This window comes from Schistosoma haematobium, chromosome ZW (genome assembly GCF_000699445.3).
Source record: "Schistosoma haematobium chromosome ZW, whole genome shotgun sequence".
NCBI lineage: Eukaryota > Metazoa > Platyhelminthes > Trematoda > Strigeidida > Schistosomatidae > Schistosoma > Schistosoma haematobium.
Window position 1 is genome coordinate 17,233,240 of NC_067195.1, and position 59,626 is coordinate 17,292,865.

Here is a 59,626-nt window from a genome sequence, read left to right on the forward strand (position 1 = left end):
CTAACGTTATTTTATGAGGAGTCTACAATCTATCTCTCCTTATAGGAAACTAAAATTTAAGTGATAATACTGTAGTGTTCGACACACTTTTTTCTTTCGTTGTTGGAATGAGACCGGGTTGTATTAGCATACTCGTAAAATGTGTTAAAGATAGTCTACAATACTTTATCAGGAATATATCTATCTTTCGGTGAAGAAGATTGTCAAAATAGAAATAATTGAAAATCTTTTGGAATTAAAGATAAAAATTAATTAATCGCAACAGTAAAGTTCTTTTGCTGCGAATTTCTCAGAATTATGAATAAATTATGCATCGTAGATATATTTGTTGCAATAGATTATAGTTTGTGTATAGAACTTCTCATTGTAACCATGTAACTAGGTTATTACTACTGTTTCCCTGTCTGACATCCAATTATTTAAATAAACGTGGAAAATCTATTTACATCTCTATTTTAGTTATATACATAAATCTTACAAACGAAAAGTATTTTTGCAAAAAGTTATCAAGAAAAAAAATAGGTTCGGATTATATTTCAGTAGAAATGAAAATTGATAGGAAAAGTTTTGTTAAAATAGACACCATAGTCTAAATAGCAATCCTGAAAGTTATGCTGTTGTAGTTGGAATAAAGTTTGTAATCAGTAAAATCAGATGATCTTTGAAGATATATTACGAATAATTTTTATTCTTCAATCAACTATTCTAGGAAGTTGATTGTGAACTAGAAAGCTAAACACAAATTGGTATACGGGATTACTTCAAACGACCGTTGGATCATAACGAACGTCTCTCAAGTAATACAGACCAACGATTCAGTGGTAATGTGAGCTTAAACAATATAGAGATGCATACCAAGTTAGACAAAATGTGTGCATACACTGATGAGATACTGCGTATGCAAGACAACAATCACCTAGTATCTCTGGTCCAGCTTCTAATAATTCTTCAACTAAGTTCAATTCACTACATATCTTTTAACTAGTTCGTCATTACATTACATTGATGGATACACGTATAATGATGCTAAGAAAGTAGTTCCATTATTTATCTATCCAGTTATTCTAACTTAGCCATACACGTGGATCAAATATATCATTGTTGTATTCTTCATTAAAACGATCACTGGAATAGTTTGGTCCCTGTGAATGATTTACATGACGATATAATCCATCCAATAAATTTAAATAGTTTCTTAAAATTATTTTATTTCTTGATTTAGACTTCGGATAAATCATAAAAGAGTTTAAATGTTTTTGCTGTTCATTACGACTGAAAAGATTTGATTTGCCATCAAATAATGGATTTCCAGAATAATATGGATGAAACTGTTTATCAGCTTCAATGTCACATGAATTTAAAGAATTTGGTTGTATATGAGTAAATGTGTTTTGTTGAATGGGACTCATATGTTTGATTTGATCTTGTGATTCTGCTTTGATTTCTGATGATAAACTTAAATCACATGAATCAGAATACGTGAACTGTGATCGTTGTACATTAGAAGCTTTAATTGAAGAACATGGTGAAGAGGATCTTGGTACATAGTTCATTGATTCACTGACTAAATTGTTTGAATGAGCATAAGCCATATGATTTCCTATAAAGGTTGTAAATATATTAAGAGAATAATGGATTAGGTCTATAACTTCTCAATCAAAGAATAAAGTAATAATCTGCTCAGTTTAAACATTCGGCTTCTATAAAGTCTTTTTTATCTCACATCTCTGAATGTAATGTCGTATGTTCTAGAAAAAAGTCTGACCATGAAAAAAACAGACTCATAGAGTTAAATAAAATTGTTTACTTCATACATTTCACATATATATTTGTGCTTTTTTTGGCTGTAGTCTATTCATGGTTATTATAATCACAATTAAGTGACAATATCAAAGATTTCCCCCACCAATGGTAATCGAATTGACCTACCTTATGCGCAGTAACAAATTTTTCTTGAGTCGAAATGAAATTAATAAAGCATCAATGAATTTCGGTCATAAAAATCCAATTATCATTTTTTGCAGATTACGTCGTTCTGTTATTGATTTCTTAGTATTTCTCCAAGTGAAACGACACTAAAAGTTAAACTTGTGACATCATGATTAACCGACTCACTGGTCTAATGACATCGTGATTGTTATGATAGTTGAACGTTTTGAGCTCAGTCTCGCGTAAAGTTTTGGGTTCACACAGCTGTAGTGTTCTGAACTAGGAGAAAATGAGTGTCTATGAGATGAAAGACAAAATGAATAAATAAGTTGTTTGTCGTTGTTAATAAACAACATAGTTGATGACCATCTCCAGATGAATGCAGAAGTTCATTTGAATTCTTTACATTCTATACATTAATATAAATTATGAAAGATAACAGACGTTTGCTGAAAAACGAGCGTAAAACACGATTCAGCATTGATCCCAGTTTTAAGTAAATTTACACTCAAACAGTACAAATATGCTAGCCAATCCAAGTTCAGGTGGATTGCCTATTTATTCATCAATAATCTAATGACATAGAGTATTACAGAATTCGATCTGAGCAAAATACACTTCATTTTATTCATTTACACAGGTTTTACATTGATATTATGACAGTCTGTATTAGTAGATTGTTGATTCAGTATGTTGGTTAATAAAGATGAAAATTCATTTGATGTCATGGTTTATTCAACAAAATTAACTTATTTCATTCTTTCAGAGAACAGAACACTTATGCTTTTATGCTGACCAATTATTATATTTGTGATTTGGTGAGTTAATCATAGGTAAAGAACATTTTTGAAGAGAACTATGGCTCTATGTATTTGAGGTTGACCACACATGCTAAGTAAACAAAATAGGCAGACTATAAATTTACGATAATTCTGATTTTCGGCCAGCTATCTTTCAGGATATGTTATTTGTTCCCTAACCATTTATTTCTCTGTTGTTTCCAGTATATCTGTTTCTTTTCAGTGTTCAGCTTTCTATGAAATATCAAGCTTTTCTTTTTAATACAATTATCCTTATTCATTTTTAGAACAAAAAAATTACGTAGAACCATTAATACTTTAGATGTTTTAGGAAAGTGTAATGCTTCAAAAATATGAATTTAGACTAAGCAAACGAAAGTACATGATGTTGATTAATAATATCAACAATTTATGTTTGAAGCCACTCTCTCTGTCTTTAAAAGCTAACTGATGGTAGGTAATTTAAATCTGAGATTCTACGTTATTGAGAGTCAATATTTCCCATAGTATAAAGATATAAGAAAATTATTTGTAATGGGTTGTTTACTTTTAGGTTTGTTTTGAATTTCTCGTTTTGGATACAGTTGATAAACTTTACTCAAACATACAGTACTTTGACACATTACTCATGTTGTAGCTCACTAGTTAGAATAGTTGCATTCTACCTCTGTCATATTTCCTAACAATAAAACACGTTTTTACTGTAAAAACGGAACATTTTAACCTCGAAAGTTAATATGAATCCTAACTATACTTAGTTTTAGTTAACGTATTCCGTCAATTTGTTTAGCTGTTAATATATTGGCATTTAAATTGGCTTAATGCAGTGTGAGACGAATTTGAATATATCTATTAATTCATTTACTTGGTTCAATTAAGATCCAATCATTCTACGTGGAATGTAATTGTACAATAATAGCTGACTATAAACTTTTATTATTATTATTATTATTTATTATTTATTATTATTATTATTATTATTATTATTATTGATACTTCGGTATTAGAACAGACTTCCGGGTAGAAATGATCATTTCAGTTGTTATTATTCAAATGCATTAAGTACACCTTTGTTTTCGAATTAAAAATTCTTCTGCCTAACTTCATAAATGGTTAATGATCGATAGCTGATAAAATTTCATAACATGTAAAAGGTAGAAGCTGTTTCTTGTTGTATCTGTCAACATGTCCTATATCATTTGGTGTAATCAAGAGCATCAGTTATCTGAACGCCGCATCTTTGATGACCTTTGATATTATATTATGAAATATTTAAGCTAATAAGAACTTTTCATTATTGATTTGTGTACAGTTATTCGGTCTCACTGAAATATTTCCATGACTAGATGTGATTGACAAGACATTATTGGCTAATGCATTAGTGTTTACGGATGTTTGGTATTCTAAACTTTAATCCAAATAAATTATATAACTTATTTATTTTTTTATTATGTGTAGATTCTATAGTTCTGAATTAAAAACGAGACAACGGTTGCTATATGAAACGTATCTGCTATCATAATGATGTACCCAAAATTTTCGAAACTTCTGGCAAAATTGCTGTAAGTAAGTAGTCATAATCTATATTGTTTATCAATCATAAAAACGTAACCCCTGTTACAAATATGAATCATACAACTGAAAACATTTCATAGTAGGATAATATGAACAAGAAATTAAACAAATATGGAATCATAATAGTAGTATCAATACGTAGTATAATAGACCAAACAAAATATATTTGGTTCAAAAATAAACTGAGTAAAGTAATGATAAGATCGAGTGTCTAGAAACTTTGTACACCTCAGTAGATCTGTTCAGATGAACATGTAGATTAAGAATTATAATTGAGATGTTGAATAAAGAATATATCACTATTTGGTTTTTAATTGTATAGACTAGACGTTTACGTGTTAATTTTAAGCATATTTGTAGAGTCTTTTATACAAAGAACAATATTCTGCCAATTTTTTAAAATCCTTTTGGATACTATAAGTCCTTCCTTGTTTGAGTGTTAGTCATCTTATCACTGAATAGTGGGTGGGCTGGAAATAGGGGTTACTTATTACGATAAAAGAAAAACCATACAATACGTGTTGTTTTATTTTATTATTTTCTAGATTTATCACTAATGAGATAAAGTCTTTAACATTCTGATCTTTTGATAGAATTTTAATATAAAATTCTTATCATTATTTCTTTCTATTCCTTATTTACACGTGACTCAAATTACAGATAGTCAGCTGATTAATTGAAATGCTTACTTTGATACTCGTAATCCGTGGGATGTGATGAATTGGGTCGACAAATTTCACATTCGATAAAAGTTGGTGATTTGTTATCATCACACTTCGATGGATTCTTGTGTAGATATTTGTTTTGTTCATTGCTATCATTATCATCATAGCGTTTTTGTGACGAGATTACTGTGTTTTTTGTTGTTGTTGGTGTTGTTATTGCTACTGATGTCGTCGCCACTACGTCTCCTGACACAGTTGTTACTGACAATGTTATTGATGGTAGTGATGATGAATCACTTGAACATTCTACATTTCTTTTGTTACCTGAATGATTATACTCCACATCAGTGGTAGTTTGTAATTGATAAGTATGGCATAATTTATCTAGATTTCTTTTACTTATTATTGGAATATTTTTACCATGATTATTCTTAAAATTATTATAATTCTGGTTGTCAGTATAATAACCATCTCTGGGTGCAAAATATGAATGTTTGATTGAATCTTTCTTTGAATAATCGTAATTTAACAATTGTCGGTGTCTCTGAGGAAATTGTTGATGTTTTCTATAAAGTTTATTCATTGATAATGGCATATTATTCACCATAGGATGCATATATGATTGGCCCAATATAATTGGCATTGATGAATTCGGTAATGCACGATGCCTTAAACAACTATGTAATAACGCACCGAAACTCGCTATGCCTAGAATACAACCAGCTGTTAAACAAGCTCGATAATTTAAAAAAATACCTAGTAAAGAGAGTATTATAGACAAAACTATTGAAATACCTAATAAAATTAGTATTAGATGATGTATAATACGTTGTAATTTCTGTGAATGACAACAACTGCTTAAATAATCAACAATATTTTTATCATGATTACCAATATCATGTTCACTACAACAGAGACAACAGAGTAGATTTGAATTTTGAAATTCCGCTGAATAATTTGAACTACTTATAAATGTAGTAGTAAGTGGTTTCTGGCGATAAAAATCAGAGGTTTTAGAGTTTTCACCACAATTTTTTGATGTTGAATACAATTTCATTAATTCATAATAATACTGATCAACATGATCCAATTGTATCGGTAAAGAAGACTCGAGCGAATTTTGTTTAGAATTCTTATCAAAAGAAAGATGTTTGTTGCTTTTGCATCCACACATATCTCTTTTATCATTTTGGAGCGAACTGTTTGTATACATATTTATTTATCTATAAAATATAAGGTTAGAAAAGCATTAAAAGGCTTTTTCAATTATTTTTCATGACAGAGACTAAGGATGAAAATTTTTTTTGGATATAATAAACCAGTTACTATATAGTGGCCGCTGTCCTTGTAACTGGGAGTATATTGCTAAGTTTTGTCGTGAACAGTAGATTGTAGTATAAATAAATCGGGGGAGTAAATTATAATGACGTTTTTGGGTTGATATAGTACATAAATCTGAAGAATGAACTGACTTTCGAAAAAAGTCTATTCATGAGACATTCTATAGGTATGATCTTGTTTAATAAGAGGGAATATTATGAAATCGAAAATTTCAGTAAGTAACTTTAAAAACAGCTTATTGATTTCTTAACATACTGCAGATGTAACAAAACCCAGTATCGCTAAATGTTGAAGAGATTATGATGTATTAAAAACCACCTCACAAAAAAGGCTAGATGTTTTCGCTTCTGTGCAGCTATGTGAAATCTTAACAAAATCTGGGATAGAGATATGTCTAGATGACAGTCTCAAATAAGCCGGAACTTTCGACTTGGGTACTGTTACTAATCACAACTTAGATGTACTGATAGTTTATCACAGAAATTGCAAAGTCTAGGCTTTTGCACATGTATCAAGAGTGACTGGTCGGTTCCAGTCCTTCATCTCCATAACATAAAATCACAAACCTTAGAGAGTATTATATGTATGAAAAATGAAGGGAACACTTAAAAGAATGATACCAGATATTACGTACCACTCACAATTATTGTAACTTTAGGATGTTAGTCAGCATTGTATACCATGCCAGCTAATACTTATTAGTAAACACATTGTTATTTAGTGGCTCCATATCCGATTCCTGTTCGATCGTTTCTGCTTGTTATCGAAAGATGTATATCGCCAATCCTCGTATTTAATCATCGACTTAAATCGTGTTGATGAATAGGAGAATTAAATATGACAAATACGTGAATTGATTTTTGAATACGTATATTTCGTAATCTTTGGTCGAAAAGCGAAGCTAAACAAAATGACGGACAATGGAGAAGGTGAGTAAGCCAACTCAATTTAGCCAAGCATGAATCGATATTTATAGTCGAACAAAAATAAGTTACAGACACATAATGAGTAAGGTAGGCAATTAACACATATACGATCATATAAAAAACAGTCAGGATTAATAAGCTAATAACTGACAAGGTTAAAATGTGACTTAAGAAGGATGGATAAATCGATCTTTCCAGAGTCTAGAATAACCTATGTGGGCCTGAAATAGTACCAGCCATTACAGGTAAACTGTAAATGGCTCGTACGTCTTGAACTAAACATACTTCACTAGATGACTGTCTTTAAATTTAATTTAAACCTCCAGAACTTAAAATGTACAAAGAGAGGTTAAGACTTTAGTAACTATTTATCGGGTTGGTGATATTCAGTGTAGTGCTTTCTATTCTTTTTCAAAATAGTTTGAAAACTCACGGGGAAACTATACTCATGGTTTTTAATGCATTATACGAAATTTTGTTTGCTAGTTTTAGGTAGCTATGCATAGGTACAACTGGGTTACAATGTGTTATTGTACACATTCTTTGTATCACATTAAGATGGTAGGTCTGCTGTTCGTATTAAAATACGTAAACGAACACTCGCACATCATGCAAACACATGAATTTATTGAAATATGCACTGGAGTTTTCTGCAACTGACTGCACAGTGATTCATCGGTACACCAAAGTTATTTTTAAAGGACCTTTTTTATTGAATTAATCGTTTCCCGATGATTAGTACCCCGATATTGCTTGCCCGCTGTTAAAATTTCACGACTGCTGATGTGAACCTATAGGGTAAACTTTTATGCTACTTATTAATAGCTTGTTTTCCTTTAATAAAAAACTAACGTAATAGTGTGTTACATTGAATTTTGATCCAAGAAGAATTTTATACTTGAAGATAATTTTCGTCATTTACTAAGTCAACTGGGAACCCACCAAGAAACCTGAAGACCACTGCGCTGATGTAGATTTGTTCAAATTTCCAACTTCAGTAAATCCAAAATATCACCATTAATGGGGCATTCTTATTGAAATTTATAGCCTTACATGGTTAATTGATTGGAGTTGGAAGTCTGAACAAACTGTTTCTATTTTCATTAAAATTTGCCTTGTTTTTTGGAAGTTGGGAGTGAGATACTTATTCATAGACGATATTAGATGAATTTCGCTAAAGTCCTTACAAACTTCCTAATCGAATGTCATATCGCCGAGATTTATCAGATGGTGACGTGTAGCAAAGGCGAGGTTTATGATTTCGCTTAAAGGAACCAATATAATATAAAGCATGTTTGTATAAAATACTTACTTCAGTATAGTACGATTATTGAAAAAATTATACATTGGTTGCGTTTATTTGGTCATATGTCTCTCTTGAAACAGTAGTGATTTCGATGAAGCAATTGAGTGAGATGGCTTGATTTTCCAGATTTCAACTTGACTATTGAAGGTTAAGTGTTCAAACTACTGATTCAAAACTCTGCAAAACAATAATCAAAGATTCATTTCTAAAATCACTTGAAGTGAAGTGTGACGCGTTACTCATAAAAATTCGAAATTGCTTTAATCATAACCTAACTGAAGTTTACAACCAGTTGAGATATCGAAAATAATCGACCTCAATTTAGTGATAGACGAGAGTACAGTTCGAGTAGTGATATGATTTGTAAGGGGTTGGACAATCAGTTACAAAAAAATCATATCACTGTGTAGATTTATAAGAAACATTTAAATTCTACTTACAATGGTAAAATTGTATCAATCATCAGTTAATTATTTTACTATGTGGTTATCTCTTTAATGCCATGGTGGTATGTCTTCTGTTCAAGATAAAAAGATATATATCAAAAGGGGTATGGTGGATAGTTAAGATCATGAGTCAATTGAAGGTAGACCACCATGGAAAACCTGGGAGCACTGGACGACCGTTTCGTCCTATTGTGGGACACCTCAGCAGTGCGCACCCCCGATTCCACTTCGCGAGATTCGAACCCAGGACCTGTTGATCTCGAGCGCGAACGCGTATGTATGTAATGTATGAATAGTGTACTTAAAATATCGACATAATTATAAATATATAAGAAATTCTGGACATATTGACACTTATCACGAAAAGAGAGAAGTAGTATGGGGTGTGTCAGGGTAGCAACGTATCTGTTCACATTTTCAAATTTCATCACTTAACAGTGGTGGAAAACGAGTAATCCATAATTTGCAGTTAGATAAAATGCGTAAAAATGCAACAAGATGACTGATTTCGAGTTATATAATTAAATGATCATTCAACTAATGACCATGACAAACTAATGGATCTCTGACTTTATTAATCTTGGGGCTCAGGGGATTGACGTCATATTTCGAATGAACCGTACACAGCTTTCTTCCATTCTGATTATACAACAGCTAGTATAGCACTGACCAGTAGCCGCGACTTCACTTTATACATGGCATTGACTTAGTACGAAGGACTAGACGAACATGAAATTGTTTATTACTCAGTGATCAATCTGTTAAAAATGTTTCCATCTTACAGAAAATCAATCACCGTTCAAATAGGTCATTGCTAAAATCTATGAATGTGACGGTGGACCAAATGAGTTCAAGTCACATAGGATTTTTATTGTTTTTTTTTCAAGATAACTGACGTATATTTCTGAAGAGTGTCACCCGATACAAATTATATGTTCAAAGCATTTTTTTTATTATATTCATCTATTTAGTATGATATCATACTATTATTATAGGTTAGACTTAATCATGAGTAATACACATATTCTCAGTCATTACATGTTTGAAACTTGATCATATTCATTGATTTTTTTCTTTATTTTACATTCTGTAACTAACGTCGGTAACGTTCATTCAAATGCCACTTAAAACATTACTCACTACAACATTAACAGTGTTCAAAAATTATTTAAACACAATTTCATTTAATATCAGATGGGTTTTGTGGAGATTGTAGTAATTTCCATGGTTAAGATCACTGGACGGCCGTCCAGTGCTTCCAGGTTTTCCATGGTGGTCCAGCTTCAACTGACTCCTGATCTTAACAATTTTATTTTACAATTAAAAGTACTAGAATTTCTATTCAAAAAGAAGTCATTATTTTTTCAGCATAGAATAATTTCAACGGATGAATTACCAAAATTTTAAGAATACTAAACAATCGTTTATTGTCAACATGAAACTTTGTAATAGAAATATAGCAGATATATTCCCTTTTACTTCACATGGATACTTATGGATAATTATGACTTATGAATTCATTCTTATATTGACACTAATAAATTTCAATATTTACCGATTATTTTCATCCTTTTTTTCTTTTTTTTTAATAAAAAAAAAGAAAAAGAAAACGAGCGAATGAACTAAAGGTAACGATTAAAAAACAACTTTTTTTAAAAAATTTCAATATTGAATTTATTTAAGCGGAACGGTATTCATTTTTGTCCTGTGACAAAGTTATTTTTTTCCCTTTTTAAGAGCAGAAAAATCGAGTAAAGTATGAAAACAAATTTTTAAAAAATATTGAAAAGTTTTCCACAAATTTTTAGTTATATTTTTTTTAAAAAAAAACGATCATAAGTGTTTTCTACTTTTATCATACTGTGAATTTTAGATAGCGAATAGATTGTTTTGTCATATGAAAATGTATACACTATTTAACTAGCTTATAAAGTATCGATTTCTGGTCTCGGGTTTGATCTGGAGTCTTTGTACAACGGTTATTAATACTATGCGGTTGATTTAACTCAAGCAGATAAAATACAATTCAAGTTTGGGACTTATTGATTGTAGTAAATGCCATGCATACATAATTAATATACACATGTATTCATATTTTGCATTGATTGCCTGTTATCATATTTCTGTTACGTACAGTTTTTTTTAAAATTTGGTATCAATGCCTACTTATGAATCAAAGTGTACTGGTGTTGAAGTAGACGGGAAAAATTCACTTATGAAAAAGATTTTGGTCACTGTTAGGTACTCCATGTTGTATTTTACTGTAACATTCAAAAGCAAACCACTCCTCAAACATAGTTGATGTGAAAATGGTAGGTTAATTAACAGATTTATTCTTTTATTTAAAATAATCCGTTCTCTAGAAAAAATAAACTGTGATCAGACGTGTTCGACTACGACAAGAGTGTGGGAGTTATCTACCAATCACATTAGATGATTGTTGCCCAATATCATGAATTGATTGGGGTCGTGGATGAGTTCTGCTGAGGAGTGTCATACTGGGATAAAATAGCTGACCAAATATTAGTGGCTTTTGATGCTTGCTTAACTAAGATGATTTAGTTTGATTGACTTCTACTTTTCATTTGACTCTTATTATGTATGATATTCTGAAACACGTTTTAAAAACATATTGTTTAAAATTGCATATTTCCTGTTCGGATCCTTCTAGACACAATTTTATCATGCAAACCATTGATAATTAAAAGAAGTTGGTGGTAAAACTATAATTCACATATAAGTCAATTAGAATCGAATTTATTGCTTTCCAGCTTTTGAGTGACATTAAAAATAAATGAATTTCACTATATCACACAAAATTTGCAGTAGAAAGACCATAGTTTAGTGTACATAACAATAAAACTTATCAGGAAAGGCTTTTTTATATCATAATTGAGTGAAGATTACTGTGTTAAATGTATTAAATGTTTACTTTTTTCTATGAAGATTTCAAATTACACGTGAATCAATGAATTTTTATTCCAGTTTACTTTGTTCATAGTAAGTTCTCAAAGAAATCACATCGAAAATAATTCACCTGATAATAAACATAATGGTGAAACAGGAATGCTGAAATAGACAACGAACTCCCTATATCGTAGTCTTCAAACTTCATTTCGTTAAAGGTTTTATAGCCGATGGTGAATTATTTATACAACTATTTATGACTGGGAGAAGGACTCCGAGAGGAATCCTTTAGCTTGAATATATTCACACTCAAATAAATGAGGTAGTATATGGTATTAAGATGGAAAACTAATGATAAAACTTGAGAAACTAATATGATTTTTAAAACCACCACAAATTAACGTATTTTTTGCTGTCGTTTAGAATTATTTGTGTGTAAACAGACTCCGTACCCGTTGTCCGAAAGTGGTTTCAAAATCACGAGGTCATTCTGATGTCTCTGTCCTTTCGTCATTATAGTTCCATAAAAATAACTTCGTAATTATCATATATATATGTATATATACACACAAACACCGAACACCAGCTTATTGTAGTTTGTGACTCCTCATCAGTGCTCACTGACGAAGTGTTATATACCATTACATTTCAAACGTTCGGGCTCCCCGGTGAGAAAGGTCAAAAACTGTTCTGGTTTATGAGATGGAACAGTGTCATTCTCTAGACATTTCGGTAAGTTACAACGAACATATGAATTAGGACCCTTTCAAGTTGAAAAAGGAAACGTACCGTAAGCGAAGTAAAATATCATGAGAAAACTAATTGATTGCTTAATATCAGTAAAAGGAGAATGGTTTCTTTTATTTATGAATATTAGTACTTTTGAAAATAATTGGTTTTTGAATTGTTTTCTACTGTCATGATGTTTAGAATTTCTCAGTTGTAATCTTTCACAGGATATATTACTCTTAAGGATTATGGGAAGAAGAAAAAACTAGATGATGACATTGATTAGTAATCTACACATACACACACGCACACGTACACACGTACACAATTTCAACACCACTATTTCATATGACAAAAGTATACATTTTCTTACACACCTCCCTACGCACAAATTAATAAAGTGACTTGTCATACAGAATCACCTTGACCAAAATAAATTGACATTGACATGTTCAGAGGTATTATGATCTTCATTGTACTAGAAATATTCTGCATTATTTCCTTCATACTATTTAAACTTGTGTTAATTACATTTCGATTATTTAATTACTGTGAAGTAGTGACTTAAATGAAGTTACGAACCGTGAGAAATACAATTGTTCTACTAATTGGGATATCATGAAAATATATTTATTATCAACTTTCTACCTATTGCTCAATTTGTTTGAAACTGTGAAGTTCAACCTTGGCATGGATACCTACAATTCAATTAGCATTTTATCCTTTAGTTAGACCGTTTGATTATTCCAGTAACTTTTTGCTACCGCAGGAAAATGCTATCCCTTTAAATGGTAATAGCCAAACAAATTAGAGTGATTGGAGGTTGACCCTCTGTCAGGTGCTGTTGTGTTTAAATGGCGTTATTACAAATCGTCACTTTTATGTCTGTCATTAGTTGTGTCTGAACTTGTGCTTAGCTGATTTGTACTTGATACTGAAACCTCAAATCAGATGATGCGTAATGAAAAAATCTGTAGACTGATAATCAGGATTTGTTTGAGTCCCAGACTACATCAAAATGATATGTGAATACACTACTTTTTATACTGTTTACGTACAGTCAGATAAACAATCGTATTTGTATAATTTGGTTGAGCGGTATTTGGTAACAGTTAATCAATAAATTGTTATATGAATAATGATTTGAAATATCATGTTGTTCCATTTTTTACATCAACCGTACCTTGTTCTTTTGATTCTGTCATATCAGTTACGAATGCCTGACTTGGGACAAAGCAAGTATACTGGTTAATTTATCTGTATGCTACTTTGATGTGACTTGATGCTAGTTAAGTAGTTATGCATTTATTATAAGTGGAGTTAACGTTTGACGTGTCATTTTTGAAATCCTGATAGGTGGCTGCTAGATTATGAGCCTCCACATCCAGCAATGATTTTCCGCAAGCTTCTGACTTGTATTTCCTTCATTCCTACTTCATACGAGGGTCGGGGCAATAATATTCCCCTATTTATCGAAATGAAAAAAGTCACTCGGGGGCGCTAGTTAGATTACGTCGAATGCATGAAACATGAAATGAAGAGAATGGCTGAACTTCTGAGAAATGTTTAGGGCGATGTTCCAGACAATGAAAATGATTACAGTACAAATGTAATTTAAAAAAGAGGTATATTTTGGAAGGGGGTCATATTGATGTACTTTAAATTTTGCAACGTAAACCGTCTAGGTCAGGCTACATACTACCAAGACATACCTGTCATTTTTATGCTCTTATTTGATACATCGCAATTCTAAGGCTTATACAACAACGTTCAAAATCGTTATCACCTAATCATTTAAATCAATCAGTGACTGTTGCAATAATATTTATTTGTAAACTCTTAATTAATTAGTAGTTAAGTCATTAATTAATTCTGAAATAACATAGATGCGACTGTTTCAATTCAATTCTCTTTAAATTTAACTTGTTATATTGATCATTTTGTGGTGTATGCTACTTATGCTGATAGATACATGTAGTAGGTAACACCAATCAGAAGTGGAAAACCTGGTTGGGGAAGATCGAATCGAAGAGAACGGGAACAGAGAGTAATTGTTGTGGCAATGAAGGAACGATGAAGTCTAAGACAACTGATGGAGGATTCGCAAATGAAGTACTGAACGTATGGTTTTCACATTTTTTACCAAAGAACTCGGTAAGTTTGCATTAGAGCACATTTGGTTGTCCCCACATGTGTTCTCGTTCAATGAAATTTGATTTTGGTTGACTACATTGAAACAAACATCCTCATTTTAGATTTACTTCTAGGCTTCTTTTTATTTATCTAAATTCATTAATTAGTAGTATTTAATGCCACATCTTTGTACAATTCATATAATTTATGTAGACTGACTTGTGAAAATAATTTAAGAAAATATTGAAATATACTAAAAGAAATATATAAGTAATCCTATTGGCTGTTGACTAGTAATTACAATAATATTATCTCATATATGCTTAAGCTTGTATACTAAACCACAATTTAATTACTAGGGGAAATTAGTCATAGTAACTATATGAAATGATGCACTTTTAAAAAAGCATCAATATTATTCTATTTGTTAATCACAAGTACTTTAAGTGTAATATTATTTAATATATTAATTACACAATCTTATACTGATGATAAGGTACCATTTTTACTGACTGGTAAGTTTAGTTCATTGAATGCAACAATATTAATTGTTCTATCATGTTGTTTAACTGACAGAAAGTTTACCTACCTTAGTTACGTTGCTAAGTAATTGAAAAAGACATTGAAAAATAGATTTTTTTTAAAAATGTAACTGAAGAGAGTGGATAATTTCAGATATATCGTCAGTTATTCTTTTTTTTCCGTAAAATACTGGGACACAATCAAAGAGTAGACCAAAAGTCTCTTCATCGATTTTTTTTGAGTTCCTAATAATGAATCTTTTTGTTTCGCATTTCTAATACTAGTTTCATTTTACATAATGGTAAGTGGTAAAAGTCCATTTATTTGTTAATACTATAAAGAATTAAGCTTTAGAGTCTAACTATTCACAAGTAATTAATTTTTTTATGCAAAACTGATTTAAACTGACTTTCTTTGTTTAAAATATATGATAAAATTGTATCATTATATGTTTAATAATCTAAGTGTACAGTTGCTATTCATCTTTTTCATATCTGCTCCCGATTGCTGACGTAGTGTGGTCATTCATCTTCCTCTTTTCCGTTCCCCTTCAGGATTCTAAGTTAGCATTTGCCTCGTGATGTACTTTGACGATTTCTGTAATGTATATTCTATCCACCTTCAGCATCTTTTCCTGATTTCCTCTTCTGATGGAAGCTGATTTGTTCTCTCCTACAGTAGACTGTTGCTGATGGTATCGAGTCAACGGACACTGAGTATCTTGCGTAGACAATTGCTTATAAATACTTGTACATGTCTGATGGTGGTTGTGGTAGTTCTGCAAGTTTCAGCTCGGTATAACAGAAATGTCTTGATGCTCGTATTGAAGATTCTCACTTTGATATTGGTTGAAAGTTGTTTTTAGTTCTATATGTTCTTCAACTGAAGGAATGCTGTCCTTGTTAATCATTGCCTTTACGTCTACAGTAGAGAGGAATTAGTTGCAATCTTGATCCCGCATTTTGGTACATATATTCAAGCCAACTCATTTTTTGCATCCATATTCAAACGGCTTGTTATAACAGTCCTTAGTATATGATGATAATGGTCATGGCTAGTTAGGTATTAATTAAAGTGATATAGACAGTTTTGAGTAGTCAAGTGTAATTTCTAATTATTCATGTCTCCTACTAAAGCATAATAACACTTACTGGAATTTATATAAACGATCACAACCCCGATTTGACTGGATTCGTTGACATTAAACTGAATATTTTAACTACCCTGGTATACACCAAGTACTAATCTTGTTTAGAAAACTAGGAAAAATTGGATTGGATAGTTGAACTATGTTAGGCGTGGGACAAATTTCAACGACAGCAATGGATAGTGGGCTCATAATTTCTCGAATTGATTAAATGTAGACGTATAAACCATCAACTGTTGACTCTGTGGCTTAAACTTAACTTTTTGGATAATCTCTCACTGCGAGAACTGAAGATCATAAATCCAACCCCAATGGAGTCGTAGATGTGCACTTCTGATAAGTCCCATATCAAAACTAGAGATATGTTCAATGCTTCCAGGTTTTCTTTGACTGAGATTAGTCTGTGGTGTAAACTATGAAAATAAGATAGACTGTTCACTAAGATTGTTTTAACTATATAACAACATGAATCAGGATCCGGGTAAAGAAATTTCTACCTAACCTGTTTCCTGTCAGTTTGTACTTTTTCATCGTTTATATCAATTTGTATATGTGTATATAACATCTGATAGAAGTGATTGGAAAATAAATAAACAAAAATATACTCTTTTAATTTGTTATTGAGTCATACTCAAACCATTCAGTTATTATTATTTGTTCTAGAACAAAATAAATGGACTGTAAAATACTTTCAATTCAGAATTAATCACGTATTAGAATAGATAGTTTATTGACGATAGATAATCACATATGTAAATTAAATTGAGTGTAGAAACATTTTTTAAGTTGTGAGTTGTATAATTCATTGCAACTTATTATTTGAATCTATCTTTATCCTGAGAACCTTCTAGCATTCCAATTAAAATGTACCGTATTTCAATCTCTATAAGAAGACAAACACTAGAATGCGTGTACATCCAACTAATAAGTTCTAAATAAGTCAAAAATAATGTTCTGGTTTCCGCTGCTAGCTACAATGAATACAACCTAAACCTTGTTACAAAAATAACTATCTTGAGGCGATCCGATCAGGATTAGTCAAAATTATGTTTTGAAAAATAAAAATAGAGTAATACTAACTCTTACTAATAACGTTAAAGTGTTTTGTTGAAAATATAAATTGTTATTAGTTTATACACTTAATCAAAAATTCAAGGTTTTACAAGTTAAAGAGAGTAAGAACAAAGATTGGTCAAAGACTCTGTCAAAGGAACACTTATGCTTTGGCTTTCCGGAAAACTCCGAAAAGTTTCTCTATAATCTATCAACATTGAACTTAAATCAGATAGAAACAGAAGCATTGTCGCTTGGATTTAAATTTCATATCCCCAAAACACATGCCGACAGAATCGACACAGAAACTCAATTTGAGAATTTATTTGATCAAATTAAAGAGCTGCACCCAGTTAGTGAAGAAAAGAAAGGCTGGTTTAGATCTAAACTAGTCGATATTGCAAACCAATATCTTAATTCACCCACACCACAGTCTAAGCTTTTATCCAATGACCACCAAGCAGCATTACGAAATATTAAGCGAAATAATGACATAATGATATTACGGTCAGATAAAGTCTCAAGTGTTGTTCTAATGGACAAAACAGATTATGTCTCCAAGATGAATTCCATCTTGAGTGACCACATGAGATTCAAGTTAGAAAAACAGTAACAAAGACTTAACTGATCCCACTGAGAAAAGAATCACCAAAGTACTCAAACTGCACCAATCTTTGTTCTTGCTCTCTTTAAGATAATAAAGTGAACTATGTGTATGAAATTTTACAAGTTAATTTATCTGAATTTACTTCACAGTGATTATTATGCTCTAACCGATATATGGACTATTCAAACTTTTAAATATTTTTTAAATTTTAAGTAGTACGCTTATCCTAATTTATAAAAAGCATCTATATTACATTATTATGCAATGGTGATACTGAAGTTTGTAAGAAAGTGCTCTTTTTAGAAAAACTCAAATAATTAGTCATTAAAACATAAGCAATCTAGATTAAAAGAAGCTTCTTAAATAAGATAATTTGATTATGTTTATCATAAATCATACAAGATTTATGTATTGAGAAATGATTAGATACTTCGATAATTTGTTGTCTATAAACTAATGTACATTGTTTATGAAGGGACCCAATGATTACGTTGATTATACATAAATGATATTTGATTAAATTAAACAATATAAGTAGAAAGTTAATATTATCGGTTTTGATATGATGATTATTATAGATTGATCGTAGGTAGTGTTGGTTTAAAATCATTAGTATATTGTCTTCAATAATAAATCAAAGTAAAGTACTGATTTGAAACTACTTAGATCTTAGAATATATATGTAAAATCTCATCGAATGAATTTTAAGTAAATCTAATGTTTCCCCCTGCAATCTGATTCGGACTTTTTCTCAAGGAGATATAATCCAACATCAAAATTATCGAATATCAATAGTGAAAATATCAATTTTGACATCTGGTAAATAAAGAAGTGAATCGAGCGAATAAATTTCTTTTCAATTAATTTTTCACCATCGCTGTACACTAATATGTATACAATTTACAATAATGAAATAATACTCATCGAGTGGATACGTTACCTAATAATTATATAATGACATTTCGATTGTAAATTAATATTGAGTAATTGGAAGAAAGAAGATCAATAATAATCCTCTAGCTGGTGAGTCCCAATTAGGACGAAACGCGCGTCCTGGATTCCACTGCTAGCCACTATCCATCTTTGCATATAATCAAAGTAATTATTCGATAATCAAACAGTTGCTACGTTGCATAATATATAAAAAAGAGGAGGAACTAACAAAATGTTTTGATGAATGTTCAGTAGTATAGTAGTTATTTAATAATCAAGAGACCAATGTTGAGAATAAGTAAAATACAAAAAATGGAAGAAACACGAAAATAGTTTATTAAAGTTCTGCTACAAACTTCCATATACCGATGGCCAAGATAACGAGAGTGATTGTACCAACTTCTTTTGGATGCAAAGATTAGGTTTGTGAACATGGATTGCAAAGGCTTCAGCAATGTGCAAAAGACACACTCGTAAACCATGTGGCAAATTTGATGGATATGATGGATAACTTTAAAAGTTTTATTTAGTTCAACTTGATGACCTGTGCCCACCAAGTGAGTGAGAACAGAACTCTTAATCACTCTTACCTGTCCTTTGCTCAGTCATGACGATGAGTATTATTTCATTATTGTAAATCATATATATGTATTAGTGTAGAGCCATGATGAAAAACTAATTGAATGTAAATAGGTACGTGGTTCTCCGGTCATTTTATTTTGTTTATTTATCATCATTTTCTGTATGTCGTGATATGTTTGACTCATATCACGCGTAAACATAGTATGTCTTCTTCAAAAACCCACCAATCAAAGGCAATAAATAGTCAATGAAATTTCTTCTCACACCTCAGATCCATTTACGAATACACCCAATTTATTATCTTAACACACTTTTTATTACACACCACATGTCTCATACGCATTACAGCAAATAATTACTCCCAACATTGTTAATACGACTGGATAACTTATTTAGTATACGGTTAACAGAAGAACTATGTACCTATTTATATTCGATAATTTTGATGTTTGATTATATTTCTTTCAAAAAGTTTGGACTAGACTGTAGAGCGAAACGTTAGATTTACTTAAAAGTTCAATCGCTGAGATTTTACAAATATATTCTTCTTCCTTATTGTCTTACATCAATTCGACTCCCAATTAATGTGAAACAATTGTACAAATTTAGACGAAACATCATATATACTTAGGTCTTAACCTATAGTTCATAAATGAACGCTTCATGGTTAATTGATCAGTGCTGTGTGAGTAAAATTTATACCTGATTCTGTTAACTTCAAATGTTTTATTAGTTATTCATTGTCTTGTTAATAGAAGTTGAAATACCGAGTGTACTTTGCGAAATAATCATACCTTTTACAATCAATGTAGGGTATTTTAACACCATAGATTTCCAACTCAGTCGAATATAATATCAACAGAATTCGCTTAGAAAACTATCCCTTCAACATTAAATATAATGAGTTACAATACCAAATCATAGTGAATTAAATAAAACATGCTGATAAGTTAGATGCATATTAATTCAGAGGACTAATCTAAATGGTATAACTGATCGTTTTCATCATCAAAAAAGCAAAATGATTTCACACAAATCAACCATGTTGTTGTATGTTCTAAGGTAATATATATTTAATCAATACTTTGTGTATTTAATGTAAACTATTGTTATGTCCTTATGCTCGATAAATTATATCACGTGATACGACTTCCAATTAGAGATACCAACTTATACAACCAGACTATTGATGTATAAACATGTACGACCAGACTAGAGTTCCTATTCGTCTTCCGAGATAATAGCTTCTCTCTTAACCCAGTCGGTTTAGACCAGAACGCCAATATCAGCCTCCGTGATAAAAATCCTATATTTCAGACATACTGGGTTTATATGCAAACAAACCAGACCGCATCATGTCATACACATAAAACAACAGTTATACAAGATCAAGCCAAAAGGTTGTTGGGACTGTGAGAGACTATTACTAATAAATTGGAAATACCTTGAGAATAGTAAATAGCATGATAATAGTCAATAGACCAAATAGAACTTATAATAATCGGAATATGAATACACATAGTTTGGTTACTTAGTAGTAACCATTCATTTATTCTTCGTCCGGACATAAACAAATGTATTTAGATTTTTCATCAGAAGAACCATTTCTTAGAAGCATAAGTCAAACATATATCGACAGATAACAATAATAATGTTGATGAATTTGGTGTATTGGAACTTTTCACATTTATTTGGTGAACTTGAAGTTTTATGGATTTGGAGCTCATATATTGATGATCGTTGTGGGATAAGAGAACAGTTTGCAGGCAAATCAATAAAATGTAGTTATTCTATTCATTATTGTTTAATATTTAGACATTTTTATAACAAAATGACTGAACGCAGTTGTGATTCTGATTATACATTCTATTTACTGGAGATTATTTGATCATAATTGTCGATCAGTAAGTATATATATTTGATTCTGTCTGATTGTTCAGTTTATCTCAGTCACTGATAGAGAAGGTTACAAAGATAATGTTCTGAGTTCTAAATATTGGCCATCAGTTTAAACCACACTTGAAGAACGGATCAAAGTAACAAGATATAAAATTGTCAGTTATATGTAAAATAGTCACCTACAATAGTACAGGTATGAATTACTTATCAATTGATATATTAACTAACCAAGGAGAAATATCAAGGTCATATAACAATTGATAAGGATACATCGATGCCTAATGTATAATTCTTTTGTTCTTATCAATTGCTTTTTACATTTGGTATTTCCGCATTTTGTAGAAATGCATATTTGCTACTGATAATATATGTTAATGGCAAAAAAAATTATCCTCTTAAGACCACATGACTTCCTGTAAAATGACAAAAGAAAATTAAATAATAATAATACGAATATTAATAAAGTTATTAACCTTTATCCTAATCATGTGAGCTATTCATATATATTTACACGTATACTTGATGAATAGTTTAGATTATGATCATTATCCAACATCCTATGGCTATGATACTGAAATAGGAAATCTGTTGATAAATTTAGAATCACCAGGACGGTTTTTTGAATTTCCATAGTTTAAATCACAAACAGGTGCTAATTGAATTACTATTAAAAGCGAGGAAACACTGTACATCTGTTTCGTCGTTGTATGAGACTACTTAGTAGTGTGCATCCACGATCCATTGGGGATCGAACCCAGGACTCTCAGAGCGCTTAGCTTGTGTGCCAGTGAACTGACGTCCAATGGTGTACATGTATGATCTCATCCACTTGCCAAATGTCGTAAACATCTTCCATTGCCTGATATGGATAGCTGCCTCACACTCAATATGGTTAAATTTCACTAGTAACGCCTTCTCATGAAAACTCCTGAAGTTGCATATACATATAAACACTAGACGGTGTAGAAGTATTTTTCTGGTATCAACATACTGAAACTCCTCCTCAAAAAGTTTGCAATGCATAAAGTTAGGGATATTTTCCAATTTGTTGTCAAGGTGAGTGAAAAATCCCTGTTCAAACACATCTAAAATTCAAAGGTGTTGCAGGCAGTAAATTAATAACCCAGAAATAACGTAGAATAATCCAGAGAACGTTCAGTACAGTGAAATTCGAAATCATTATTTATTGAGTTAGAGTAAGCTAAAAACTTTAATTGCTTTCCTGCTAAACGTAGAATCAATTTAACATAAATCTTAAGTCTATTTACTTGATTCGTTTTTGTTTACATTTAATAAAAAAATCATTTACAGCTTCCATAAAATGTAACTTAAATACACTGATGATTACTATATATTGATGTCATAGACACAGCTAATACTGGACTGAAATTTCTATCCGAATGATCAGTAATTTTTTAAGTCACGTACCATTTTGGTCACTTTTATCCAATATTTTTTCAAGTGAATTAGAAAAGAATATACTGCTAATCGGTGATTTATGGGGTTTCTAATACAACTAAGTTATTTTAAGGCGCATAGATGTTAGAAAGAGGACAATAATTTCCGTAAATACGCATTTTTAGTGTGCCATATTCGTTTAACTAATTATTTTATGATTAGCTACGCATGAAAAATATTGGAATAAAGATACATTCTAGTCAGGTCTTTTGTGAATATCATAGTAATTTTAATAGTTAAGATCATGAGTCGATTGAAACTGGATCACCATGGAAAACCTGGAAGCACTGGACGGCCGTTTCGTCCTATTGTGAGACTCCTCAGTAGTGCGCACCCACGATCCCACTTTAATTGACTCATAAATTCAACTACTAAAAATATATTTGTATTTCAATTGTTCTAGTCTTGGTTAACGTACTTGAAAATGACATTGAATTCATATTGTGGTGTGAGCTACTTATGCGGACAGATATAAGTAGCATGTAGTGGTAATTGATAGTGAAATGCTTACCAGTAGAAGATTGAAATAGAGAAAAAAGAAAGGAAAACAGTGAGCGATCAGAATTATAACACGTTTTCAAGAATGGTGAAGTATGTTAAGGACAATTCCAGGAAAATGTGCGAATGATATTTTTAATGTATGATTTTCATATTTTACACAGGCACTGTGTGATTTTGGTAAAGTACACGAATCTTCGTTCGCTACGCCATCACTAACTACGTAAACAATAATAAAAACGAAGATAGCATTTTAATGCTCGTCGGATAACTTAATTTATTTCTTGTTCACAAGCTAAATAATAATAATATATCCATGTCATAATTATATGATTATTAAAAAGGTTTTGGGTTATCACGTTCTTGATATTCTTAGTTAAATTTTGATCAGTCTTTGTTGCAAGATGTGTATCTTGAACAGATTGACCCTTTATAACCATTTTCGCGCAATTATATTAAATGGATGTATTGTGTCAAGCAGTAGAATCCAGAACGCTCGTTTCGTCCTATTTGTGGCTCTTCAGCCGGATGTACCTGTATTTCAGTGTTGGCATTCAGACGGAGACTAGACCGTGTAGCGTGAAGTGAAAGGTACATTATAAGAGTTTAAGTATGAACATCAACACTGGAATGGAGGCAAATCCAGTTGAAGAGACTCAAATAGGGCAAAAGACATTTCCTGAGTTTTTCTGAAAGTCATAATCCACCTCCTCAATAAAATATGCGATATACGGGATTTTACTCAACGTGAATTCTAACGATTAGTTCTGAAAATCAGCTTATCTAAACAATTTAGGTTGATGATTTAACATATACGTATATTTTTGATAGATTAACCTAAACAAAATGGCAAGATTTACATGGAACGGTTTTTTTAAAATTATAAGATCATAGTGGATTTATAGATAACGTAGAAAATTTGCCTTCATTTTTTCTTCTTTTTTAGTCGTTTTGCTTGTTAATGAACAAATCAATTAGTCAAACATCAGTTTATCATACAAAAATTACTGTTTCATTGGAATTTATTCAGCTTAACATTGAAAACAAAAATCGACTATTTGATTTTGAAGTAAATCTTCACGCACATATTTTAAATTATTTTTTAAAGCGGATTTGTACGATTCATTTTATATTGGTTGTTTGAATCTTCCCATTGATGTTTAGGACTCAGGTTGATCTGTCTCTTATTGACATATATGCATCCTGTGCGGATTGTCTCGATATTGTCTCAAATTGTATGTATAGCTATTCGGAATCCGTAGCCAAGTGGATAACCCGATAATGTTTGGAGCGAACGTTACTAGGTTCGAGTTTTTATGAAAAATGTTTATTTCTAATTTTAACAATTCAATTCATCAATTGATCTAAGTTAGATCACCACTAAAAACCTGAAAGCACTGGATGGACGTTTGATCCTTAGATCGACTAAAAATGCCACAAATCCCCACACTGATATTATGGCGTGTGCTACTTATATTGACATAGGTAGTATATGATGTTAGTCGTGAACATAAGGTCTGGCAGCAGAGAAACAAGAGGATCGAACAGTAAAGAATGGAAACAGGATGCAATTAGTATATAAATGCAAGAACAATGAAGTCCGAGACAATTATTGAACATTTTGCAAATTAGGTATTATGGTATGGTTTTTCAATTTTACCAAGTAACTCTGTAATGTTGTGCTAATTCGGTTTTCTCGCCTATGTTCTTCTTCACTACAATATTACTGATTTTGACAAGTGAAGTAATAAAGAATTCCTGTAGATCAAGTTAGGTTAGATTTCATAATACACATACAACTATTGTTGATGATGATGAATTTCTCTAGAATTTTTGTACACGATGGCTATATATATGATGCATAACTCAATGCGCAAAATATGATTACATTTAAAGATTGACCTTATATTTATAAATATATCAGCAAAAGTAGATATGTTAATGAGAAAAATATGAAGGTGACAAAAGAGAACGTTAGAGTAAAAACTTCACTGACAACTTTTGTAGCTCTACTGATTACTAAATAAATCACACTATAACATACAATTCTAGAAGATGTAACAGTTAAAAGAGCTAATAATAGTAGATGTATATGGTTACCGTATTGAGAAATTCGAGAAAATTTCATCAATTTCAAAGTCAGTTAAATATTTTGTTGAAGTTATAGGATTTTCATAGATTTCAAGGTTAAATGACAATTCATTATATATATACATCTACATGATGAGAATACATATCTACATGTATAGATATATAAACATATAGATTCTCCAGGCGATTGAAGTAAGTCGTTCTCTTTTTTTGTATTTTTTTCTTGTTTTTTAGTTAAGTGAGAACAAATGCTGTACACGAAGAGTAAAATCTTTTCGAATTTGTTTTTTTTTCTTTGGAAAGAAAAACAAGTCTTTTTTTCAAACTTCAACATGACATAAAATATGAATGATAGTCCAAAAAGTAGATATGAAAGCTAGTCAATAATTTGAAAAGAAAATGGAAGTCGATAGACATAACATCATTACGATTAAGATGATCTAAAAAGACAGGGATAAACACCTGGGAAAAAAGAAGAGAGTAACACACGTACAGATAGTTTTTGTCCATTAGAATGTTTTGAAAGACATGCTTCTTTTAGTACAGAATATATCATTTAAAAGAATTGAAGAATTATAAGTTGGGTTAATGAAGAATTATGAAATGAAAAACACTAGAAATTGACAAAACAATTAACTAAAGTAATTTGGTATGTAATAAATGGTCTGTTTCTTATACCCTAAGTTGTTTACATTGTGTTAGAGGCGCTATCTGAGCTTTTGAGCTGAAGTAGATTGGGAGAGTGGATTAAAGTGTTCCAGCGATTGAACATGCTACAACATTCTATCATTAATGTGCGTAAGCGAAAATTTCAAAATGATTTCTCCTGACGTTTTCAAATTTGTGGTAGCCTTATGATTAATATGAATCTAAGACGAATAAACTCTTTAAAACAATAAGAATTACAATGCTAATGAAACAAGGAAATTTCATAGTGAAAATATCAAAAAACTTTGATAAACTTTCCACTGGACAAACATTTATTCATGTGGTTGATACGAATTGACTATTCAATATAATGACGAATTCATACTCATATTAATGGACAGAAAAGTCTGTAACATTGATTTAGCTGGTAAACCTTAAATGATCGAATAAATCTTTATGAGAACATTTTGTAATATGTGTTATCTTTGTTAAAGTCTTAGTTCATTTTACAACTATTGTACTTTTTGCCAGATGTTGGTGACAAGATGTAAAATGCAATAAAAATCACCATAGTGGTGGGTTGTTCAATTTAATGAACATCTAGTTTTGCTTACCAATAGAATTTGAACAGTAATAAGAAATGGATTTTTAAAAAAAATTCCCAAAAGAAACTGTACAATTACTTTAATTATCTGTTCAACCAGTAAATGGTTATTACTAGGTTAATCAATTTATAAATATTCAATCCAATTACCTTGTGTTGTAATTATTATGAAATCCCTGTATGCTTTGCTTCCGAGTCATGTGATAAGAAGTTGGGGAAAGTTGACCGTATCACTTTCTTGTTCTCAGTGGGTTTTCAATGTCATATTGAAGTCAACAAAGACTTGGTGTGGAAAACCAATTTATTGATCAATACTAAATAACACAATCTCTTCGTAAATTATAAAAACCATACATTAAGTACTTAATCTGTACATAATCCACTAATTATCTCTTACAAACTTCATCGTTCTTCCACTCCTGTTGCTATTACAATTACTCGCTTTTTACAGTCCTGTTCTCTTCGATTCGATCTTTTCAACCTTCTGCTGCCAGGCATTACACTTCTAATTGGTGTTACATACTACTTATGCTTGTCAATAAAAGTAGCATACACCATACTCATCGCTCTTGCGGTTGTTCTGCTTGTCACTTCCTTGCAATTTCTTCTTTGCCTCAGTCCATGCCACGCTCCCTGTCAAAATGTCGAGTCCGCCGGAGCGCTGACCTCCGTAGCGACGTCGACCTGCCTAGTTCTCTAGATTCGACGTCCTCCTAGCACCCGGGATGTCCAACGCCTGCTCTCCAGAGACCCGCTGATCCATCTATATTCGTCGTTAGTCCAGCAACCGGACGTCCCACTTCTCTCCGTCGACAATGATTGCCACATCCAACGCCGCCCCGCCAGAACACTCCACTCAACGTCACCTTCCTGCACCAGACCACTACAACTAGCACCTCCTCTCCTGGCCCCGCAACGGCGTCCACAGAACTTTGCTCTCCCTACCCCTCTTTTGGTAGCGACACCAAATGAAATGAACGAGAAGTCAGGTGGGACGAAATATAATAACGATTTACAATTAAGAAGAAATTCAAATCTATATACATGGGCAAAGTTAGAATAACATATTCATTTGAACCAACCAATTGTTACAATTATTTATCTTTGAACGGATTTATGTTTGGTATGTCAAGCCAATTGTTTTAAAAATGGTTGACAATCATTCTTTAATGTTCTGTCTACAAAAATTAGACATACACTTTCTAATTTTATTTAAAGAAATTAACTGAGACATTTTATGTATAGTTCCAATGTAGTTTTTGTCAGTATATTTATTTGAAGACTAAATGATGCATTACTTTTATAATGTATCGAAATACAGATGTACATATGTGATCTTTCATTTTAATTAATTAACAAATAAATTAAGCTAATTAACCGTACAAAATATCATTGTAATATTTCAGATTGTTTTATGATGACAATTTAATAATATTTATGCTATACAATAATTGTTATAAGGGTATGTTTTTAAAGCAACTGTTCATTTTGCTGTCATGTGTGTTATCAACATGTATCTTTTCCCTCCTTACAGTCAAGTATCTTAAACAAAACTTGTCTTGAACTTGATCAGTTTTCTAGTAGATCAGCTCATAAACTAATTCTTCACAAAATTAGTCACTTGTAAGCACATGATTATTAATCATGTAGGCGATATTTGAAGATTGGTTAGATCACAGATTCATTATTGAGAAATGATTGAATTCAGAAATATGAATCGTTGGATGTCTACTAAATGGTCTAAAAACAAAGTTCTCTCTAAGAACCCTGAAGTTACTGGGTTCGATTTGCATCTTGACAGTAGATGAATGTTAGTAAGGAGGAATTTTCTATCATGTTATTCGATAAATAAACTGGAAACTTTGGATAAAATCTCCTAGTATATGCCTGAAAGTTATTTTAGGGACCTAATAATCAAAATTTTAGTGGGTTCAAGACACTGAAGTTTTAAATATTTATTTGTCAAATGAAATATTGTCTAGGTGTAAAGGTGTACCAATTAGACTACTGGTGTTATGATTGTCGGTATTAGTAATTATATCGTAAATATGTTAATTTAATCAACTATATACATATAACTGGTTTCTCTTTCTGATAGGTCTTTAGTTATAATTATCACTGGTTGGACAAATAAATGAATGTCCTATAGGACATTAGATGATTAATTAATTTGACCGTGAAAACTTGTAATTGATATGCGTATAAGAATGATGGAAACGAAGTATTTTGGCTCACATTAGACTATTATTCTGTAGTGTTAAATACAAATACTAATACTGACAAATATTTAGTCTCTAAGACTAATTTTACAAAAAATTGATGATATGCTTCTGATTTTTCAAGATCCATTCCCTAATTATTAGTTTTCAAAGAGAAAAGGTATCAAATTTGATAAAAAATGGAATTTACACTTTTATGATTGATAGTTATAATATCCTAACAAAAGCATGAACCATTAAAACTAATCTAGTTAAAATGAAGCCATTATCATAAAACCTACGAGGTAGACAAAATTTCAGACTTCTTCATTTAAAATAAGAATATTTGTTTAAAGCACTTTACTAATAATAAATTGGACAATTGAGGAAAATTCTTATTAATTATTTATAGTATTATATCCCTTAACAAATGTTCAGTACAGATGAAATTGAATGCGGTAATTCAAAACAGGTCACTTTTACCTTTAGACCTAGAAATTCTAGGTTTGTTTCCTGGATAATTCATGGGTATCCATTACTGTGAAGTCACATAATAACACGAAAACGTTGTTTAGAACATTTCAGTTTCCCATAGTTGTTTTCAAATTTTGTTATGTTTAAGCTCTGTTTCGAATTTGCATGATCTTTTTGGGAAGAAAAAATGTGGATGTACGATTAGTTTGAAAACACTTTACATCACTAAATTATCGTAAACGAAAAGCGATAAAATATTGAGTTCTTGTGGTTTAGAAGTCCTGAAATATGTGCATCCCTTGATTAAACAAGATCAAACCCACTAAATTCAGATTTTGTCATAAACAACAAGTCAGACAGTTTCTAGGTAGGAATTCAATAGTTTTCTTATCACTTAGATTTAGTTAGTTTATGGTGTTACACAATCACTCAACATGTATTTTTGATGAGTATCATTACTAACTTTCGGCTAAGATTATGAGTGAAAGTGTAATATGGTAACGAAATTTCACTAGGATTTTACAGTTCTAATTTCGATCCTCAGAGCTTACTGTCTAATACTGGTGTCTACAAAACGTCTACTATAAGTTGGCCCTTAACATACTAAACTAGCATTGATAGATTTTGTACTTATTGAACTGTATTGCAGAACTCTCGGTTACAGTCAAATATACTGTTTACTGTCATACAGAAAAGTTTTATGTTAATTCTAAAAAAACCCAGATTTATTAAGTGTAAAATATCAAATTACATGGAGAAATATACAAGTGAACAAAACCTGAATTTTCTTTGGAAAGAATAATTTTTACGTTAGATTTTCAAGTTTACATTTCACATTTTTTAAAAAGTTAGACGAAATAAATTTGATTTTGCCACACACAAGTTGTAAGTGGACAGAATTCTGATATGACTACTTATGTTATAACTGAGTAAAGATTGATACGTGCCAATCCAATTAAGAAGGTAAAACCACCGATAGAGATATTTTTATGCACCATTAGTAAATTGACAATAAATCCAAAGTAATATCTGAATACATCGAGTTATACATTGTTTAATTATCAAATTTCAATGCACTGAACTAGGGAATACACCAATTTATCAGTAGCTTAAAACATTTACTGTTGCCTTCGGAGTTCTTTCATCCTTTTCAGCTGGACACGTATAAGTAATAATTTCTGTATGGGGGTCAACTTATAAATTATTGATCATTTGTTTTAGCAACTATGCACCCAATACCAAATCTTAGTTATAAAATTATTTTATAATCACTTATTTAGTTTTTACAATTGCTTATATGTAACTGCCCTATTATAAACAAGTGTAATATGTTTATTTTGTAGTTACTGATTATAAGCTGGTGGAACGTCAAGTAACTGACAGTAGTATTCATGAACAATTGATTTGACTTTCAACATGAACTAATAGAAAATACACCTCACCATTTTATGAAAGTACTAAATTTGAAGTTATCTCTGATCTAATTACTTTTTGATGTTTATTTAAACAACTTAACCAAATCTATGGGGAGAGTGTATGATCAATCATCTGATCAGTATTAAAACTGACAGTGTAGAAATGTAAACAGAATTCAACAAATTAATAGTAGTCTTATAAAAAATCTCACTTTATGTAATAGTTGTTTGTCTAATGAGATATCTGTTATCAAACGCTGTAGTTGGTAATATATATCAAACTAATAACTTAGAATAATTTTTATATTCAGTAAAATTAACGCTATTTATTGAACGATAGCAATGAAGATAAATAATTTGCGGATGCTATACAGGTTTTATTTTAATTACATGTCAAAAGTAGTTTGTTCATTTACTGAGTTAACTTATTATAGTTCATCGGTGCAAAGAAAAGTAACATGGAACTATGTAAATGCTTCCATAGATTGAGTATATTAATGAAACAGAACTAAAGAGAGAATGTACGCTCTGAAAGCTTTTTTTTAAGTTAAGAAACATATAACAATGTGTTGGACTGTTGTTTGACTTATTGCACACTATTTTTAACAGCTTTTTAACTAACAGTGTCCATTTGTTGTCTAATGCTTGCTGTTGATTGGAGATCGCATGGGGGGTAACAAATGCAAGTAAGTAAGTAAGTTATGCCATTACAACTATTTGAAGAATTGATACTGTCGAGATATCTATAACATGAAAGACTTATTCTTGTTCTGGGATATAAAGATGAAACTAAATTGACATTGATGGTCTTGTCTGTGTATATGTGTGTGACAAGAGTTCAACAGATAATTGACTAAGAGTTTCGTGACATGAGATCATTTTGTCAGAAGTTGTATTTTCGGCATTAGTCCTGTATATTTTTAGACCTTATCATTAGCACTGTAAGTCTTTGAAGCGAGGTTTCTATATTTTTCAAATGAATATTTGCTAAATAATCCATTAATTTTTGGGAATACACCATATGTGAAGGTTGTGTTTGTTCATGGGAGACAGACTAATTATCACAGACGATAGTACAATTTAACTGTTGGGCCTTTAGTTTACTACTTTAGATTTCGTTGTTTTCTGCCTTTATTGATATAACATGAAAAAGTACGTATTCGAGTTAATATATTTGAAGTGTGTCATCAAAGATAACCGAGAATGAAACTGTTACATCGTGGAGGTAACAGTTAAGCAGTACTAACTGATGATCTAATCAGGATAATAAATGATATCATTATATTTAGAAAATTTAACGCTTTCAAGAATAGATCAAAATTACTTCATTCATATTATCTTGTTTTTCTAAACAAGAAAAATAAGAGACAGTTAACGATGAAAAAATTTGGGAGCAATAAATCATACTAGAATGATACTATTCACATCAATAATTGATTTATTGATTATATAACTTCAGTGAATAAAGAAAAACATAATTTGTAAACAATTTATGAGCTAATTAACACGGTACAACAGTAAATTCAACTTATTATCGAACATTCGAAAGAAATATTTTCAAAAAAAGAAAAAAAAGAGAAACTCGGTTCATTCTGGTGAGTTCCAAAATAAAAGGAAAAGAGAAAAGAAACGTTTGGAGATAAGTATCGTAACATAAAGTTAATTAATAAAAGTCATTCAGGTGAAAAGTAAGTGGTGAATTATTTAAACATTGAAAAAAATTATAACTTTAAACTAAGGAAAGTCTGTTTATTGGAAAAAAAGAACTTATTATCTACTAAACAGAATTTCTAGTGAATGAACTGAATATTGAGATGGTGGAGAAGATTTGTAGCTCAGGTGGATGATTTTGATGGAGTTTTGTTCTCTGAGCTGGATGGTTTGGTCATGGAGCTTTCATCGTTCTTCTGAACGAAATCATTAGCACAAAATTCAGATGCCAGACTTCTATCTGAAGTTTTTGCTGATGATGTCGTTCAGAAGAACGATGAAAGCTCCATGACCAAACCATTCAGCTCAGAGAACAAAACTCCATCAAGAACTGAATATTGTTTGTCAACATTGTTTTTAATTTGTAGGTGGTGTTCATCATGTATTGATGTTATTTAAAGTACCATCAAAAAGTATAGAGTACTAAACATTTGTTTTTGTCTTAGTATAGGGTTTCTTGTGGAATGTGCATCTACAACTTTATACTTAACACTTCCTACTTTAATCAATTTGCAGTATTACACAATAAACAGGGGTTAGTGGATTTTTATTCAAGCGCCAGTGCCTTATCTACCGAGTTCAGTTAGCCACTAGCTAGTGTAGTAAGTACGAACTTGATTTGTAAAGGTTTTTATTTTTCTATTGTTGATGTCATGGACGGGAAACGATCAGTTTTCACCAATACTCCATTGAACATATATCCAACTAATGAATCTTAAATAGGAAGAAAGCCGAGTCTTAGATTCCACTGCTGGTCCCTATCCGATTATGACATTCCCTGGTTCAGTTCAGCAAAGGAACAAATATATAAAATATCTCATAATTTCGTTTCAAATTATTTGATTGCTTTTGCTCATTCGATTAATTCAGAATGCAAACTTTATATTATTTACAAAGTACACAAATTAGAATCTCTTAATAATCTTGTAACGGTTTTTTTCGATGAGTGTTAACATGCAAGAAACATTAGTCAAGACCTTGTTTTTATACGTGAAGGAGACCGTTTGGTTAATAGACTCATTCAGAATACTAGTTATCAGTCGAGATTAAAGGAGTTCTACCCTGTCAAGAGTTGTACATATATCAACTCTGGAAACGAATGATCATCGTACTAAATCACGAACTGACTGGAACTGGAATCTTAGGCCATTGAACCCCATCTTAGGGGGATTAATGTTAAACTCTGGCAACGTAGTTCTGAGTTTGGTTTCTCCGGAGAGAGAGCAGTTGTGGCTGTGTACCTCTAAGAGGTCTCATATAAGGACGAAACGAATGTTTAGTGATTCTTGCTCTTCATCAGTTTCTATCAATGCAAGTGCTCTTGTGGAGGAAGTTATATTGACAGCTGTTCAAGGAATTAGCGTCTTCGTACTATCGAGCATCTCATGGAGTGGATAAGCAAATATATTATCAAGGCTGTTAACGGTTCAACTCTAGCTCATTTAGTGTCAACGCGTCATATATACAACAAAGATTTGTCATTTTCAGTGACATATGTTGTTTGCCTAAATCGGTCACAGTAAGAATCCTTAAAACTTCTGAAATAATAGCTATTCAAATTAAAGATTCAGACCTTTCAATTCAAAAGAACTATGTGCAACCGCTTCTCTTATGTGAATCAACTTCTTGTCATATAAGTTAACAATCATTTTACTAATATGATGACATAATATGACTTATGTAAATGTGATCTCTCTGTATTTTCATAGCTTAAATTTATATTATTTAAATATCTTAGTATTATTAGTATCGTTATCATGAACATAATTATTACTATGATGCTTACAAACATTCGGAAAATTTAATTACCACACACCCCTAATCACAAATTCCTTCCTTATTTATACTGTTGTATATATCACGTAATTTTCGACCAAACATTTATTATTATTATTATTATTATTGTTAGATTTATCTGATTATTAATCTTTTTATAGTGGTTTGATGACATTATCGATTAACTAAGCTAAGTTGGGTTCATTCTTCGAAAGTATGGAGTGAAGAAATTTCTTCATCGACGTAGTTTACCCAGTTAGGTTCGTCGTCGGGTTCATCGTTTTTGTGTGGCCCTGCAACTGACTCCAAATGAATCGTGTGCTGATTGTTATTGAAATATACATCCCGACTACCCTCGTATATAAACATCGTCTTAAATTACGTCAATGAACGATGGAATTAAGTAAGTCAAATACGAGAATGAATTTCGAATACGTATATTTCATGCAATCGTTTATATGGACAGACAACCAGGGAAACAAAGTGAGGGAAGCGGAACGAAATGACACGCGGTGGAGAAGGCAAGTGAACCAACTCAATTTAATCAAGCATGAATCGATATTTAAAGTCAAACAAAAGTAAGTTACAGACACATGATGAATGGGTAAGCAATTAAAACACATACGATCATATAAAAGCAGTCAGGGTTAATAAGAGAAGAAGTGACGAGATAAAAATGTGGCTCGAGAAGAATGGATAGATCGGTTTGTCCAGAGGCTGAAATAACCTAAGTGAGCTTGGCATAGTACCAGCCCTTAAAATCTCTCGATTCTAATGAACCTATGAACATGTTCGAGTGAACAATGCACATTATTAATTTCAAAACTCTGGACCACTGAGTTGGGATCCAATCGTGTACAAGTTAGAGTTTAATCAATCTACGGCATTGCAAGACAATCTTCCATTGTCTTCGAGGAGTACCTTCGTTACATCCAAACTCCATCGGTCACGGCTTCTGACTAGAACTTGAGGAGTTGCTTGTTGGAATTTGTTACCGGTGAGCACATAATGATTACCCAGTGCTTTCGGGTTTTCGACGGTTGTCTAGCTTATTTTGGTTCATGATCTTGATAAAATTCAACAATGTCCACGAATTACAAACGGATAATGAGTAACTTTAACTAATCCCTAATCTCATAATTTCAATTGACCTATAAGGTGATTTATGTGAAAATCACTCATGAGCAATTCTAATATGGACAATTTAATTTTATTTCGCCAACAATCCTTAATTTCACAAGCGGTGATTTTAAATGACATATTCGCCTTAAACCTGGCCATCCCTTCGAAACATTAATTTTGATATATAACTGTCGAACCTGATAAGAATTTATTAAAGAGAATATCCTTTATTCATATACCCATACTTTTAATAAAACGGGAATTTTTCAACAATTTTCATCGGTTGCTTACCTCAAGTTACTTTATGTTATAAACTGAAAAGATCAATCAAAATACTCAGTCTATATTAGAAAATACTACTGTTCAACATATCAGTAACAGAATCATCAACGAGGAAAAAATCAGCTAAAATGTAACACTGTAAAAAAAAACACCTCATAATAAAACATTTTTCAATATTTTACAAAAACGTACTTACTGTTTAGTTTATTCCCTACATACATACAAGAGAATAAAAATTACATTGAACTAAAATGGAGAAAAAAGAGGAAATAGGAACATAATTTTTTTTTAAAAACAATAACTCATTTTCTTGCATTCAGTAACATATAGTAACCAATAGTAACCTGAACATTGATGTGTACACATCAATAAGTTTATTCCTTTCTACTAGACTTGAATTTGTTATAATTAACTCTAATATTAACAATTGTAATGTAGGTAGATAATTTTAAATATTCTCTGAAAATTACTACTTTTCATGTTCTTTTAAACTATGATATATTGTACATCAAAAGATTTTCATGTCTGAATTATTATTTTGCGTAGATTTGAATTTATCACACTCATGTTAATTGATCAGTAATTTAGTTTGAGATAAGACTCAATGGAGTAATGGATAGGTTTAGAACAGAAACTAATTGAAACTTGGTTCATAGTTTATATCATAGATTGATCTCAATTGAACAACCAATAAAATTTAGAAAGGATTGAACAGATATATTGTCCTAGTATGGAGTTCCTCAGTTCTGTGCATATAGTGCTTCATGGTTTTCAGTGGTTGTCTAAGTAGGATCACCCCGTGATGCAAATTTTAAAATTAATCAATCTACAAAATGCTATAATATCCAATATACTTGTTATTAGAGATATCCTGGTGACGATAATTTGATTACGCACAACACACACATTTACTAAAAATTTAGTCGCCTTTAGGAGGTGGAAAATATTACGGCTAAACTAGTTATACGAGCAAATTTAAGGTGTATAATTATAAGTCGTCTATAACTTTGTAATTATCACCGTCACACAGCCCTTGGAAATTAATTAAAATTCGCCCCCGTTGGATAAACTAATGGCTATATGAGCCTATAATCAAGTGAATATCTTGTTGGGCGTTTGAAGCGAAAGTTGCTGTATCCAAGTCCTGGTGTGAACATCAAATTGGGTGTAGGTACATTTAGTTAATGAGTCCAGATTAAGACGCAACGCGCGTCCTGAATTTCACTGCGAATCACTTTTCAACTCTGCTTAAAGCACTTGTGACTGGATGACGATATCGAGACAGTCCAATTAAGTTGCATTTACACAAAAAAGACTGATCAATTACAGTGCATAATATCAGCGGGAATATTTAAGCAACTTTTACAAACGAATTCCGTTTTATGTCTTTTTCCGAAAGTTCTTGTCAAGTAATTTGGAAAAGTGATTTCAAATCAAGTAAAAGAGGGGTGAAGGTTTTGTTGGTCGAATTCGCATGTACTTATGTCGATGGAGTCTTGAGCTTATTACTTACTATAGGATAGTTGAGGACGGTTGGCTGGTAAAACAGCTCAATCTAGACTGTGTTACTTATGTTGAAACTCGAATGTTAAAAATTCTAGGATAACCGTTTTCTAAACCAATATGCTGCGACTATATAGAGAAATATCAGGGTGGATAATTTCTATCATGAAATGATATTAATCGAATAGTCATTAAAAATAAACAGAGCACTAAACAGCTGTCTCGTTTTCGTTTGAAATTAGTCAATAATGTACACCAGCAACTTAACACGTTGTCAAATCTAACGGTGAGGACAATATCTTTAGACCACTGAATTGGTATTCCTTGATTCACCTTACATAACAATTACATTTTTGGTTTTATGTTTGTTCACTGGATCAGATTAACTTATAAGAAAAATATTATTCATTCATTATCTAAATCTTTTCAAATTATTTTATTCAAGTTTGGTTCAGTTGTTTATAAATGAAAAATTGTACACTTTTATAGTCATTTAGAATATAATTCACCTAGGGAGTAGATGTTATTCCTTTGACAACGTTGCTAAAGAAATTTCAAGATAATTTTCGAGGATCGTGTTTGATTAGTGTTGGATTATGATAGAACCTTTTTATTCAGAACTATAATTCAGTTTTAAATTGATTAGAAAATCTACAGTTTAAATATAAACAGGAAATTTGTTGATTTTCTAATTATTAGAATAAGGGTTTGTGGAGATTGTAGTAATTTTAATAGTTGAATTCATGAATTGGTGTGAACTAGACCACCATTGAAAACCTGGAGGTACTGGACGTCAGTTTTGTTCTGGTGTGGGAAGCAAGATCATGGATGGATTTAAGTTGGATACTAACACCGCTGAATTTTAGCTCAGTGGTCTAGAGGTCAAGCGTTCATGCACGAAACCGAAGGTCCTGCCTTCAGAATCATGGATGCGCACTGCTGAGGAATCCCATGCTAGGACGAAACGGCCGTCCAGTGCTTACATGAACTCATGAATTCAACTATTAGGATTTCATAATTGGTGGTTACTTTTAAGCTTAATAGAAAATATCTAGTTCATAAAAGTTAGTATGGATTCATATAAGCTGAGAAATTACTGAAGACTACGTGACCACTGACTTACTATTTTGTTTTAGATTAGGAATTCTAGCAAAAACTCTGTAATACTAAGAAGTTAGAGAAGTTGAAGGCATATCACAAGTCGATCAAGGAAATGAAATATCGACGGTTGAAAAATAATCATGAGTATTACGAGATCTGAAAACTTTGAAGAACCACAGACAAATAACTACTAGCCCTTAATTTTAGATTAAAAAACCCAGTTAATTATGGAAATTCATTGTGTGTGTAGAATGAACTCAAAACAACGGTATAAGATTTTGTTTCATGGACATACATTTTCCGTTATCTTGAACAGAACAAGAATAAAGATTCGAACGAAATAGTATGAATTCATTTTATTTCATTAGGTTCTCGTCAACTACTCACAATCTGTAATATTTCAAAATTGAAATAACCAATTGTGCTAAAAACACTGACAAAGGTGGATTTGGTTGGAAGTTACTTTGAACAGGCATTAGTATGGTACTGAAAACATGCAAATAAATTTAAAATACTAAATAATATATTGCAAATATACATTGTAAGTAGAAGAGCATTCTACAATATTGATATTAGCAAAAGACTAAAGGGTTAGAAGTAAATAATTTCTTGACAATACAGTGTCTAACTTCACACTGATTGTCCCTGAACCATCGTCACCTTTAAATCCGAAATGGATGGTTGTTTTAGTAGAAACCCTTCAAATGAAAAAAAAGAGCAACCCTTTATGGAGTCTACCGTTTCAATAAATGATCTATAAAATAGAATTGCTAAATACTCTTACAATTTCATACTAATTAATGAGAAATCAATTAATTTCTATTTCTATTCCCCAGTAAAACAGAAGGCATCATGATTGTGAAATTAATTAACTACTGTAAAGTGAAGTGAATAATTCATTCAAATGAAAAGAATCAATTACAGTAAATAAATAGTGTTCGCTTAAATTTTTCTCTACTAATTTTTTTCTCCACTGTATGAACTTTTAATATCTGATCATATCACTTTATTATTTCGTTCTATTCTCTATTTTAGGTGAGTTCAGTAATTATTATTTATTGCTTAGTAAACTTATTTTTGTTATGCTGTCCCTCCCTCTCTTTCTCTCCCCCTATTTGTTTTATTTAATACAAGAGTTGAACTTAGTTATTGACTTTGGGCGTTATTAAACACTTTAATCGATTTAAAATAAATAAATCTTAGTGGCGGCATGAATTTCTATTTGAAAAATCAGTCAATGGGTTTTACGCATTAATATTAGCTAAACAATTATATATATATATATATATATATATATATATATATATATATATATGTATATATATATATATTTAAAAGCCTGTTTATCCAAAAGAAATTTAATTTTTATTAGGAAGGTGAACAGACGGAATATGTATATTTATGTATATTGTAAGTAAATAGGGAATATTGTTAGTATGAAATTCAATCAAACCACTCAATTGCCACATCCAGATCTGGTCGAATGAGTTTGAACTTATGACCCAATTACTGAAATGCAAGTGATTTGAAAGAGATAGATATATATAGAGAGAGAACAACAGCCTTACAGTGTTAAATATTATATTCAGTGGATTGAATGCATAAATAAATCATTTAAAATGAGAATAAGAGATCCCACCTTTGTCAGTGTTTTTAGCACAATTGGTTATTTCAATTTTGAAATATTACAGATTGTGAGTAGTTGACGAGAACCTAATGAAATAAAATGAATTCATACTATTTCGTTCGAATCTTTATTCTTGTTCTGTTCAAGATAACGGAAAATGTATGTCCATGAAACAAAATCTTATACCGTTGTTTTGAGTTCATTCTACACACACAATGAATTTCCATAATTAACTGGGTTTTTTAATCTAAAATTAAGGGCTAGTAGTTATTTGTCTGTGGTTCTTCAAAGTTTTCAGATCTCGTAATACTCATGATTATTTTTCAACCGTCGATATTTCATTTCCTTGATCGACTTGTGATATGCCTTCAACTTCTCTAACTTCTTAGTATTACAGAGTTTTTGCTAGAATTCCTAATCTAAAACAAAATAGTAAGTCAGTGGTCACGTAGTCTTCAGTAATTTCTCAGCTTATATGAATCCATACTAACTTTTATGAACTAGATATTTTCTATTAAGCTTAAAAGTAACCACCAATTATGAAATCCTAATAGTTGAATTCATGAGTTCATGTAAGCACTGGACGGCCGTTTCGTCCTAGCATGGGATTCCTCAGCAGTGCGCATCCATGATTCTGAAGGCAGGACCTTCGGTTTCGTGCATGAACGCTTGACCTCTAGACCACTGAGCTAAAATTCAGCGGTGTTAGTATCCAACTTAAATCCATCCATGATCTTGCTTCCCACACCAGAACAAAACTGACGTCCAGTACCTCCAGGTTTTCAATGGTGGTCTAGTTCACACCAATTCATGAATTCAACTATTAAAATTACTACAATCTCCACAAACCCTTATTCTAATAATTAGAAAATCAACAAATTTCCTGTTTATATTTAAACTGTAGATTTTCTAATCAATTTAAAACTGAATTATAGTTCTGAATAAAAAGGTTCTATCATAATCCAACACTAATCAAACACGATCCTCGAAAATTATCTTGAAATTTCTTTAGCAACGTTGTCAAAGGAATAACATCTACTCCCTAGGTGAATTATATTCTAAATGACTATAAAAGTGTACAATTTTTCATTTATAAACAACTGAACCAAACTTGAATAAAATAATTTGAAAAGATTTAGATAATGAATGAATAATATTTTTCTTATAAGTTAATCTGATCCAGTGAACAAACATAAAACCAAAAATGTAATTGTTATGTAAGGTGAATCAAGGAATACCAATTCAGTGGTCTAAAGATATTGTCCTCACCGTTAGATTTGACAACGTGTTAAGTTGCTGGTGTACATTATTGACTAATTTCAAACGAAAACGAGACAGCTGTTTAGTGCTCTGTTTATTTTTAATGACTATTCGATTAATATCATTTCATGATAGAAATTATCCACCCTGATATTTCTCTATATAGTCGCAGCATATTGGTTTAGAAAACGGTTATCCTAGAATTTTTAACATTCGAGTTTCAACATAAGTAACACAGTCTAGATTGAGCTGTTTTACCAGCCAACCGTCCTCAACTATCCTATAGTAAGTAATAAGCTCAAGACTCCATCGACATAAGTACATGCGAATTCGACCAACAAAACCTTCACCCCTCTTTTACTTGATTTGAAATCACTTTTCCAAATTACTTGACAAGAACTTTCGGAAAAAGACATAAAACGGAATTCGTTTGTAAAAGTTGCTTAAATATTCCCGCTGATATTATGCACTGTAATTGATCAGTCTTTTTTGTGTAAATGCAACTTAATTGGACTGTCTCGATATCGTCATCCAGTCACAAGTGCTTTAAGCAGAGTTGAAAAGTGATTCGCAGTGAAATTCAGGACGCGCGTTGCGTCTTAATCTGGACTCATTAACTAAATGTACCTACACCCAATTTGATGTTCACACCAGGACTTGGATACAGCAACTTTCGCTTCAAACGCCCAACAAGATATTCACTTGATTATAGGCTCATATAGCCATTAGTTTATCCAACGGGGGCGAATTTTAATTAATTTCCAAGGGCTGTGTGACGGTGATAATTACAAAGTTATAGACGACTTATAATTATACACCTTAAATTTGCTCGTATAACTAGTTTAGCCGTAATATTTTCCACCTCCTAAAGGCGACTAAATTTTTAGTAAATGTGTGTGTTGTGCGTAATCAAATTATCGTCACCAGGATATCTCTAATAACAAGTATATTGGATATTATAGCATTTTGTAGATTGATTAATTTTAAAATTTGCATCACGGGGTGATCCTACTTAGACAACCACTGAAAACCATGAAGCACTATATGCACAGAACTGAGGAACTCCATACTAGGACAATATATCTGTTCAATCCTTTCTAAATTTTATTGGTTGTTCAATTGAGATCAATCTATGATATAAACTATGAACCAAGTTTCAATTAGTTTCTGTTCTAAACCTATCCATTACTCCATTGAGTCTTATCTCAAACTAAATTACTGATCAATTAACATGAGTGTGATAAATTCAAATCTACGCAAAATAATAATTCAGACATGAAAATCTTTTGATGTACAATATATCATAGTTTAAAAGAACATGAAAAGTAGTAATTTTCAGAGAATATTTAAAATTATCTACCTACATTACAATTGTTAATATTAGAGTTAATTATAACAAATTCAAGTCTAGTAGAAAGGAATAAACTTATTGATGTGTACACATCAATGTTCAGGTTACTATTGGTTACTATATGTTACTGAATGCAAGAAAATGAGTTATTGTTTTTAAAAAAATTATGTTCCTATTTCCTCTTTTTCTCCATTTTAGTTCAATGTAATTTTTATTCTCTTGTATGTATGTAGGGAATAAACTAAACAGTAAGTACGTTTTTGTAAAATATTGAAAAATGTTTTATTATGAGGTGTTTTTTTTTACAGTGTTACATTTTAGCTGATTTTTCCTCGTTGATGATTCTGTTACTGATATGTTGAACAGTAGTATTTTCTAATATAGACTGAGTATTTTGATTGATCTTTTCAGTTTATAACATAAAGTAACTTGAGGTAAGCAACCGATGAAAATTGTTGAAAAATTCCCGTTTTATTAAAAGTATGGGTATATGAATAAAGGATATTCTCTTTAATAAATTCTTATCAGGTTCGACAGTTATATATCAAAATTAATGTTTCGAAGGGATGGCCAGGTTTAAGGCGAATATGTCATTTAAAATCACCGCTTGTGAAATTAAGGATTGTTGGCGAAATAAAATTAAATTGTCCATATTAGAATTGCTCATGAGTGATTTTCACATAAATCACCTTATAGGTCAATTGAAATTATGAGATTAGGGATTAGTTAAAGTTACTCATTATCCGTTTGTAATTCGTGGACATTGTTGAATTTTATCAAGATCATGAACCAAAATAAGCTAGACAACCGTCGAAAACCCGAAAGCACTGGGTAATCATTATGTGCTCACCGGTAACAAATTCCAACAAGCAACTCCTCAAGTTCTAGTCAGAAGCCGTGACCGATGGAGTTTGGATGTAACGAAGGTACTCCTCGAAGACAATGGAAGATTGTCTTGCAATGCCGTAGATTGATTAAACTCTAACTTGTACACGATTGGATCCCAACTCAGTGGTCCAGAGTTTTGAAATTAATAATGTGCATTGTTCACTCGAACATGTTCATAGGTTCATTAGAATCGAGAGATTTTAAGGGCTGGTACTATGCCAAGCTCACTTAGGTTATTTCAGCCTCTGGACAAACCGATCTATCCATTCTTCTCGAGCCACATTTTTATCTCGTCACTTCTTCTCTTATTAACCCTGACTGCTTTTATATGATCGTATGTGTTTTAATTGCTTACCCATTCATCATGTGTCTGTAACTTACTTTTGTTTGACTTTAAATATCGATTCATGCTTGATTAAATTGAGTTGGTTCACTTGCCTTCTCCACCGCGTGTCATTTCGTTCCGCTTCCCTCACTTTGTTTCCCTGGTTGTCTGTCCATATAAACGATTGCATGAAATATACGTATTCGAAATTCATTCTCGTATTTGACTTACTTAATTCCATCGTTCATTGACGTAATTTAAGACGATGTTTATATACGAGGGTAGTCGGGATGTATATTTCAATAACAATCAGCACACGATTCATTTGGAGTCAGTTGCAGGGCCACACAAAAACGATGAACCCGACGACGAACCTAACTGGGTAAACTACGTCGATGAAGAAATTTCTTCACTCCATACTTTCGAAGAATGAACCCAACTTAGCTTAGTTAATCGATAATGTCATCAAACCACTATAAAAAGATTAATAATCAGATAAATCTAACAATAATAATAATAATAATAAATGTTTGGTCGAAAATTACGTGATATATACAACAGTATAAATAAGGAAGGAATTTGTGATTAGGGGTGTGTGGTAATTAAATTTTCCGAATGTTTGTAAGCATCATAGTAATAATTATGTTCATGATAACGATACTAATAATACTAAGATATTTAATAATATAAATTTAAGCTATGAAAATACAGAGAGATCACATTTACATAAGTCATAAATTCTCTATTACAACAGAAATGAATATTGAATACGTTACCGATGAGTAAAATAGAATACTAAATAGATACTTTATTTATTCTATTTTGAATCTTGAATTTCTTTTCAAGAGTATATCTATAACCATAATTATTATTAGTATTTCTATTGTATACTCTCTTGTGACCAAGACAAACTTAAAATATAGAATCAAATCCAGTGTATAACTATAACCGGAACAGAATAATAAATGACACTAATTATATTAATTAAAATAAGAAACTATTATTCTCACAAATATTTCAGTAAATTATAATTATATTGTCCAACAGCTTAGGCAATGTAACAAACAAATAAAGCAAATCAATTATGTCATCAACTCCGATTAAAAAGGTGTAGCTTAAAGGTGAGTACATAAATCTTATACTTGGTGTATGAGTTGAATTACTGTATTATTGTTATTGTTATTATTAGTAATATTAATAATTTACCTCACTAAGCAATAAATGTCTTCCATCACTACCCTAATAGTGCATAAATGCCTATATACTTTATTACTGAATGAGTAAAAATGTTAAGGTCACGAAATGAACTAAGTTAAACAACAAATAAAAATCAGGAAACACTGAAGAACTGTTTCATCCTAGTATTGAACTTATCAGTAGTGCGTATTTGCCACACTAGGGACCGAATCCAGTACTTTGAGATCTCACAGTGAGCACTTGATCTTTAGATCACTAGGTTGCTATCCATCAGTTTACAATTTTAGCTTCAGTTCATCCTCGAATGTTACTGATGGGTAACTATGTCATTCCCGACACTGCTGAGCCACACTAGTTACAATGACGTTCAATAAATCCCTAATACTAATGGTTATCACATGGTCACTGATGAATTATTTTGAGAGGATTCCTCAAATTCTAGTGAAGAGCCGTGATCAGTGGAGTTCGATCGTGTTGAGTGTGAAACAGTTACCAACTGAAGACAAATGAAAATAGTTACCCAAAATTTCGAATCGATTGGAACCAGACACCTAAATGAGTGGACGCCACCTCAGTGGTCTAGAGGTTAAATGCTGATCGCGAGACCTGAAGGTACAGGGTTCAATCCCCTTTATGGTGTATGTGCATATTTGATTGCCCTATAGGTAGAAACAGATGTTTATTACCTCCTGGTTTTAATTAATAATTGTCCAACCTAGATAAATTGGAAATCTCATTAATATTAGACAGTTTCCACACACCACTGTGAATAAAAATAATCATATAGATTTTATTATCATACAATACAGCATAGCATACAAGCCCGTCAATAACAAAGAATATTACCTCTCTATACCTTTTGTATAGCATATTATGTTTACACCTACCCATTCAATTAAGAATAAACGGTACCAACAAAATCAACGATATTAGTGATTTCACTGTTATTAGCAATATAAAATCACATGACCCACCAGACTCAATCGAATTCAATATACCGTGTTAGTATTCGTTCAAGTTAATTGGACTTAATGCCAGCTTTTTCCGCAAGTTTTTACGGTTTAATTGATTAACCATTAATTTTGTAACCATTCAATAAAATTGGATGGAGATATCTAGTTAGTGTTGTTAATAAACTGGATTTAAAAATACGTACTGTTCAGCGCTAGATCCTTTCCTCTATTGTAACTAGCTTGCATCCAGGTTTGTTGGCTCTTTACTTAATTTTTTCTGAATTTGAGCGTCAGCCCTACTGTTAGGCATCACACTAGGATGAAACAGCTGTCTATTACATTTTGATTAAAGATGATCCTTTAACTAGTGCCAGTTTACTTTGAAATAATGTAAAATCCTCAATAAACCAAATGTTATGTGTTGTGGTCTTATGTCGTATGAACATATAACGTAATGATACCGCCAATTAGAGAGCAGTGACTTATCGACTGGACACAACGACGCACAACCCGTAAGAGTAGTTTAGAGTCCTTATCGATATATTTCCAACTCATTATAATGAGTTGGAAATATATCTTTGAAAAACATATGGTTTCTTCAGCAATAAAAGATTTGCGTATGAAGAATGATGGAGAATTATTACAATCTATGATATCAGTACTTTAATCAAAAAGTTTTCTAAACTGAGTGATATGTAAGTTCAATTGATCTAGTCCATCCTTATATAGGATGAAGAGAAAGAACTCCTACATCCATAAATTAAAGTGAGAACATAGACGTCTGAGTTTATTAATACAACTTTCCTAATTTTACATCAAGTTAGTGACTGGATGCGTCATTGAATTATTGAACAAGAGTAAATTCCTTTTTGAACTGCAAACAGATTTTGCTAATGAGTATCAACATAGATTAAACTTATGTTTATGGCTTTTTGTCTACAATCTTCAGTCTGTTAAAGTTGAGTTTTAACTTATTTACCCCATTAATGTATTAAAGGATGATGAAGGGATACAAAATGATTAACGTGTGATTAAAATACTTTCAATTAAAATGTTTTGAAGGAGATAATAGAAGCAATTGAATTCAAGTTAAAATATTCTAACTTAATGAGGTGATAAGTATACTTTTAGTTTATGAAACGATCAGTTTAATTCAGCATGAAGTACAGGAAAACATAATTCCACTGATATGAACTCATTTATTTATAAGAGGATGATTAAATTCTATATATCAAATCCATAAATGCGTAAACTATTGGTTGATTAGTATTTTCTTTGAATCCTATTGTACTGTGACCTTGAAAATAAATTATTTAATCCTTGAAGATAGTCAAGTAGGATTTATTACAGTCGCATCTGATATGATGAACATTAACATATCAGTGTTCAAATAGAAACAAGTTTAAATTGGAGTCTTGAAAAGACACATGTTCTAAACAGTTGACTCTTAGATGAACAAACGGATCATATTCACTTACTTGTTTGGTATTATATTCCGACGAGATTAATGAATGGTAACTGTTGGGATCTATTCATGGACTAGGACTACACATATATCTTTATTGTATAACTGTTAAGTAATTAAACTATGTATATTCATATTCCCCTTATCATAAGCTTTATTTCGACCTATAGACTATTATTACACGGTTTACCATTTTTAAGTTATGTCCAGTTTATTAATTACAGTTTCCCACAAACGTTTTGGTCTAGATCTTGTACAAATGTTATTCTCTATTTCATGGTATGATGCAGTCTGATTTGGTTATATATAAACCCAGTATGTTTGAAATACATGATTCATATCTCGGGGGTCGAGACTGGTTTTCTCGACTCAACAAGCACGGCGAGACGCGAAGAAGGATCGATAAGGACTCTAAACTACTCTTACGGGTTGTGCGTCGTTGTGTCCAGTCGATAAGTCACTGCTCTCTAATTGGCGGTATCATTACGTTATATGTTCATACGACATAAGACCACAACACATAACATTTGGTTTATTGAGGATTTTACATTATTTCAAAGTAAACTGGCACTAGTTAAAGGATCATCTTTAATCAAAATGTAATAGACAGCTGTTTCATCCTAGTGTGATGCCTAACAGTAGGGCTGACGCTCAAATTCAGAAAAAATTAAGTAAAGAGCCAACAAACCTGGATGCAAGCTAGTTACAATAGAGGAAAGGATCTAGCGCTGAACAGTACGTATTTTTAAATCCAGTTTATTAACAACACTAACTAGATATCTCCATCCAATTTTATTGAATGGTTACAAAATTAATGGTTAATCAATTAAACCGTAAAAACTTGCGGAAAAAGCTGGCATTAAGTCCAATTAACTTGAACGAATACTAACACGGTATATTGAATTCGATTGAGTCTGGTGGGTCATGTGATTTTATATTGCTAATAACAGTGAAATCACTAATATCGTTGATTTTGTTGGTACCGTTTATTCTTAATTGAATGGGTAGGTGTAAACATAATATGCTATACAAAAGGTATAGAGAGGTAATATTCTTTGTTATTGACGGGCTTGTATGCTATGCTGTATTGTATGATAATAAAATCTATATGATTATTTTTATTCACAGTGGTGTGTGGAAACTGTCTAATATTAATGAGATTTCCAATTTATCTAGGTTGGACAATTATTAATTAAAACCAGGAGGTAATAAACATCTGTTTCTACCTATAGGGCAATCAAATATGCACATACACCATAAAGGGATTGAACCCTGTACCTTCAGGTCTCGCGATCAGCATTTAACCTCTAGACCACTGAGGTGGCGTCCACTCATTTAGGTGTCTGGTTCCAATCGATTCGAAATTTTGGGTAACTATTTTCATTTGTCTTCAGTTGGTAACTGTTTCACACTCAACACGATCGAACTCCACTGATCACGGCTCTTCACTAGAATTTGAGGAATCCCTCTCAAAATAATTCATCAGTGACCATGTGATAACCATTAGTATTAGGGATTTATTGAACGTCATTGTAACTAGTGTGGCTCAGCAGTGTCGGGAATGACATAGTTACCCATCAGTAACATTCGAGGATGAACTGAAGCTAAAATTGTAAACTGATGGATAGCAACCTAGTGATCTAAAGATCAAGTGCTCACTGTGAGATCTCAAAGTACTGGATTCGGTCCCTAGTGTGGCAAATACGCACTACTGATAAGTTCAATACTAGGATGAAACAGTTCTTCAGTGTTTCCTGATTTTTATTTGTTGTTTAACTTAGTTCATTTCGTGACCTTAACATTTTTACTCATTCAGTAATAAAGTATATAGGCATTTATGCACTATTAGGGTAGTGATGGAAGACATTTATTGCTTAGTGAGGTAAATTATTAATATTACTAATAATAACAATAACAATAATACAGTAATTCAACTCATACACCAAGTATAAGATTTATGTACTCACCTTTAAGCTACACCTTTTTAATCGGAGTTGATGACATAATTGATTTGCTTTATTTGTTTGTTACATTGCCTAAGCTGTTGGACAATATAATTATAATTTACTGAAATATTTGTGAGAATAATAGTTTCTTATTTTAATTAATATAATTAGTGTCATTTATTATTCTGTTCCGGTTATAGTTATACACTGGATTTGATTCTATATTTTAAGTTTGTCTTGGTCACAAGAGAGTATACAATAGAAATACTAATAATAATTATGGTTATAGATATACTCTTGAAAAGAAATTCAAGATTCAAAATAGAATAAATAAAGTATCTATTTAGTATTCTATTTTACTCATCGGTAACGTATTCAATATTCATTTCTGTTGTAATAGAGAATTTATTCAGTGTATTTCTTGAAAATATTGATTATAAAAAGAAGTTATCTCACTATAATTAACTTGATCTGAGGAATACATTCTTGAAGTTTTAATGAGAACCTTTAATAATTTTACAATGACAGTTTATAGTGAACAGTAAATATTGGTGACATTTCTATACTTAGATACTAATTAAATCATGTTTATATAAGTATAATTACCTTATTGATTAGGCAAAATACATTTTTATCTTAATTGAATTCTATATAGAATGAAAAGATATATGTTACTGAAATATAATAAAAAGATTAATTAATTATCGATTGTTGTATCCTACTAAACAGTTCTTCAAGTGGTATATTCTTAAGTGAACTATCCACTTGAAAGTAAATTGAAGTAATTCAATAAAAATAAATAATATTATCGTCAGTTTCCTTTTTGTAGATTCATCAATCGACAAGAAATTATAGTTTTAATCTTTGCACAGAAACAAATCTAAAATTAAAACATATCTTGTTTGTTATTCCGTATTGCAAAAAACAACAAAACAAAACAAACAATGACAATGAAATCTTTGCATTTCTAAACTCCCATTATATTTTAATGAAAAATAATTATTTTAGTTGTTACTTTATACATAAATTACCTTACACTATATTTTAAACCACAATCTAATTATAGACAATCGTTGAGAACTAATTAGGATTAGACAGATATTTTGTTTTAGAATGGGACTCTTCAGAAGTACACATCCTAAGTTTCTCGGCAAACGCTCAATCTTCAAATTACTGAGTTAGTACCTGATGATTTACATGCACAGATTCAAATAATCTGTGATATTGCATAAGCACTATCTAATACCATTGATGAGTAGTTGTGCCACTTCCAATATGGTTTGACTCCATTGATAACAGATTTTGACCAGAACTTTGAGAATTACCTCTCATACGATATAGGTTAAACTTGTAGCGAGCATTTTTTTTCACTTTATTTATTTAGATTCCAGTTCACGTGCATATTTAGCCAAAAACCACACTTTAGTGTCTGTGAGCCAGTGGTGCTGTTTAACTGACCAAGTTAAAGTTAGTAAAGCGGTGTTTAAACAAGGAACCCAGTAGTTAGAAATCAAATGCTTTAGCGAATAAGTTAACTAAAACATAATAATGCTAGGTAAACTGTTTGCTTGGATCTGTAACTTGATATTTGAAAATTGAATGCTTTTATTAATAAGCTTTTACCTTATAAGAAGAAACATTTCATATCGTACTATTGTTAATTATATCCTATATGAATATAAAAGCTGTAGTAAACTATCTTAGAGATAACGCCTAAGATTTTGTATATCAATAGTCCTGATAGCCGTTATTAAATGAATCCCACTGGTATACATATTTCAGAAGACAATACGAAGCGTGGACTAAAGTTTCTTATTGAACAGTGCGAATCACTAAGCTACAAGCACACAAGGCGAATTAGAGAAGAAATGCTAACGCAAACTAGCAAATACAGAGGCAAACCAAGAGTCGAATAGTTTGATAAGATTTGAACACATATACATGAAAGTGAATGATTGATCGAACGATTTAAGCAACTAATACTTAAGCTAGTAAGAGAGGTATATGTATGCTGTAACACGTGATCTGGCATGCAGACATAATGACAATATTTCATGCAATTGGTCCCCTTTATGAATTTAAATAGAGCAAGAACAAACATTGATGCAGAATAGTATGAATTCATACTATTTCGAGGTTTCTCGTCAGCTGCTTATAAACCAAAATTGTGATAGAATTTATTACATGGAGATAGTGTGAAACAATTGACATAAATTAGTGTAAATAACTGGATTACAATACTAACTATATATATATATATATATGTTTGTTCTTGCTCTATATAATGACGATAATTATACAGAAATATACAAACTGTTACTGTTCTAATGACACTGACTGTTAAATAACTTAATTGAAGGACTTGACAGAATTAAACGTTAGCAGACTTAAGTGTAGGTGAGGTGCTATCAGGGGATAAATTACGTAAGTGCTTCTACGAATTAAAATTACATTTTAGTTACAGATATTGACATGATACTTGGAGTACATCGATTTACTGTAAAATATCAGAATCTGCAATAAAACTGTATAAATAGAAAACAGTTAGTGATATATTTGATTAAAATGTAATATATATCCACTGTCCAGTAGTATTTAATAACTATTCAGATGTTAAAATGTATTAGTAAGATTTTTATGGAGATAAAAGTCGAATATTGGTTAGCAGTGGAATGTAGGCTTATGTTTCGTCCTGTTTAGGACTAGTCAGATGGATAAGCCTGCATTTCAGTGTTTAATGGTAACATAACAAAAATTAGTTACAAAATACATTGTCGTAGTTATAATTGCCTGTTCTGAACTGATAAAATCTTTCTGAAAGAGAATAAAGCTAGGAATGTAGACGATCATTCATACCAATAATGACATCACCAAATTTCAATTTAACATCTGAGGACATTTTCTAATACATGTTAATGTACAAATAGTTAAATAATCCGGTCAAACATAAGAAGTTTTACAGATTATTAAATATATAACTATTATTAAGGTTCTACTCAATTAACTATTATTAATTTTTCAGTAGTTTACCGCTACTTTAATTTAATCTATATTTCTTGATACGCAGCTAAGTAATATGACTCATTTACCAAGTACAGATATTCGGTACTGTTTTAAGTCATTGTTTGTTTGTATAAGGATTAGGTGATACTATTACTCGACTAAATAAACTGATTTACATGACCACGTAGTTTGACCGTGAGACTTGATAACTGAAATCTAAATGATTTAGTCACTAAGCCACTGTTTCACAAAGATAATCTAATTACTTTATTAACAGGGTTTAAACTACAGAATACCCTTAATTATTTTTCTATAAGGTTAAAAATCATAATATTAGAATTAGATTATAAACTTATCTCATTCATTTAAGAATACTGGATGAGAACATCAAGTTAGACTAATAACTTCAATACATTTTGTCTGTGAACATTTTTTGTCATGAAACATCAATCCAACAATCATTAAATAAAAACTATTAACAACTGTTATCTATAGCGCAATTTTCCACATAAGATATTTTAAAATACATAAATTTATGACAAACATTCTACATGTTTCATTAGTGTGTCCAAATTCTTCTATGCAAATATCTCTGAATTAACAGGTCAAAAGAAGGCACTTTACGACTGTATAGTTTTCTAAGTGAGATTATAATTTATGGACGACTTTCGAGCGATGCTGAAGTGACCTTGAGAATGGACACCTACTGATAAGGACTAAATAAGGGATATAAACCAGTTAGAATTATGATTTACAATTGATAGTTAGAGTTAAAAATTAGATTTAGAGTTTTCATCACGAAGTGACATCAGCTATAATGCCAAAACTATTTAGCCAAATGTATGGATGAATCTCGAGCTAAAGTTCATGACCCGTTACCTTATATCTGACTGGTTCGTCTATAAATTAGTCTCACCGTTTTTTATAGAGTACAAATTTAATCATCAGTAGGATAGTATCCTACAGTTGAAATATTTGTTATAACCATTTCATTTCCTAAAAAAACATATGTATGATAAATTATAATAAACTTGTATACAACTGAACAGAAGAAACACCACTGAATATAATTTACACATTCAATAAATAATAAAAGAGCTCAGTCAGCTTACTCATCTAATCACATTAAGTATTTGATTTACTCACGATGAATTTTATTTTTAGCAATACTGTTCCCATTAGAAATGAACTGGGGATAAATAATGAATATTTACGGAGATAAGTATTTCCGAAATAATATTTTTGTCAGATCTTATTTATTTAACTGTTTTGTATAATTTAGATTTCTGGGTAAAAAAACAACAAAAGAAAACAATAATAAATACTTTGTATTATTTAAGCTATATTGAAATGTATTTTCCCTGATTCACGGAGTTGCTATAAATGTTTCTGATTGGATATTGCAAACGAAACTCTGATTGGCTAATCTATTTCCCTCTAGTTAGTTGTGAATTCAATTATAAATAATGTAAATGTGATGTCAAATAATTTTGTTGAAAATCTGTGTCACTTATGTTTATATTTATCAGTTAATATATCCATACATGTAAAAAAATTAATTAAATAAGGAATATGACGATACTGATACGAACAAAATACAAAAGTGCTATACGTTAGAGCAGAAATATCAAGAAGTGGAGTTGATATTTGATGGTGTGCTTTCACCTAGTTAATATCGAGATTGAATACCAAAGAACATTGATTTCAGATAACTAAACGCATCTACAAAGATATCTGGAATGCTTTGAAAAGACCAATTAATTTGAAAGATATAAGTATCCGAAAACTGTTTACAAAATCATGATCGTTTCATGTTAAAGTCAACATTAAATGGGATAGATATGATAATCAAGAACTAAAATGAATAACTTCAAAAACAACACAACACTGGATTGATTGATCTGAACAAAAATAATATACGTGCAATAAACTAGTGTGTACAAAAATTGGCACTGTGCGAATACCTATGATCACATTTTTTTAAAGAAATAAATGAAATTTTCCAGTCAAGGCTGGTTCGAAAGATCAAGATAAGTTTTTACCAAATAAGTATAATTAATTCCCGAAATGGAAGCTAAAACTATAAACAATCAAACTATCATTTAGTAGTTTTTAAGTATTGTATTTATTAAGAGCTTTAATACCTCATAATCTATGTCATATGCCATCCTAGATCTACACTGTTGAGATATAAACTGTAGTAGCTACGCGACGGTCAACTTAGGCATTTCGGCCATCGTTTCCTCAAACATTTATCTGATGTTATTTGTCCATGTTTTAGATTTGTTTTAACTAATATCTGTCTACAGCGATACGTTACCCACCTTCACAAAATATTTACCCAACATAAATCTAATTACTAATAAATTAAAGAAAAACCACTATAGTGATTGATATATTTTCCTTCTCTGTCCTTCGGAGAAGCGAAAAAAATCTACTATGAGATGTCATAAGAGCAAGACCGATAGTGAACATCTATGAATGGCAATTAGTCAACGTTTAAAAACTATCGATATTTGTTACTTGAATAGTCACAGGTTGAATTTGTACAAAAAGGGGATTTTGTAACGGTTTTGCGCATTTTGACTCTGAAAATTATTTACTTCAATCAAATATCTGGTAATGAATGAAGCATTATTATTTTGTAAACAGAATAAGATTAAACATGGATGAGATCATGATTTTGTTAGTTTTCTACCGTATTTTTAATAAACAGTAATACGTACTTCTAGAATGGACAAAATCTGTCGACTGGTTGCAGTTTTACCGGAAATGTATCTTTTGGCATTTACGTAATCTATTTATCGCTTATTATATGGCGTTTTATCTTTTCTCACTACATAATAAACATTTTACATTGCATAGTACTCGGTGTATATCACAAATAACCAAAGACATTACTTTAAAGCTTAAAAGGTTTCATTTCAAACTTCAAGGGAAGGAGACGAGAATTCTATGGACAAATATGTCAATAACTAAGCCTAATTTATTAGTTTAGTGATTATGATAAAAAAAAAACATTTGTATTAATCAACCAACATGAGATAGCTAAGTATTTAAATGGAAAATTAGTTTGTTTCCCTGGGATGTAAATAGATTTAAATCCGAATGATATCTACATAGAGTATATAAACACCAATTATTGTGACCTTAGGGGTAAATGAAAAAAAAATCGTATGTTTAAAATTCTAAGGTATTTTTTTATTGTATGATGAAACAACATACCGGAAATCACTAACTCAGTTCTTGAGATCAATATCACGTTATCAATTCTTTTTTAAAAAAAAGATATTTAAATTTGTATCTAATTCCCATGAAAATATCAGAAAGGAGAACAAAAAAGAACATTCAGTTTAAACGAATTTATCACCAATCTGTACATTAATTTATAGCATAGCAATTAAAAATTCACAGCAATATTGATGTTCCCTAATATATGTATGACAACAGAAATTGTTACCTATAATATTTAAAAGCTTTATAGGTTATTTATGATTAAGGTAGAAAACATAGACCTGGAATGGATAAAACTCTAAGCATATATAAGTAAGAGATGTGAAAGTTGAAGTGTTCATGATTTAAATGACTTTCAATGGTACTAAGTTGATATTACAAATCGATTACTAGATAGTAAATGATAATATTAGTATTCATCAGATCCTATCAGTCACATTTATATTGTGATCATTAAATTAAGTAAGTATCACACTGGACTTCGTTTGAAATATTTGAAATCTATGAATAGGAATTACAGGAGTCAGACAAGGCTGCTTACTCTACTCCTTCCTCTTTCATCTGGTGGTTGGCTGGATTCTGAAGACCTCCACATCTGAGCGAAAGTACAGAATACAATAGACAGCTCGGAATCGATTGGAAGATTTTGGTTTCGCAAATGAACTGGTTCTTCTATCCCATACACACAAACAAATACAGCCGAAGATAACTAGTGTAGCAGCAGCCTCTGCATCAGTAAGCCTCAACATAAACAAGCGAAAAAGCAAGATCCTCAAATACAACACGAGAACATCAACCTAATCACACTTGATGGAGAAGCTCTGGAATCTTTCATGTATCTGGGAAGCATCGTCGATGAGCGAGGAGTATGTAATGCAGACGCAAATGCATGGATTGACAAGCAGGGGCAGTATTCCTACAGTTGAAGAACATATAGAACTCAAAACAACTTTCAACCAATATCAAAGTCACAGTCTTCAATATGAACATCAAGACAGTTCTACTACATGGAACTGAACTGGCAGAACTACAACAACCACCATCAAACATGTACAATTATTTATAACCAATTGTCTACGCAAGATACTCAGTGTCCGTTGACCCGATACCACCAGCAACAGTCTACTGTGGGCTTTTATCAGGAGAGGAAATTAGGAAAAGATGCTGAAGGCGGATAAAATATACATTACAGAAATCGCCACAGTGCATCACGAAGCAAATGCTAACTTAGAATCCTGAAGGGGAATGGAAAAGAAGGAGATCAATGACCACACTACGTCTGGAATCGGAAACAGACATGAAAAGGATGAATAGTGATTGGAAAGGATTGCTCAGGACAGGGTTGGACGGAAGTGTTGGTGGGAGGCCCGTGCTCCTTCATGAAGGGTAACAGGTGTAAGTAAGTAGAAATTCCTAAACCTACACTTTGTACCTAAGAGAAGCGATGCTACCTCCAGAGTTTCTCAGTTAATGTTGTATTTAGAGACATTATGTGAGTGAATTATGGAAGCGACAAACACTGTGCCAATGTGGTGTTTTCTATTTATACGGATAGATATAAGTATATGTAGCAGGACTAGGGAAATGGGTTGCTTATCAACAGAAGATTGGAATAAAGAGAAGAGGATGAAAAACAGAGAGCAATCGGAATAAAAATAGGATTGGATGAACGATGGGGTGTATAAAGGACAGCCTAAGAAATATGAGCAAATGATGTGTTTAGTATGATTTTTTACATGTTACAAAGGCACTTTGTGATTTTACGTACAAAAATAAAGTGCATTGCCGCGTTTGAGTCTTCGTTGATTACGCCCCTGCAGTATAGTGCTTTTAACAACCACTGAGTCATATAAATATGGATAAGTTGGTAAAAAATTCATGGACATGGGGCAAATAATGATGAAAAATATAAAACGTATTCAGTCAATAGTGTAATCGACAAGAAATAAACAGTACATTATAGGTAATAGTCGGAATAGAGAAAGACTAGTTAAATTCAATACCATCTTCAGAAAAAGTAGAATTTCATACTGATTCAAGCTTCCTTCGACATGCAAAAATTGTCAAATGTATACAAAAAGTAGTTTTCATTGTTACTGTTGGGGAGACACAAAAAATTCCTCGAAAAAAGCCTGAAGGGGCTGCGAAAACGCTGGGAAACATTTTATCCAACCAGCATTCAAAAGAAGTTTCTCAGAAACAGTCAGAGAGTGAAAAATCATATGTCGCACTACTGATTGAATGATTACCGATCCTGCTATTCTGTTTAGAAGGGTTTCAGAACTTTCCAGAAGACCAAGATCATCTGAAATGTTACAAATGCATTAAACTTTCTGCACATAAATCAACCTTGGAGTAAAGCGTTCTCCCCATATTTCGAGCCTTTTCTCTCGTCTTCAAGTTGCTGGGTAGATTTAGCCTAGGGGTTACTAGAAGAGCTCAGGAAACCGAATCAAAAGTTCAATTAGATTTATCAGCAACACTAAAGGTTGTTCTAGTGAAAAAACGAATACAGCGAGAAAGAATAAACTAGATAAGTTGATGTGAAGAAATCCGCTGTTTGAAAATCTAAGTAAACATGAAACTGAGGCATCAATTATTCGAATAAGTTGAAAACTGTGACCACTTCAGCTCACATTCATGAAAATGAATTAATGGTAGGTTTCGAGGTTTTCTTCCTTCACCTACTGATATACATAATAACAGAGCATTGGATGTCATGACATTTTAATGTCGGTGTCCAAATAAGTGTATTTAAGTTACCTGGCAAATATATTTTAACTACACTCATGCAGTGACAAAGATAATAATAATTAGCCAGAAACCATAAGATAACTCTTCTTTGATTCAACCATGTTTTGTGACGGCTGAAGATACTTAGAATTCGAAGAGTTACATTCACTGCAATTACGAACTCGAGGTCAACCAAAACCAGAAAACTGTTTTAGCCACTTAGAGTATTCATATAAAAATAACAACTGATTTTACAATCAGCAATGTTTAAGCTACATCTAAGGCGGTTACCATAAGAACAGTCAAGTCCTAGCACAGCAAAGCATGAAAATGATTACTTCAATATAGACAGACAGATAAAAAGTGTATCAACTAATAAAGGAACAGTTGATTACCAAATAACCGACGAAACACATGAAAAATTGTATGGGAAAAATGTGGCTACTTATGAGTAACACTATTGTTAAAGGAAAAGTTCAGCGTATTAAACACGGTTATACATGTGATAAAAAATATTAATATTTGACTAGACGGATAATGTATCATTTAACAATAGATTAATCAATCTGTGTTAATAAAAAGCGAATGTCCGAATTGATCACTATAACATCTTGCTAATATTGAGACCCGGAAAATAACAAAATTACTGAATTCCCTATAGGGTCGTAAACTATTCTAGCTGATCCTCAGATAAACAATAGAATCATCTGTTTTTTCATGACTAAATTATGAATAGTTACATAATTGTTATCCCATTATTCAACAATAGTTACATGCATTATTTTCGCTAAAACTACCGCAGCATTATTATGTATTTCTTGCTATTCATTTACGTGACTTCCGACAGAGTTATTCGTCTAATTAATTTTTTTTCAATAACATTATACAACTATATTTTGACTAACATTTTCGCGTTTAATAAACAATGCTTAAACTTATAATAAGTATTATCTGCCGAAGTTGTAATACGTTATTACATTTGTGGGGCCAGATGAGATGTGTTATTCTTAGGACCAGCCTTTTCTAACTACACTTCCGTTTCGAGAAAGTAATATTGTTGCTTGAGGAAAACACCTTATTGCAACCACAACACTCTCCAACCGATCGTTCTATGATCGTAGAGCTTAAAAAGGAACGAGTGTTCTAAACAGTACAACTCAACCGGATTATCACATCACATATTTGCTGGAAATGAGTGTAACTACGATTATTTTTCAACAATTTACTAACTAGCAACTAAAAGATAAGTATCAATTCGAATTAA

General features: G+C 31.4%; 1 protein-coding gene across 1 annotated transcript; it reads right to left on the bottom strand.

Annotated features, from left to right (window-relative positions):
- Positions 1-277: 277 nt before the first annotated feature.
- MS3_00001097 (uncharacterized protein) lies at positions 278-53,694 on the bottom strand. The gene is made up of 7 exons (XM_051208604.1): positions 53,508-53,694; positions 8,549-8,719; positions 6,945-7,211; positions 4,994-6,192; positions 2,116-2,226; positions 1,930-2,075; positions 278-1,600 (listed from the first exon to the last, which is right to left on the bottom strand). Exons 4-5 carry the CDS (start codon positions 6,180-6,182, stop codon positions 2,186-2,188), a joined length of 1,230 nt encoding a protein of 409 aa, XP_051070560.1. The 5' UTR covers positions 6,183-6,192; positions 6,945-7,211; positions 8,549-8,719; positions 53,508-53,694; the 3' UTR covers positions 278-1,600; positions 1,930-2,075; positions 2,116-2,185.
- Positions 53,695-59,626: the final 5,932 nt, after the last annotated feature.

What these genes read in the sequence shown, in the direction of transcription:
- MS3_00001097 (XM_051208604.1), bottom strand. Translation starts at nt 6,182, where the DNA reads ATGTATACAAACAGTTCGCTCCAAAATGATAAAAGAGATATGTGTGGA. An exon ending in CACGGATTACGAGTATCAAA is followed by an intron (nt 2,227 to 4,993) that starts GTAAGCATTTCA and finishes TTCATCTCATAG; the next exon opens with ACACTCATTTTCTCCTAGTT.